Here is a 59277-nt window from a genome sequence, read left to right on the forward strand (position 1 = left end):
GCTGCTTCAGGGCCTGGACCTCTTGCCATCATCTAGGAAAAATTAATTCCCAAGATTTTTAAGATATCCTACAGGAAAATGTCAGGGTGGATGTGTGACAGCTGAAGCTCAGTAAAAGTTGGGTGATGCAGCAGAAAATTACCCTAATCATCGAAGTAAGTCCACTACAGAATGGCCTCAAAAAAAGAAAATCCACCTTTACGAGTGCCACAGTCAGAGCCCAGACCTTAACCCAATAGAGATGCTGTGGACTGACCTCAAGAGAGCCGTTTACACCAGACATCCTAAAAATATGGCTCAGCGGAAACAGTTCTGTAAGGAAGAATGATCCAAAATTCCTTCTGAACTTTGAGCTGGTCTAATCCGCAGCTACCGGAAGCGCTTGGTTGAGGTTTTTGCTGCCAAAGGAGGATCGACCAGTTATTAAATCCAAGGGTTTACTTACTTTTTCCATAGCACTGTGAATGTTTAATGGGATGTGTTCAATAAAGACATGAAAGATTATAACTGGTGTTGTGTTTGTCTTGTGACTTTGATGAAGATGTGATCACATTTAATGACCAAATAATGCAGAAAACCAGCTAATTCCAAAGGGTTCACATACTTTTTCTTGCCACTGCACTTTGCTGGTGATCGTAAAATACATGCTTTTGAGTATGTAGTATGAAAGTATGCCAGTATTTCTTCAAATGATGAAGAACAGTATTATAAACAGGCACGTATCTCTAGACGTGCAATGCAGTCGAGTGCAATTCCAACATTTAAAGAGCCAATTCAAGTGTCTAGATTACAGTGGTTGAGTGATGTTGTGCAGTCCAGTAAAGTATGATAGATAGATAGAGGTAGTCAGCTGAATCGTCCACAGCCCTGTGAAAATTGCAATCAGCACCTAATTGGCATAATTCCTCTAGTAAATCGTGTTCTAAAGCAACACATGCACATAATCAAATCAAATCACTTTTATTGTCACACAACCATATACACAAGTGCAATAGTGTGTGAAATTCTTGGGTGCAGTTCCAAGGAACATAGCATTCGTGACAGTGATGAGACATATACCAATCTACAATAAACATCAAATTTACACAATACAATTTAAACACAGTATACAAATAATAACATACAATGTACATTATACAATACACACAATATAGAATACACATTACACAATAGAAAAAATAGTATATATAGTATATATAAAATGTACAGTAGGTTATATTGTACTTATTGACATTCAGGCTGTCGGTTGATAGTCAGTTGCCAGTGTGTTGTTAAGAGAGAATATAATAATTTATGACAGTCCGGTGTGAGATAATAAGATTAATAAAGTGCAGTGCTGATGAATATTGATCGTGAGAGATCAAGAGTTCAAAAGTCTGATTGCTTGGGGGAAGAAGCTGTCATGAAGTCGGCTGGTGCTGGTCCTGATGCTGCGATACCGCCTGCCTGATGGTAGCAGTGAGAGCAGCCCATGGCTCGGGTGGCTGGAGTCTCTGATGATCCTCCGAGCTTTTTTCACACACCGCCTTGTATATACAGGTGCATCTCAATAAATTAGAATGTCGTGGAAAAGTTCATTTATTTCAGTAATTCAACTCAAATTGTGAAACTCGTGTATTAAATAAATTCAATGCACACAGACTGAAGTAGTTTAAGTCTTTGGTTCTTTTAATTGTGATGATTTTGGCTCACATTTAACAAAAACCCACCAATTCACTATCTCAAAAAATTAGAATACATCATAAGACCAATAAAAAAAACATTTTTAGTGAATTGTTGGCCTTCTGGAAAGTATGTTCATTTACTGTATATGTACTCAATACTTGGTAGGGGCTCCTTTTGCTTTAATTACTGCCTCAATTCGGCGTGGCATGGAGGTGATCAGTTTGTGGCACTGCTGAGGTGGTATAGAAGCCCAGGTTTCTTTGACAGTGGCCTTCAGCTCATCTGCATTTTTTGGTCTCTTGTTTCTCATTTTCCTCTTGACAATACCCCATAGATTCTCTATGGGGTTCAGGTCTGGTGAGTTTGCTGGCCAGTCAAGCACACCAACACCATGGTCATTTAACCAACTTTTGGTGCTTTTGGCAGTGTGGGCAGGTGCCAAATCCTGCTGGAAAATGAAATCAGCATCTTTAAAAAGCTGGTCAGCAGAAGGAAGCATGAAGTGCTCCAAAATTTCTTGGTAAACGGGTGCAGTGACTTTGGTTTTCAAAAAACACAATGGACCAGCACCAGCAGATGACATTGCACCTCAAATCATCACAGACTGTGGAAACTTAACACTGGACTTCAAGCAACTTGGGCTATGAGCTTCTCCACCCTTCCTCCAGACTCTAGGACCTTGGTTTCCAAATGAAATACAAAACTTGCTCTCATCTGAAAAGAGGACTTTGGAACACTGGGCAACAGTCCAGTTCTTCTTCTCCTTAGCCCAGGTAAGACGCCTCTGACGTTGTCTGTGGTTCAGGAGTGGCTTAACAAGAGGAATACGACAACTGTAGTGTCTGTGTGTGGTGGCTCTTGATGCCTTGACCCCAGCCTCAGTCCATTCCTTGTGAAGTTCACCCAAATGCTTGAATCGATTTTGCTTGACAATCATAAGGCTGCGGTTCTCTTGGTTGGTTGTGCATCTTTTTCTTCCACACTTTTTCCTTCCACTCAACTTTCTGTTAACATGCTTGGATACAGCACTCTGTGAACAGCCAGCTTCTTTGGCAATGATTGTTTGTGGCTTACCCTCCTTGTGAAGGGTGTCAATGATTGTTTTCTTGACAACTGTCAGATCAGCAGTCTTCCCCATGATTGTGTAGCCTAGTGAACCAAACTGAGAGACCATTTTGAAGGCTCAGGAAACCTTTGCAGGTGTTTTGAGTTGATTAGCTGATTGGCATGTCACCATATTCTAATTTTTTGAGATAGTGAATTGGTGGGTTTTTGTTAAATGTGAGCCAAAATCATCACAATTAAAAGAACCAAAGACTTAAACTACTTCAGTCTGTGTGCATTGAATTTATTTAATACACGAGTTTCACAATTTGAGTTGAATTACTGAAATAAATGATCTTTTCCACGACATTCTAATTTATTGAGATGCACCTGTATGTCCTGGAGGGAGGGAAGCTCACCTCCGATGATGTGTCTGGCAGTTCGCACCACCCTTTGCAGGGCTTTGCGTTTGTGGGTGGTGCTATTGCCGTACCAGGCGGAGATGCAGCCAGTCAGGATGCTCTCTACAATGCTGGTGTAGAACCGTGTGAGGATGTGGCGGTTCATTCCAAACTTCCTCAGCCATCTCAGGAAGAAGAGGCACTGATGAGCCTCAGTGACAACAGCCTCAGTGTGGACCGACCATGTGAGTTCCTCAGTGATGTGGACACCCAGGAACTTGAAGCTGCTGACTCTCTCCACTGGTGCTCCATTGATGGTGATGGGGCTGCGTTCTCTTTCTCTTCTTCTGAAGTCCACCACAAGCTCCTTTGTCTTGCTGACGTTGAGGGAGAGGTTGTGCTCCTGACACCAGTGTGTCAGAGTGTGCACCTCCTCTCTGTAGGCTGTTTCATCATTGTCAGTGATCAGACCTATAACTTCAGAAGTATTAAACATATCTTACTATCCTTTTAGATTGTGGTTCAGAACAAACTTTTATTTTAATTTATTTTATTTCATTTTTAAGACCCTATATGTATAAATTATAGAGATCTGGGGCTCTCAATGTGGTTCCATCCAAAACATTTGAAGTTTTACTCATTTTCAATGGTCGAAAACCAGATGTGGGTCAAATGGTTTTTCTTGTCCAACAAAACAAAATGATTTCAGTACAAATAATGTTGAAACCAAAAATGTACCTTTATTTATTCACATAAAAACAATGTCAAAATCTCAATCTCCAAAAAATATAGAAATAGAAGAATTAAAATGGAAAATCTTTCTCTTCCAGGAAAACAGACCAAAAATCTTGTACTATAGAAATTTATGGCCAATAAAATGAATCAGAATGTGGCTAGAGTTTATTTTGAATGTGTTTTCATTGCTTTCGGCCATAGTACAAGCTGTACAGCATGGTTTTGCGGGGCTATGATGCAAACTAAAGGCTATCGGCTATGTACTGTAAATAAAGAACTAACCCTTTGATATGTCCCACCCCAACTTCCTGCTTCAATAGTAAATATGTCAGCACAGCAAAGAAAACTGCCCTCAACACAATTCAAAGAGGTCTTATGAGATACATACCTTCAGAAGAACACGTAGAAAAGAGCTGGCGAACCAGCATGTCATAACGTTGTCTGTGATTGAGTTTGAGATGTTGATCTAAACTTCTCTTCTCCTCCTCTAGTTGAGTTACTCTGGCACGTAGAGCTGTGATCTCAACCATCATTTCCCGACAAACTTCTGCCACCTGTGATTACATGTGTTTACTGACCATGCTGTGAAGAACTGTGGTACAATTTGAACAAATTACGTTATACTGCCTACACACTCATACCTTTGTATAGGGGTCACTTGCTTGCAGGTTTTTTGCTTCAAGCTCTTTAACATCCTGCAGATAAAGACTGTTAACAGTTGAGATGCATGCTAGTCTCAGTCCTCTCACTGACTGACTGATGCATATTGCACACAAAATGTTTAAAACTGGCAGTACAACCGTTTGTGGCAACTGCAACACATTACATTCATTAAACACCTTAATTTTGTGTGTTTTTGAGATGCTGGTCAATTATTGTGATATCATCCATTTCATATTACACGCCCCTAAACGGCATGTAAAACATATTTACTATGATTAATCACTTTACATGTCATTCAGACGGTCTCTTCCTGTTTAAGTAGCTGGTTCTCGGCCAGAATTAGCTGCAAAGTGGACCAGACTTTATGCCGATAGTCACAATTCTATTACAAGCAGTCCAAAGGGTTAAGTAGATGGATTTCTATACCTGTTCTCTCCGGTAGGAGTAGTTGTCCCTGCTGTTGAAGGATTTGCTTGTATAACTGTGAGTATCGCTGGAAGATGCGCAAGCTAGATCAGTCAAACACTCCTGCAGATGAGCTTTGGAGAATGTCACCTAAAACATTCAAATATTTACAGTACATATCACCAACACAAATAGCTTATCAATTAGAATCTGCAACTTTTTTACCCAGTTTCTAGGATAATTTTGGAGGGAAATCCGTGGAATGAATTGAAACATGGTAGAATTTTTATAAGGATTAATAGTTATTATTATTAGGATTTATTTATTCATTTATTTATTATTAATTCATGTTGATCTAAAATAGCAATACATATAACAAATACATTAATATAATATTGATATAATACAAATATTTTTATATAATATTTACCTTTACTTAAATATGTTTTATTAGGATTATTGATAGTTAAAAGCATAATCAAATTAGGCTAAATATTAAGAATGTGTAACATTATGTATTACTTGGATTCAAATTCTGCAGAAATATTCCTCTTACCTACTTATCAGGTATTTCAGAGTTCTGTCATTATATTATGTCTATTCATTACAACATCAACGTTCATCAACTGCTGGATGAAATTCTCCATTATCTGCGGTCCTTTTTTCCTACAAATCTACAAGCCATGTAAAAACAGCAGAGGAAGACAGATATATGAACAAAACACTCGGTAAGGGCAATTTTTATTTGTATTTTTTTCGTAAAAAAATAAAAAATAAATTGTGTTCTTATCGTAGATAAAGTGAGCTAAGGTGATTTTTTTCTGCTGTCTGGTCTGGTTAGTAGTTCAGATTTTTACTTGTCCTGCCAACATTTTCACTGGTTCCACCACAAAAAATTATTATTTATTATTTAAAAAATAATGTACATTTTTAAATATTTTTATAATATACATTTTTAATAATATTAAAAAATATTTTTTTTTTTTTATTTTTTTTGTTTATGCATCAGTAACATTTACATTTTTTGCTACATTTTTCATATTCTTTTTAAATTCCCATTAATATCTTGAAATTATATACCTTAGCATACACTTTAGCTTAAATTCATATTCAAACTTTTGCAGGAAAACGATGGGATATGATGAAAAACATCACTATTTTGAGGTATTTAAACCAGCGGAATTTGCAATAAAGTTCAATGTACATCACATTAGAGCAAATCTCTAAGTTTGCAAGGCAGAAAACCAATAAGATCTATCAACTGGCCCAAAACTCTCTCACACTGGCCCGGGTCCATCAGGTCATCCAAATGTCAAATAACATTTGATCCCAGTGTTTAGTTCTCTGGGATTCACAGAACTGAGTGTGGTGAGGATAACTGGCTTCACAATGGCAGCCTGCAGAGAGAATGAGGCTGAGCGCCCGTTCTCCTATGATGCTCTTTGATCTTCTGTGGGTACCTGCAGGAGCAGAGGCTTATGGGTACTTGTGGGGAGCCCGGAGTCATGCTGCGTGCGATCTGACATCACAAGAGTCACAGCTAATCCTCTTCTTAACGGCTCGGATCATGTCACAATCTGATCTCCAATAGTCACAGTAACTGCAACACACACAGCAAAAATATCAGCCACTGTTTGATTTGAAATTTATGCCTGAGATATCAAACTAAAGAAGGTTTACATTTTTTTTTAAGAAAATGTGAGTGGTAGTGGCTTGCCCCTGCAAAACTCGTGTTGCTATGTAGTTGCAAGGATATTTTGGCTGGTTGCCAGGTGGTTCCTTACTGGCCTAGGTCAAAAAATGGTATCCCAGAACTTGATTCAAACATGGACAGTAGTTCCACATTTTTGAACTGAGTTTTCTTAAATTAAAATAACCATGTAATCAACAAAATTTCACATGTCAAAATAACTCAAATGCAACTATTTTAGTGATATGCTAGCTGCTAGTGACAGTAAATTGTAGTATACTAAATACATGTTGGTGAGAAGCACTACAGTGCAACTAGGTCAAGTATGCTATGGTTAGCACGGCAAGTGCTCAATAGATAAAGCAATATGTAGAATACTCAAAATATATTGGCCTTCACCATGATTGTAACCCCCATAACTACAAAATTACTGAAATTATTTTCATTCTCAACATAATAAAACATTAAACACTAACAAGTCACCCCTTTTATATTCATCTTACACAAAAACACATAAAATAACACTTAAAGGATTAGCTCACCCCAAAATGAAAATTCAGTCATTGTTTATTCACCTCTGTGTAGTTAGAACCCTATATGACTTTCTTTCTTTTTCTTAACACAAAGGGAGGAATTGTGTAAAAATGTTGTGCTCAGTGATGTCATAAAATGGCAGTTTATAGTGACCACCTCTTCAAACTTCAAAAGAATGCAAAATTATAATTCAGAAGTCTAATAAATTATTCCATGAGACTCATGATTGTTATGAAAGCATATGATAAGGTTTGGTGAGAAACACTGACCACTGATCTCCTGTGCGCGGTCATGATAGGGCATGAGAGCAACAGTTCTAAAACAGCATCTAAAAACAGGTCCTCCACAGCGATAGTGACAACAGAACACAACACAGCTGCACAAATTACAGAGAACAGAATTTACTAAACATGACTGAAGAGTTTGAAGTTGAAGAATTGATGCATTTCTATGCCCAGCCTTATTTTTTGAAACGGAGTATTCGGATATCAAACAGAAACATGGAGGAGGCTACAGGCAGCCACAGTCACACCGTGTCCTAACCTGACGACAAACAACATGTGATAAAAGGTATATTTTCTATGGTAATCAGGGTTTTTGTCCTAACCAGCAATGAAGAGAGACGCTACATTCTATTATAATACTCTAATATTTCGAAACTCTTCAGACATGTTTAGAAAGTTCTGTTCTCTGGTTTGTGTGCAGCTGTGTTTTATGTCATCACTGAACACAATTTTTTTTCACAATTTCTCCCTTTGTGTTAAAGAAAGTCATATGGGGTTATTAACATTTACTCCCTCTATCAAGTCCCATGCAAAGCATGCTAAGAACTAGAAATCCTCTGCCCAGTTTCAGTAAACCAAACTAAAATATTCATGTTGTCCCAGCACAAATGGATTAAGTAAAGCTGACAAATAACTTTTTTGGGTTACATGAACGTTTGAGGAATATGAACATAAGAGGATTGAATAAAACTGATGATAGTGAAAGTTCATTTTTTTTTGAGTGTGGTATTAGTACTTCTTCCAATGTAAATCTATGAGCAATAATAACAGTGATACTTTTTATAGCAAACACCACTAATAAATTGCCTAATAAAGGTGGATAAATGGAAAACATGATTTCCGTCCCACTAAATGACATTGTGAACTACAGTATGTTTAACTATGTATAGGTACGCAGAGGTTAGCCAGTCATCAAAAAGATAAATTAAAGCTAAAGTAAGACTTTTTGGTGCAAGACACCTTTACTAACTTTATTAATGGACTTTAAGGGGGGAAATCCCTCAAAAGTGTACAATATGGCTCCTTTAACCGTCAGAGACCCAATCATTGACATCTATATTTTTTCTTTTTTCCTCCTTGAAAGTGCGTTTAGTAAGACACTGATTATAAAAATCTAGGTTTTTAAGCATATTTTGTTTTGGGGGGAATTTTGTATGACGTTAGCAAACAATAGTATTCAACAGGAAAATCTTGATTTTTGAGCATACTTTTTTTTACGGTAAATTTTGTGGGAATTTAGCAAGCTGTGACATTCAATGTGCAATTTTTTTTCCACAAAAACTATTGTTGTGATAAAGTTCAGAGTGTCAGCTGTTTTTTGTATTTTTTTTTTTTTTACCAAAAAAAAACAACAAAACATTTTATTATTTGCTTTAAACAAACATTGCAGTTCTGATACACTGTGTCTCTGAGGGTTAAGGATTTAGATACATGATAAATTGCCAACTGATGATAAATTAATAAAGAGACCACAATACTTCATAATAAATACCAGGGAAGTTCATGTACTTTACCTGCCATGTTTTGATGTCAACCTCTGCTGCTCCCGGAGGTGGTTGAACAGACTGATTCTGAGACAGTACAAGCTCATATTCCTTCTCTTTACCCATGTGCTGGGCCAGAGCTTGCATACTGGGAAAGTAAACCTGCGTTCTACAACACAAGATCATGGGTCACAGCATGGGTCCATACAACTAATTTGAAAGGTTGACAGCATACACTATCACATAAAAAGTCAAAATGAATTCAATTGAAATCCTTAACAATTACCAAAGAGTGTGTTTGGTAATGATGAAATGTTCTTACCCTGTAAAGTTGTAAGATGTTTTTAAAAATTGTAGGGGTGTTTATTTTCTCCAAACCCCGCAGTCGTTGAGTCCAGCTCTCTTTGAAAACTTCCATTTGTTTCCAAAGCAGTAAGCATCCTCGCTGGATCATCAGGGATCATATGGGGTCTTGAATTTTAGACATATTACACATCATACACACATCCATTTTTTCCCCTACATCTCCCATGTTATCTTTAGAGTCCTGATTACAACACAGAGATAAATATGCTGCATTAAAAAGCAGATAACTTAAAGGTGACATGAGCACAATACTTCCTGCATTGCTGTTTTTGTATTACTCCTGATTTCCTGAAGTCATTTTGGATAAAAGCTTCAACTAAATAAGTGTAAAATGTAAACTTCTTTCCCAGACTCAACAGCTTTGTTGGAGTCTCCTGTGCTTTGTAGTTGAAGTGGTCCTGCATCTCATCCACTACTGAGCACATCATCAATGATCAGAGATACGTCCAGTATTGCCCCTTTAGCCTCCATTCTTCATCGGTCATTCAGATCACACAAACAGAGTTACAAAAATGCAAAACATATTTGATCATGCTATTATGAAGCAGAGAATTGTTTGGAAGGCGAATCATAAGACTTTATGCAGTAATGAAGGTTAAAGAGGAGTACACACCTGCATGTAATACTCAATTGGTTGGACGTCCTATATGATCAAGGGGTGTGATCCATGGATACCAATTTTGGTCCTGAGAACACAAACGAAAAAGTTTTCCAAGTATTTTTCCCATTCCCTATATGGATTTTATATTAAAATCCTCCATAAAAAAGTTCTAAGTCATGAACCAAACCAACCAGCTGAATCACAATATTACAAACTTTGATTCAACCCTTAAATGCATGGGAATTTTGCCAAATACTCTTACATATTTGGGTCTTTAGGTTTTTAGAGATCTGGCACATATATATCTATCTATCACATATGGATCTTCAAAATGCCCAGATAGTGTCAAATTTTCAAGACAATTAGAAAATAATTAAATAAAATATATTTTGATGTTTTTTTTTGTTGTTGTTTTTTCACATATCAAAGAGATAATGCAGCAAATCAGGGCAAATCTAGAACAGGACTCATTACTTTCAAACTGAAATTTCCTGAGATGCAACTGACTGTCAAACACATACTGAACAGCACATAACATATAATCTACACATAAGCTACACATAAGTACTTTCTCAGGCACTTTTTGAGTCTAAATAGATGCACAACTTACATTATTTCAGTAGTACACCCAAATGACATACCATACTGTTCATGTGTTAAACTTGCTATAGTTTACTTCCATGTTGTTTCTTCATCAAATAGCAATGTCAAATGTAAATCAAGTCAATCACTGAAACAACAGCGCAGCCTTGAGTAAGAAATTACATGTATCTTATATATGTGTACACGCATATGGGATACTGATAAATCACCATTGTTGTTAATTCATTGTCACACATAAAATCAATGTAAATCAGAATCAATGATATGGTATTTATTTGTATGAATATAGTACTCATCCCTCTTGAATTAAACAAAGAAATTGATATCCTGTGATATTAAACTTATATAGAAAAAACGGACACTCTTATATACCTAGGATCTCTAATGACCCTATACACTTTTGGTACTTAAACCATTATAAAATATTTTTTGTTGTTGTTGCAGTTTTGGCTTTTGTGTGTGTGTTACACTATTTATAGAGAGAGAAAGAGAGATTGAGGAATACTAAAGAGGTGTGGGCACAACTGTGGGTCACTAAAGACCCGAGGTATGCGTTTAAGGGTTAAAGACTGTGTACTTACTGTCTTTAATAAGGGAATGAACTACAATCCCTTGAAGCATTGAAGCAATGTAGCAATAAATAGGATGGAAAAATATAAAACTATTGATTTAAAGTTGTTAATTCTATTTATAGAAACAATATATTTACGTATTTACGCAATTTATCATGCCCTCGACCTATAAGAACTTTAACGTGTTATTTTTCATATAATTGCAATTAATTTAGATTAATTGACCGGCAGAACATGTAATTAATTCAATTAAAAACTTTAATCGATTGACAGCCCTAATTTAAAATATATTGCAAAATATTCAGATATTTACAAATATTTAAGTAGTTTGTTAGTGTAGGGAGTGCATCATGGGAGTGGGCGGTCGCTGCAGAGCTCTTTTGGCGTGCTTTATTTGCCGTGATTCTATGATTGGTGGATTTTCCCCTCAAGATTGTTGTGCAGTTTTTCACTAGGAATTCCGCTATTAAACACGTTTTATTTTAAGTAAGTTGAAATAATGTGGACTGAAGGCTTCAACAGATGCATATACTGTCGATTTAAAACCTTGGAGCTCACGGTAGGTCTATCTTTAAAAGTTTAGAGGTTATTGTTAAACATTGACTCCCCTATGGAGAAAATGTATGGGATTTTTACTGTACTTCCGTAACCAGACTGTTGTACCAATGCAGATTCCGTGCAGCTCCGGTCATTCCTCACCTGAAGGCATTCTGGATCTAGTGGTTGAAGAACAAAGAAAAAACTGGCTCCTCCCGCTACACTGTCACTCATGCTCGGGAGGGCGTGGCTCATGTTTTCAGTCATGCTTTGATAGGCTGAGATGTTTCCAGAGGAGATGAACGCTTCCCTTGTGGAGAGACAAAACAGGAAACACCATGTTTTGATGCTGAAGCTACTCTGAAAAGACTTTTGGACCCCACTGTAACTAGGTATCTCATTTCTCTTAACCCAGAAGAAAGCTGAAGTAAAAGTGACACATCTTACCTCACTCTCCCCTACCTGATCATGTACCGCACTGCAGTATCAAAGCGCAGGAAGAGAACTTCCCTGTGTAGCTGCAGGATCCGCCCGACAGCCTCTGAACTTCTGGGCTCATGTAGAGAGTCAATCTGTTGCTGGAAGTCCCACAGTTCATCCCCTTTGGACAAACATCAAAGCATAAGGACACTAACACTGCTGGAAGTGGTTTTCATGCTGGAAATGAGCCACACAGAAATATTGAATACCGATGCTCTCAGATCCGCTCCAGTCGCAGTAAGTTTTTGAGTGCTGTTGGGATTGAAGGACATGTTTGGATTGTGAAGAGCTGATATTATCTGCAGTGTGTTTTGAAGAGCTTGGTAACATTCCTGTAATAAGAACATCTATTACTCTTATGGTGCATTCAAGTCATGTCAGAATTATCGTATTTACGAGTTAAGCGCACATGAACGTGACCACAAAGTCGTGATGACGATGGGAAACTCTGGATTTTCTTTGAGCCCCGACTTTCCAAGTTGGGAGCGTGTTGATTTAAGAATCATGCCAGAAGCAAATTGTTATTGGAAATAATTAATTTTACCTGAGGATTTGACTGTGCAGTTTAGTTTGCATGCATTTTTTTGTACAGTTAATGAAGAATGACGATAAAACCTGCCAGAAAATGAGACTCATTTAGCTGGTTTATGCAGTGACAAATGTATGCAAAAAAACTACATTTCCAAAAAGTTTACAAAAAACTACATTTCCCACTCATCCTGCCCATTACATTTTGAACTGTTGCCTTCTGGCTGAGGCTTCAGAGCTCTGAGCACCAGAACCGTCAAGCACAGGAACAGTTTTTTCCATCAGGCTATCCATCTCATGAACAGTTAAAACAACCCCATTGAGCAATAACTATGTGCAATACACAGTTTAGTCTTTTTTATATTTATTTAACACATCCAACCTCTTCTGCCATTTCATTCCTCTGGGAAAAAAAACAAACATTTGCACTGTACATAACAGATTTGCATTTGCACTGTACATAACAGATAACAGATTTGTATTAGATTTTACTACGTATGTGTATGTGTGTATGTATGTATGTGTTTAACTATTTTTTATTTTTTATTATAATCTATGTCTTGCTGCTGTTTTTGTATTGTTTTTGTATTGTTGTACACTGGAAGCTCCTGTCACCAGACAAATTCCTTGAATGTGTAAGCATACTTGTCAATAAAGCTGATTCTGATTCTATGTCCAAAAAACATGGTATTACCATGGTACATGTCCAAAAAAAATTTATTACCATGGTACTATGTCCAAAAAACATGGTAGTACCATTGTACATGTCCAAAAACATGGTTTTACCATGGCACTATGTCCAAAAATCATGGTATTACCATTGTACATGTCCAAAAACATGGTGTTACCATAGTACTATGTCCAAAAAACATGGTATTATCATGGTACATGTCCAAAAAACATGGAATAACCATTGTGCTATGTCCAAAATACATGGTATTACCATTGTACATATCTAAAAACATGGTAGTACCATGGCACTATAGCCAAAAATATGGTATTATCATGGTACATGTCCAAAAAAACATGGAATTACCAGGGTACTATGTAAAAAAAACTGTATTATCATGGTAGATGTCTAAAAAACATGTTATTACCATTGTACATGACCAAAAACCATGGTATTGCCATTGTACATGTACAAAAAACATGGTATTACCATTGTACATGTCCAAAACATGGTATTATCATGGTACTATGTCCAAAAAAACATGGTATTATCATGGTACATGTCCAAATAACCTGGAATTACCATGGTACTATGTCCAAAAACCATGGTATTACCATGGTACATGTCCTAAAAATTTTTATTACCATTGTACATGTCCAAAAACATGGTATACCGTTGTACATGTCCAAATACATGGTTTTACCATGGTACTATCTCCAAAAAACATGGTATTACCATTGTACATGTCCAAAAACATAGTTTTACCATTGTTCATGTTAAAAAAAAACATGAAATTACCATGGTACATGTCCAAAAACATGGTGTTACCACGGTACAATGTCCAAAAAACATGGTATTATCATGGTACATGTCCAAAAAACATGGAGTAACCATAGTGTTATGTCCAAAATACATGGTATTACCATTGTACATGTCCAAAGAACTTGGAATTACCATGGTACTATGTACAACAAACATGGTATACCATTGTACATGTCCAAAAACATGTTATTACCATTGTACATGTCTAAAAACAAGGTATTAGCATGGTACATGTCCAAAAACATGGTTTAACCATTGTACATGTCTGAAAACATGGTATTAGCATGGTACATGTCCAAATAACATAATATTAACCCTGTACATGTCCAAAAACAAGTTATTACCATTGTACATGTCCAAAAACATGGAATTACCATTGTACATGTCCAAAAACAAGTTATTACCATTGTACATGTCCAAAAACATGGAATTACCATTGTACATGTCCAAAAACATGTTATTACCATTGTACATGTCCAAAAACATGGAATTACCATTGTACATGTCCAAAAACATGGAATTACCATTGTACATGTCTAAAAACATGGTATTAGCATTGTACATGTCCAAAAAAACATCATATTAACCTTATACATGTCCAGAAAACATGGCATTATCATGGTATTATGTCCAAAAAACTATGATATTTCTACGGTATATTACCAAAAAAACATATCATGAAACTATGTCCAAACAACATGGTAACAACATCATGCAAAAACATGTAAAAAATAAATAAATAAACAAAAAAACAAGGTTAATATCATTGTGCATGTCCAAAGAACATGGTATTACCATGGTACATTTAAAAAACATTATTACCATAGTACCATGTCCAAAATACCGTGATATTACTATGGTACATGAAAAATGGAATTAACATAGCACTGTTAATACCATGGAACCAAAAAACATATTAAATCAATGGTACATTTTCCAGAAAAAAAAAACCATGGTTAGTACTTTTGTTTGTAAGTGAAAAGATCATTGTAGAAAAAGAAACGCTATCAAATCTTTAATGACATCGGTTTCAAGATAATATTTTTTACCATCAGTTCTTTGGTCCTGAGGTGTCGCAGGTAGATTAAACACACATACGCTCCTCTGGATGATGCAGGATCATTGGGAATGTCCTCAATTTCTCAAGATCATAAGTAACATTGATTTGACTAGAATTGTTTCAAGAAGGAGAACAAAAAAAGAAATGGTCACACACAAGGTCACCGTGCTGGTAACATTCCTTTCAAACAGATTTTAAGACTTAGAAGGGTTTGATTGCGACTTCAACAACATTCTTATTAACCTTCTGGTTTAAGGGTAGGGTAGGGTAAGTTTAGGGTTATAAGACATTGTCGGACAGGAATCTTGTTCCAGGACCAATAAAAGATGTTGATCCATTTCTCCCATAGATTTCGGACATATTTGTGAGTTCTTAAATTGATCTATTATTCTTTTTCTCAGTGTGTTTTTGGTTTCCATGCTTTGATGAAAGAGTCTTTCCAGTGGCCACCTGAAATAAAAAATCAGAAATTGTGCAGTACAGTATTTTTGTCTTGTTCTCCAGTAAGTGTATGTACATAGTCTTAAACCCAGACATATTTACTTGATAAGCAAAATGAAACTGTAAGATATTAAGACTTGTTTTCAGAAATATAACAACATTTTGTGAGGTTTATGCTTTAAATAAGAAAAACTATTTGCCAATGGGGTCAGAAAAATAAACTTGTTTTCTCTTTGAATGAAGTTATTTTTCCTTACCCAATTGGTAAATCATTTTCTGATGGAAAATTGTTTTCTACTGACAAACAGTTTTATCATTTTGTTTTCTTGTTTGAAGCAAAAACCTCATTAAATTGTATATTAATATTTCACTAAAAACAAGTCTTAATATATTATGTAATTTTGCTTCTTATGTAAATTAGTTTTGTTCTAAGGATGTTTAGATATACAGAATTTACTGGAAAACAAGACAAAAAATTACGAGTACGAAAATTATTTTTGTAGTGTGGTTCAGATAGATATATTCATGTACCTGAAACATGTTTGCATGTCTGTTATACATTTTTCTCCACATTTCAGATGTTTTTCTGAGTGTGTCTTGGAGTTCTGCGCTGATAGATTAAGCTTTTGTGATGTCTAGTTGATAGACAGATGCAGCATACTGTTTCAAAGCATCAGTCACTATATATAGATCAGACTCCTTTAAAAGAAAGTGCAAAACAGGTCAAGTATAGTAATGTTGAATAGAGAACTACAGACATAATGTCCTCTGATCACAACATGTGTATGAACAGAACCAATATGAACTGAAAATACAAGTTTGTGTTTTAGTGTATTAGATTTATTCACAGTTATTCACCTCAAAGAACTTGCTGCGCATGTGAAGTAGTTCATCCACTGATCTGAGCTCCTTGAGTTTGGCGATTTGTTGCCATGGATCATGCTTTGGTTTCACCTCTGGGTCACTCAGATGGGTTTTGAAATCCTCTGTTTTGATAGAGTGCAAGGTAACAGCTGACACTGAAGCAAACACCTGATGAAACAGGAACAAAATAAATGAATAAATAAATAGATTAATTCAGTTTTAAAAGACATTTACTTAGAGGAAGATCTTGTAATCTAAATTAAAGATGTGTAATTTCAGAGCCACTACTGGTACCAAACAGAACTGTGAATATAATGATATGTATAATAGTTGTCTATTCACTTTTAAGCTATATTACACACTTCAGCTTTACGAGTTTACTTTCAAATCACTGGTGATCAAGTTTATTTCAGCTTGAGGGCATTATTAAAATCACTTTCTGGAAACTGATTTCTGACCTGAAAATTAGGCAGGAGAGGTCAAATCTACAACACTGGACATCTGTTCTTCATTCCATTTATTTGAAGGGAGATTATGAAGCACCTACAACATACTGTATTTAACATAAATAAAACTATTATATAAACTATATATATAAAATTATTAAGATTATCATATCAATAATCACAGCTTAAACACCATTAAAGGGATAGTTCACCCAAAAATGAAAATTCTCTCATCATTTACTCACCTTCATGCCATTCCAGATGTGTATGACTTTATTTCTTCAGCAGAACACAAATGAAGATTTTTAGTAGAATATCTCAGCTCTGTAGGTCCATACAATGCAAGTTAGTAGGGTCCAAAACTAACCCGAAGCTCCAAAAAGGCACATAAAGGCAACATAAAAGTAATCCATATGACTCCAGTGGTTTAATCCATGTCTTCAGAAGCGATATGATAGGTGTGGGTGAGGAACTAAATTCTCCTCGCTGTGGCGATATGTACGAAGAATACAAATCGGCAAAAACTCTCGTGGAGATTTATAGTAAAAAGGGACTTAAATATTGATCTGTTTATCACCCACACCTTTCATATCACTAATATTTGGGAAAACATTTGTGCACCAAATCAAAGTCATGTGGTGTAACCAACATGTACTGTAGGCAGCAATTTTGTTAATCAAATCATAAACTGTGTGCTTTAAAACTGTGAATTTTTAAAAAACCAATCAATATTTTGTCATATCATTAAATATCAATATCTTGACATTTGTATGAAAAGGCACATTTGGTTCAAGTCATTTTGGTGTAACCATGAGAAAACTTCTTGATATTCTTGACTTAAAAATTCATGATATTTATAAAAAATATTTTTCACCTTGAAGCATATGCTTGAAAACCTTTTTAAAATTAATAATTAAGTTGTGTACACTCTCACGTATTCAAGGTGCAAGGAAACTATTTAAATAGCTTTTACTTGATGGTTACACCACATGACATTTATAAAGTCGTTAAATACATTTTTTGAAAATGCTATAAATGTTTTTCAAAGATTTGTAAAAACAACATGAACTCAAAGATCACATCTACGAACTTGACACAATATGTTTTAAATATTTCACATTTTATCACATTTACAACCTTATTTGTCAATGACCCACATAATATTTAATATGCAGTATTTTATTTTATAAAACATATATTACACATTAGAACTTACACATTAAACATACTGTATGAAAGACAAAATATATTCTATAAATAGTCTCTTCATCATAAATATTTAATAATGAGAAGAAAAAAACCCAGAAAAGTTAGAAAATAAATGAATCCTTTTTTTTTTTTTTTTTTTTTGGCTCTGTTCCTCTTTATTTGATTTCGGATGTCATTTGTAATCCATCATTCGTTGCCTTTTTAATAAAACAAAAGCTTGTAATGGGATTGTCATGGAGACAGCATGTCTGCTTAAGCTCATATATCCAAAGAATTCATTACATTTATTATTAAAATATTATTTTCAGGCTTTGATTAAATGTAGCACTGTCACATTGTTACAGCAAACAACATGAAAGGAAGGTATTGATCATTTCTGTGACGCTCTTCACCTGCAGAGTGCGATAAAACTCAGTGAAAGTGCTGACATCACCAAAGAGGAGAAATGTAACCCCTCTTTTGATTATAAATAAGAATCTTTGCCATGCTTAGGATATCTACATATTTAATTGCCATAACCACCACTGCACAGTAGGCATATATCAAAACAAAATGCAAATAATTTGATGAAAATGTTATAAAAGTTTAAAAAATAAAAACCAAAAACATTTCAATCATGCAGTTCTCGATTTGTAATTCAAAAAAATCACATACACCTTCTCTGGATTTAAACAGCTCAACATTCCAAGTTGACTTGGATACAGAAGCACTGATTGTTTAGCCGAAAAGCAGCCGATATCCAATCAGAGCGCATCACCGAGGTGCTGTCCCACCAGTCAGTGCACAAGGACAAAGGGGGTGATTTTCCTCCCTAAAGAGAGCTGTAATATATTATGAATTATTTTCTTACCACACAATCTCACTTGATTGTGCAGTGCTTATGAATGAGCAGCTGATTTCTACATTTGTATGAATACACAATAATTGTGCACAGATATCAGAAATCAAACACAACAGAGGGGCTCCGTCGAAGAGAACATTTAGTGCATTTTCAAGGGCCATGTCCCCTTGGCGACCATAGATAATCTGGATTTCCTTTAATGTGGCATTTTTTAAATACAGGACACTTTATACAGTTTCTCTAAGCACAGGAAAGATAAGTGTAATGGCTAGAACAGCAGGTATACACAGACCTGATGAGGTTTAGATAAGGATTTGAGGAGATGAGTTCTTTGTATTGAGTTTAAAGCTGGTTCCAGTTCACCTTTCGCAGGCGAAGACAGTGAATAGGACAAGGACAAACAAAACGTAGATCAAGAAGATGATATAGATGAAGAAAACAAAGAATATGATGATGAAGTCCACTTTAACAAAACAGAAACAAGACCAAGGACAAGAAGGACAACAATGTCAACAACATGACAAGAGACTCAACACTGACGGGGTTTCAGAGCTTTTTGGTTGAAATCGAAGAAGCTAGGCAGACAAACATATCGACATTTCTAAAATATGGCCTCATTAGTGCCTAAAAACCATTTGACAAAATGATACTTGTATATAAATTTGCTTCTGGAAACCAAAGATAAGTTCATAAATATTTCAGTCTACTTTTAAGATTAACAAATTATTTAAGTTTTCTTAAACTTAAATACTTCACTTGATTACCACAAAAATCTTTTCTTCGAGATTAGGTGAATGGGGGCCAAATTTTGGAGGGTTTAAAGGCAGAAATGTGAATCTGTTATGTAGGATTTGATGTTATTATCCCTTAATTGCACACGTGAGACAAGCTGCCTAAGCTTGGTCAAGTGAGTGATGGCATCTTCTGGGTTATCAAGTGGGCATCCTCTTTCCTCGATGTTTCGCTGATAGGCCCACGACACATCCAGAGGGTTCAGCAGTGAATCCCAGCATCCCGGGCTCACTCCCTCGATGCCATCTACTCACTTGAGGGCCCAGGTGGAGTCCTTTCTCTTCATCCAAAGCCACTGACTACCCTTTTCTGTAGTTCTGGAGAGTTCTTCGACTGCTTGCCGGTGGGCCCTCCCTCGTACTCCCAACTCTCGGAGTAGCCTTGACATTGATGTGGCCACAAACCCTCTGCAGCCTACTTCAACCAGCCGGACCTTTACTTTCCAGCCATGATGTTGCACATCAGCAGCAAGCTCAGCGTACCTCAGATTCGTCCACTGCATCCTCCCAGGGCACTGTAAGCTCGATGATGTACACGAGATGGAATGAGGCCGATCATAGCACAAGGTCTGGTCTGAGGTTGGTTGACGTGATCTCAGTTGGGAAGCAGAGCCTCTGGCCTAAGTTTGCCACCATCTTCCATATATTTTTATTAAAACACATTAATTTTTCTGTTAAAACTTGTGTATTATATGAGCTGTAAAATTGTTTAAATCATCGTTTTAATGGATGTTTTAAGGTTTTACAGTTTACAGTGTTATGTCATCATGGCAACAATGTCATATAATTTTACACAGAAAAGGTTAGTATGTGATTTTATCACACTATAATCACGTTAACACGCATACTGTTTACGTCTTGTGGCTATACTTTTGAAACAGTGAATATTTTAACGTTTACCGACTGGCTTTCAGTGCTCCTTCATTCTCCAATTATATTGAACCCTGTTTTTTTGTTGTTATTTTTCCCCCCAAAATGATTCCATGGCCAAATAACCAAGAGCATCTTAATCTCTCATCATACTGAACCTTGTTCTTTTATTTTCTTCAAACATATTTGAACAATAGTTAAGAGCTGTTACTCTGGAGATGGTTTGATGTGTGCATTCATGTATAACTGTGACACCAATTTCAAATTAATGAGAAAATGTGGATGTTTGCCAACAAGAGCTTTGATCAGGGTTTAACTAAAGCAATTAATATATTGGACCAACATTACCCTTATTGGCCAATGACTGCAGTTCATCATAAAGCATACATTACCATGCAAAGTCATGACACATTTATTTTTGTTACATTGCTACTGTTACATATGATGCATACAAAACATTTACATTTATTTTCAGAGCTTTTACTCATCCAAAAACTGTGCAACTCTACAAATAAAAGACACCAGAAATGTGTGCTATTGTGTTGTACGAGCTTTATTTACATGCACCTTGCCTTGAACTCCCTAGTTTACATTATCCAAAATGGAAATACACAGGTAAAGTCAAGCAAATATTGCATTAATCTACTGGTAACTAATGGCCAATTGTGATTTGAATTGGTACATTCAGAATGTTTTTTTATTTATTTATTTATTTAATTTTTTACAATTCATGTGAATTCCCTCTTTTAGATTAGGATTAATTAACAATGAATTAAAACTGATCCAAGCTGTCTTAATAAAACCATTACAGAGAATTTCCTGTGACAAAATATCATGTTTAAATGCATTTAAATGTAGGCAAATTATTGAAATTGAGTAAACAAAGGTAAACACAGCTCAATTTACTTTTTATAGTCATCTGAAGGTGTAAAATCTGATGAAAATGAACCACCAAACGAGGAGTCAACCAGTGAGAAGAATGCAAATGGGAACTATACTGGATCTGCAGAGGACGAAACCGTGGAAGATAGGATATCAGACACTGAAGAGGATGAGGACCAGCTTGAAGAAAACATCAAGACCTCAAATGTAAATGCCAAAGAGGAGGTCAGAGGAGACCCAGATGAGACAGACAAACAGGAAGATCTTGTTGAGGACTTTAAACCAGACAAACCAGACTCTGAGAAAGATAAACCTGGTAAAACCATTGTTGATGGCTTTGAGTGCACAACAGCAAAACAGATCACTTGAATCTCAATGGAATCTCAACCAGGATCAATGGGGAACTGCACTAATCACGTAGCACAAGCTAAACTGAAAGATCTGCACAGTTTTATGGAGAGCACTGAGAGTCACGGAGACAACATGGTTGTTATTACTAAACAAGCTCCGTACAAAGACAATAGTGAGTTAACTGGGCAAGGAAACCAAAAGGACATTGGCAATGGGTTCCCTGAATGGGAAGTCTCTCCTAAGATAAGGAACAGGGCCATTAAACAAAAGAAGCCAATGGACAATGATATTTTGATGAACGGTGAAGAGTTTTAATGTCTTCTTTGATAATCCGGCATACGAAGCACTTTATTTTTATTTCATATGTTTCTTGACTGGACTCCAATGTTTGAAATGGTCAGTCTGACTTTAACATCTCAGAGTCCTCTTCTCTAAATTATGTCACCAGCTGATTATACAAAGCAGATAATTAAAATCAGTGCTTGAGAGGTTTATTAAAATTCTGGGCATTTAACTTTAGCCAAGGTGCATTTGAATGATGTTAAAAGTACTTTTAATGTCCCTGAATGGCACTACTATTTCAACAAACAAAATAGCTGCATTTTTTCTCATCAGCCTCAATTTTGTTTGTCCGGCATTTTCAAGAAAAATGGTGAAATACAGTAAAGTAATGCAGGTCGTCAAGTCAGTTTTATTTGTATACAACACACGTCATTTCAAAGCAGCGTTACAGAAAATTATGCTTCAACAGAAAAACCTGTAATATAGTAATGTCTTCAAATCATAAAAGAGTGTCAAATTGTGCCTTAAAATCAATGGCGTAGATTTTGTTTGAACATTGAGGGGGACCAAATGTGGGTTTGGGGGGTGGGGGTATTTGGTTTGGGAAGTGCTAAATTTCATTACAACACATTACACAATGCACAATGCACAATAACAGTTCAAATGAATGCACAGATAAATAAAGTATATTTAATGTAGGGATGCCGCGGTGTGAGTTTTTCACGTCTGAGGAAAAATAAAATCGCGGTTAACCGGTTTTGCGATTATTTGCACATTTTCTTATTATGCAACAGCACTGATGCAAAAAAAATGAATATCATACAACAACTGTCTAAACGTCTAAGTGGACAAATATCTGGTGGATATGTAGACACTAAGGGAAGCCCTAAAATAAGAAAAAATAGGAGGTATATAATAAGAGCCGCTCCAGTCTAGGGCACACCACCACTTATATGCACCCCAATCTCAGTGATGTGCTAATGTAACCAGAGTGATTATTGTGGGTGCGCAACGTAGTTCACGCATTCAACAGTTTTTTCTTCTGCATCAGCTTATTAAAGCAATCCGCTGTTCTGTCAGACACCCCAACATAAAGAACAGACTCTAAATACTGTCCACAACACCTTACAAATAAACCTTTGAACTATGCATAATAGGGGACATTGCCTACAGGAGGCAATTTAAAGTCCGATCATGACTAAAATTAAATTTATTGTTGAATTCGGTGAATTTGTACAGAAGCAATGCTTTAAATAATGAGGACGATTTAAGACGCAACTTTTCAAATGTACTCGCTGATAGTAACTACATGCAAATTCACCACGCGCTGTCAGCACACTTAAACATTACAAAAAGTGGCATCTTTAATTCATCGCTTTAAAATCACCACAGCTAAAAATATTAAACTTACTAGTTTGTTGTTGGATGACTAGTGGAGCATGCTGTCCAATTTGTAGAATGTGTCTTTCTAGGACTTCTGTCTGCTTGTTTTACATCCGTCGTCTTCAGTCAGTCATTAAAATTTTGCCAAACAGCCGATTTTTAGAATTTGTGTGTTTAAGCTTCAGTTTCACATGAACTGAAAGTTCACATTCAGTGACACCTTGCCATTAAAGCACCATATGTCTGTATCCATAGCAACAGCTCCAGTACCCACACAAGCACAAGAGTTTTCCCATTTAAGCTTACAAAATCTTATGAAAAACTCTTTTATATTATATATTTACAAATCACCCCCTTCCCTTTGTCTCCCCCAATTCTACGCCAGTGTCTAAAATAAATAATAGAAAATAATGATATTTATATTAGACCTCCAGTGAACAAGCTGAAGGCGACTGTGGCAAGGAACACAAAACTCCATACGATGTTGGTTAATGGAGAAAAATAACCTTGGGGGAGACCAGGCTCACTGTGGGGCCAGTTCCCCTCTGGCTAAAAAACATGAATATAATGCAAATATTAGTTATTATGTGTAGTAAAAGTCATTGGTGCTTTCATACATAGCTTGTCCATACAGGATGTAATCCTACAATGTGGCTGCCTTTTATATTAAAAGTATCAGAATGGTTTAAACATATTGCCATCAGTACTGAAACACTTCTTACTACTAGCACCACCCATTGTGTAGATATGTACACACAAAATGTCAGCCATATGAACTAACCCAACACGTTTTCACTTAGCACCAAATGCTCTTCTTTTTTCCCGCTAGAAATACACAAACATCTAGTGGTCCTTAATCATTGTTCTGAAATGTATAACTATATACAGTATATATAAATGTTATCTCTACAATGAATATACACACACACAAACACACACACAATGGGCCATGAACATGAAACAACTAACAGAAATTCATAAAACCATACGTTAACTGTCACAAAACAAAAATGTACACACACATACATAAAAAGTGCTCAGTTTATGTACACACTATAAATACCATGGGCATTGAACGCAACGATTTACGCAAGAATAGATTTATGAATCATTTATGCAAAATGTTTTTAAAACCATTTTCACATACATTGTTGCATGTACTAATGTTGCAACAACAAAACAAAAAATAAATGGAATACGAACAATTTACAAAAAATTTACGCAAATTTGTACAACCATTTTTACGTGAATTGCTGCATGCAAGAACGCGGTGAGGAGGTGAGGGTGCTGAGTCACCTAATCAGCCGGGAGGGGGATAAAGAGGAGTCGGGGGCACCAGTTCAAGAGAGAGAGAGACACGTGGCTGCTGTGTGTGTTCGTCTATATGTGTTTTATGTTATGTTTCAGTTCTTTTACGTCATTAAAGTTATGTGATTGTTATGCCGGTTCCCGCCTCCTCCTTGCCCATCCTGAACCCCTTGCAAACGCTTTTATGAATGCTAAAATTTCCATAAGCATGTTTTTATGAAAAACCATTTTTGCCTATATTGTGGTGTAAAAGAATGGTATTTTGAATTTCTTTATAAATTGTGAACGCTAAATTTTACGAGAATGGTTTTACAAACAATTTATAAAGAAATTCGTAAAATAATTTTTATGTATGGTTGCATGCAAAAATGTTTTTTACGAATTTCAGTATAAACTGTGAATGCAAAGTTTAGAGGTGATGGATATGCTCAAGAAGTCTGAACAGGATAAATGCACACAAAGGTTGTTTTAGGAAATTCATGGAAAACACTGATAGACTAGTTTCATACAGCAGAACACTAAATACATAGCTTATCATATCATAATACATTTTTCTGTAAATGGAATCAATGATGCATTATGATCACTGGTTTCGCAAAACCCAATTTCTTCCCTTTTTTCAGTTTCACAATAAAACAGGCATTTTTATGACAACAAAAACATTCTCAAGAGTTAATGTTGTAAACAGGCCATCAACGTATTTTCCTGAGGACTAGTTTGGAAAAAGGCAAGTGTTAGTTTCAATGTGATGACTTGAAATCTCGATCACAGTTACAAAACATTACAACAAACTAAGAGCGGCTCCATATTAGAGTTTACATTTCATCAGAGAATGCTGCAAACCCTTTGATTTTAACGGGTATCGTGCAACGGCAAGACATCAGAAAAATGCTCCATCATGCAACAAAGTTAGATAAATTTTTTCTTTCGCTGCTTTAGAAGCACTTTCGGAAATTCAATTTGTTGTATTTCCCGCTTGCACCCAAACTAACCCTGTTCTTTCCACACTGTCAAAACGTATTTTAACATTACCATTTGTCAACGTACCGTTAGCACTTTCTCTAGTGTGTAGGCGCCCAAATTCGCAGTGGTGCCATTTCCAGAGCACAGGTTTGTTTATATATATATATATACACACACATATATACATACATACATACATACATAACCGGTCAAACGTTTTGAAACACTTGACTGAAATGTTTCTCATGATCTTCAAAATCTTTTGATCTGAAGGCGTATGCTTAAATGTTTGAAATTAGTTTTGTAGACAGAAATATAATTGTGCCACCATATTAATTTATTTCATTATAAAACTAAAATTTTATTAAAAAAAAGAAGTTTTTTAAATTGATGACTTGGACCAAATAATAAAGAAAAGCAGCCAATAAGTGCCCAACATAGATGGGAACTCCTTCAATACTGTTTAAAAAGCATCCCAGGGTGATACCTCAAGAAGTTGAGAAAATGTCAAGAGTACATGTCTGCAAAATCTAGGCAAAGGGTGACTACTTTAAAGATGCTAAAATATAACACAGTTTTGATTTATTTTGGGTTTTGTTTAGTCACAACATAATTCCCATAGTTCCATTTATGTTATTCCATAGTTTTGATGACTTTACTATTATTCTAAAATGTGAAGAAAAAAAAAATTATAATAAAGAATGAGTAAGTGTTTCAAAACTTTTGACTGGTAGTGCGTGTGTGTGTGTGTGTGTGTGTGTGTGTGTATATATATATATATATATATATATATATATATATATATATATATATATATATGGACCAAGGGAAGTACTGACTTCATAAATAGACAACCTTCACTATACAATACTCCACTTGAGCGGCTGATTTCAATATTTTGTGAATAGATTAAACTGCAAGCACTTCAAGCTAAACTTTGATGAAACTCTTTTAACCATCCATCAAACAACTCTCAATCATGATTCATGACAATACAAAACATATAGCCACAAAACTTTAACACCACAAACGGGTAAATCACTGAAGTTGACTCAAACGTTCCAATGGATGTCAAACAGCTTTTCTACAGCATAATGTACAGTTGTTTTACATTGGCTCAAATGTTGTGTTCTGCCCCGACACTACATTCCTGGGACTGGCCTGATCAACCTGGCACCCAGCTTTGAGAGGAGGTTCGTTTAGTACCAGAAAAGCTCCCTGAAGTCAGGTTAGCATTCTGGGAGGAGAAGAGATGCGAATAAAAGCTGAACTCCAGGCCTTCAGCATCCATTAGGTCATTGCGGGTGATGGCATCTATATCACAATCGAGACTGCCACTTAACGCTTCAAGATCCAAGTCCGATGGGAATCTATCCTGAGACACCAACTGAATGGAGTTCACACTACCGTTGAGACCTACCAACATCGAATCAGAGGAGTTGAGCTGCATAGACATGCTTCTGAAGGGAGACTGTTGGAGATGTTGCTTCATCAAGCTTTGGTAGTCAGACTCACTGCACGAGACATTGTTCATCCGCTGTCCGGATTGCAACGCCTTCTTGAGTCCCACTTGTCCACAAGGCTCAGCCTGGTTGGACAACATGGGGTCATTACGCAGCAATAGAGCACATTGACAGGCATTTTGAGAGGAGAGGGAGGCACTGGCTTGAGACATCAGTGGGTCAGACTGGGTAAGAAGGACATCACTGCGACTGTGGGACTCTGAGTTGAGCAAGTCCTGTAGACTTTGCTCGCTAAAGAGGGAACAGCAGGAGAACGTAGCCTGTTTGTTTTCCTGGATCGTTTGCATTGGAGACTGCCTCAAGCTGGTGACAAACGTTGGGCTGAACATGGAGTTAGGACCATAGCTGCCAGACGGAATTGCCAGACTGCTTCCAGAGCAGCTGAAGGTAAACACAGGACTTCCCTGTAGGTTGCCCCCACTCTCATTTTGACCTGGAGATTGGGAAGCGGTCAAGCTGATGTTGTCTAGAAGGTTGTCCATTAGGTTTTCTGAGAGGCCGTCATTGAGGTTCATGGTTCCAGCGAGGTCAGCTAGACGGGGCAGTTCGGTCAGACCAGTGGACGGAGACATACTACTAGGGCTAGAGTACAGCATGGGCGACAGTGGAGAGTCATCATCAGGAACTTCGTCCACCTCCAGGTTGGCCAGAATTGGTGAAAGACGTCCGCTTAGGGTGCTGGCGTTTGAGTTGGTGCGAGAACGGAAATCTGTCCAAGCATCAAGTTCGTCGCTGCTTCGGGACGTCGGGCTCCCAGTCCATTTAGACAAGCTGGACAAACTCTCTGAGCTTCCGTCCTGAGTAGCCTGTAAAGCGGCTTTCTTTTTTGCAGCACGGCCACGGGCACTCTTGATTAGCTTATTACTGTTGTCCATGGAAACAGCACGTCTCCGTGGGGCTTTGCCCCCTTTTTCACCATCTGGGTTGACCATCCACCAAGAACTTTTTCTGGTTCCTTCATTCTGGACCCGGACGAAGCGACTATGGAGTGACAAGTTATGCCGAATCGAGTTCTGTGAAAAGAGAAAAGTAGATAAGAGTTGGTAAGATGTGCATCCTAACACACGTTTGAAACATTCATATAGATCTTTTCAGCATAATGGCCCAACGTTCAAGGTTTATTCATTTTCATTCGTATACATATGATCTTGGACTCCAATGCTACTATAACATGATGAGTCATATGACCCCTCCCTGACTAATAGAGTCCATGTGGTTAGGTAAACAAATTAAAAGCATTACTCAAATAAGAAATACAGTATCCTCTTTAAAACAACACTGATTGTGAAATAGCTTAGGACAAGCTCTCAATAAATTAATCGTACCCTTTCTCGAAAGGCCCTTATTGCATGTTGCGAGGGTGTTCTCGGTGGTTGCTTACTGGCTCACCTCCTTGCCTCTATAAAATCTTGGTCCCTAGATATGGCTTGGGCCCCTTCCACAATGTAAGTCTATGATATTTTGTCGGCAGGCTACGTAATGGCACACATCTCCTCAAGCCGCTGTAGATATCCGCTTTTCTCTTGAAAGAAACACTGCACTCTGTGGCTATGTATTTGCCTTGGGCATAACGCATTCATTTAGGTTAATGTTCCCCAAGCTATGCATCAAATTACTTGCCTAAAACCATTGGTAACCTATTTCTACACCTGCAGATAAAGCTAAAGGATTTACAAAGAGTTCCTGAATCATGTACAAAGTTTAAGAGTGCAATGTGGTGAATAATGTGGTTAATGTCTACTGCAGTACAGAAGGTACAGCAATACATAATGCAGTATCTAAGAGATGTGATAAAATTTCACAAGTGCAACATGGTTTTCTATTTGGAGAATAGCAGAACAGTCTGAATTTAAAAATGGTGTGAATTTATCACGTCTTCCTGCGACAATTTGAAGAATGCTGGACTCTCCACACCAGTGTCCTGTGAACATCTCAACATTGACCTTTGAACTTGAACTTGAGTAAATAGGCTGACCTCATGACACTTTCCTTAATGCCTTTACTTCAAGCCCATTACTGTTTTTAATCTTTGGAAGAGAACTTTTTGCTCCCTGAGCAAAATATGTTTCCCTTCTCATTCTTGAAGTACGTAAGCAGTTTTCCTTTTTTGCTTTGTTAAGCTGGCTAACTGAATTGATTGGATTGAGAATCTAATCTAAGACAGGTGCATCGGTTTGTTTGTTGACATTCATAGCTGCATTTATTATAAAACAGATCATTAAAAATAAGGCTAACAACAAGACCAGCACCTTCAATGACAAACAGAATTAGCTATCAAGCCAGATTTACTATGGAAAACAGCATTTATACGTGTTCAGTTTTTCTGCAATTACATTACTTCTAAACTGTACTAAATTTTATGTTTCTGAAAATTGGTTTCTAAAATAAAGAGATTTAATGCATTAGCAGACGCTATTATCCAAAGAAACCTATACCAAATTTAAGATAAACATTGTATCAGTATTTGCATTTCTTGGGAATCAAACCCATGACCTTGCTGTTGCTAGTGCCATGCTCAACTAATTGAGCAACTAGAACATTTCACATGCTTTGACTATGAGCAATATCATTTATTTACTTGCAATTTTTGAAGATGCTTTCCTTTCAAAGCAAGTTAAATTACAGTTCTACCTGTTCATAAGGTTAAGCAACTTGCCAATATATATATATATATATATATATATGACAGGTAGACAAGTATCTATATCCACATTAAAACGAGTCCTATATCGACATAACCTGAAAGGCTGCTCAGCAAGGAAGAAGCCACTGCTCTAAAACCACCATAAAAAAGCCAGACTACAGTTTGCAAGTGCACATGGGGACAAAGATCTTACTTTTTGGAGAAATGTCCTCTGGTCTAATGAAACAAAAATTGAACTGTTTGGCCATAATGACCATCGTTATGTTTGGAGGCAAAAGGGTGAGGCAGTATCATGTTGTGGGGGTGCTTTGCTGCAGGAGGGACTAGTGCACTTCACAAAATAGATGGCATCATGAGGAAGGAATAATATGTGGATATATTGAAACAACATCTCAAGACATCAGCCAGGAATTTAAAGCTTGGTTGCAAATGGGCCTTCCATATGGACAATGACCCCAAGCATACCTCAAAAGTTGCGGCAAAATGGCTTAAGGACAACAAAGTCAAGGTATTGGAGTGGCCATCACAATGGCCTGACCTCAATCTGATAGAACATTTGTGGGCAGAACTGAAAAAGCGTGTGCGAGCAAGGAGGACTACAAACCTGACTCAGTTATACCAGTTCTGTCTGGAGGAATGGGCCACAATTCCAGCAACTTATTGTGAGAAGCTTGTGGAAGGCTACCCAAAACATTTGACCCAAGTTAAACAATTTAAAGGCAATGCTACCAAATACTAACAAAGTGTATGTAAACTTCTGACCCACTGGGAATGTAATGTAAGAAATGTAAGATGAAATATTTCTCTCTACTATTATTCTGACATTTCATATATATATATATATATATATATATATATATATATATATATATATACACACACAATACTGTGCAAAAGTTTTAGGCACTTGGGAAAAATGTTGCATAGTGAGGAGAATGTCATCAAAAAATAATGCGATAAATAGTTTTCATTTATCAATTAACATCACACAAAGTCCAGTAAACATAAAAAAAGCTAAATCAATATTTGGTGTCAATATTCGGTGTGACCACCTTTGCCTTCAAAACAGCACCAATTCTCCTAGGTACACCTGGACACAGTTTTTCTTGGTTGTTGACAGATAGGATGTTCCAAGCTTCTTGGAGAATTTGTCACAGTACTTCTATCAATTTAGACTGTCTCAGTTGCTTCTGTCTCTTCTTGTAATCCCAGACTGACTCAACATTCAGTGGGGGGCTCTGTGGGGCCATGCCATCTGTTGCAGGGCTCCCTGTTCTTCTGTTCTATTCTATTTGCAAAACGAAATTTGGGAGTCTAAAATGTATATTTCCTATTGACACACTAAAGATGAAAACATAAATAACCATCTTAAGACAAATGTTTTTGTGAAGCATCTTACGTGCCTAAGACTTTTGCACAGTACTGTATCTATATCTATCTATCTAATATATATATATATATATATATATATATATATATATATATATATATATATATATATATATATTAGGGATGTAACGGTAAACAGAATTCACGGTTCGGTATGTACCTCGGTTTTGGGGTCACGGTTCGATACGAGTTCGGTACAACAGGAAAAAGCAACAAATCCCAAATGCTAGGTTTCTTTTCATTTATTCTGAACAGACAGATTCTGCAAATTACAGTTTGTTCCACCTAGTGGCATTTAGTACCCCCTGAGGTAGTTGGTACAGTACAGCCTCCTTTATTCAGACAAGTACAATGCAAAAAGTACAAGGCAAATATAAGGCATTGTGGTACAGTTCAGATTATGTGAAACAGAGAATAACAACAACATCATAAAATGAACATTTATGTAAAAATAATAAAAAATACTGGGATAAAAAAGTGCTATATTATATTAGGGCAGTTATATACATTTGAAAAGCTTTAACATTTGTATTGTTTTTATAAGCTTTTTGTTTTGTGATCTCATGTTTGAAAGGCTTTCAAAGTATATTGTGAGATCAGTACTACAAAAGGTAGTATAAGAGGGTTTCTTTTGAGTTATTTTTGTCTTATGAAAATAAAACTTTGCCAAAATAATTAAAAAATTAATAATGTAATTTTGTTTTTCAGAAAAATATGGGTTTTGAAAAAGTAAAATGTCATAAGGTTCTAAATTAAGAGTTTTGCTTAATTTTTTTGTCATATCTATTTTAAAGTCAGTCCAAAAAGAAATAGAAAAAGGGCAATACAAAAATAAATGTTCAATATCTTCAAATGATGTGTTACAAAAAGTACATTTATCACAAACAGTATGAATATATCTACTAATGGCTGCATTTACAGGATAACATCTATGAATAATTTGGTAAATTATATATTTTCCTTAGAAATAACATTTATATGATAATGTCCAAATGCTGTGCCAAGATATACAATGACAGCCTCCTTTAGTGTATTAAGCACTAAGCAGTAAACCGAATGCACTCTTGCATAGGCCATATTTTTTTGTAGGGTTGATAAAAAACAAAAGGTATTTGGTCACAATCAGCTACAAAACTGAAAAGCATCTCTTGTGTTATAAAAGTACAAAATAAATAGAATAATGAAAAATAAAACTTGTGCATTAGGAGAAGCCATTCTTGTTTTGAGTTGGTGCATAGATGGTCTCTTCTTCTGCTCTTTTTCCTGTTGTGGCAGCTAGCAAACAGTGTTGCATTACCGTGCGCGCCCCATTCTGGATTGACGTGTGGATCACCTGTGACTGACTCTGACTGCATGCACCGAACCGTGATGTCAGTACTGTGACGGTTCAGGACGAATACATACACACATATACATTATATATATATATATACACACACACACTCACACACACAACAGTGCCAGTTTTTATGAGATCCACTTTGACATTAGTAATCAATGGTATTAAATATTGTATCATATAGTATTTGCATTTATTATTAAAATTCCCCTTTAAAATTCTGTGGTGCTACTTTTCGTTAAATTAAATCTACGAAGAACCATGAAATATCAATAATGGCTGAAAAGAGGGGTTGAAATCATCTGAAAGCCATGATGCAGTCCCTTTTGAGCACATCACCGCTTAGAACGGCAATGGAACGCTGCCAGTTTACACACAATGCTGTATGTCAGAGTCAAACAGCAAAGCTCTTCACACATTGCTCCACACTGACCTACATAGTTTCCAGACAGCTGATTGCTGCTTATGCTGAAGCCCTGAGCCAATAGGAAGTGGAGGTGGGGACGGAAAAGCCAATAGAAACACTGACACTGATGATATTCTCATAGTTTTTCTCATTCAGAGGTAGGCAGAAGCAAACATTCTGCAGGGTGTGCAGAACGGCTTTACATTGTTCATTCAATCTGATAAGTGATGAGAAAAGGCCTGTATTACAGAATCAACTAAATCTATGTTTTAGTGCTTAGTATAAATTCTGTCATCATATACTCTTCCTAACATCGTTCCAAACTCAAATCTTTTTCTGACTTTCTAGGAACACGTTAGGAAAAGTTACCTAGCAGAATGTCCAAGCTGCTCTTTTTCAAACAATGAAAGTGAAAGCTGACCGCGGCTGTCCCTTGTCCCCTTCCACTTTCATTTTATAAGTAAGAGCTGTTTGGACATTTAGCTAAATATCTTCTTTGGAGTTCTACGACAGGAGGTTGAGTGAATAATGACAATTGTTTCATTTTTTTGGGTGAACAATTAAGAAATATATTCTGAGAGTAAGCAAAAAGCAATTATTTAAACATATTAAAATAAACAGTTAATCTACATGTTGCTATGGGCACATGCTAGAATGACAGGTGTCCAAAGCAAAACAAATCATGCATAAAGGAACTATTAAATTTCAAACCTGGGTTGCAAAACTGCACTTTTGCAAATATCAAATAAAATAATACTGAAACAATCGATTATTTACAATTGGTTTTGGTTGGCTCATTGTGTTTTTGAATGTGATTAATAGTCCAACTTCCAGGCAAATAATCTTTTTAAACGGGCATTCAATCGACTGCGATTCTCCACCCTCCTACAGGATTGCACAGGGATTTCCCAAGGTTTTTCTTCTAATTCAAATCCAGCCATGCCAAGACCATTCATCAGACTTGAGTTGGATAAATTGCTTTCACAGGACAAGATAATCCTTCAAATCAAATAGCAACAAGAGACACAATCATAGCGAAAGCCCATTGTACATTTGTGTAAAAAAGAATAATGATACGAACAGATTTGCCACAATTATGGCATGGGCATTTATATTATATTCCTGAAGTCTATACTTAAAGGTACAACCCTGTCTTAAGATGTGATCATATTGGACATGTTGATGATAAATTAATGATGAATAAAAAGTGTTCAGGTTGACAATACTAACCTAAATATTGAGCTTAAACAATGGTGAGTTAAGCCATTTAATAGGCCATGTTTATCAGCAGCACCTTTTCTAAATTTATCTGTACTTACTGTAATGCCTTTTGATATAATCACCATGCACCTAATCAGTAAAAGAAACATTACTTGACTGACAGTCCAACATTTGTGGCATTTCACCACCCTTTAAACCTGTACAAATGCAAAAATAAAAAATGTAAACAGGGTTCCCATACTTTTTGACCAATGAATTAACATGACCTTTCCAGTCGATAGCGATTACTGGATATTTCTTTTTTCTTTTTTAGAAATCACCCAAAATTCAGACTGATTCGCTAATTAATCATTCACGAACCACCTCAATTAACTGAAAATAACAGACTCAAAAGAACTATTCACTCACAAATCAGACATACTCGGCACAAGCAATATCTAGGAAATTAAATATAATTTGGAGCAGAGCATAACTTGAAAAACATATATTCACTTTAAAAATGTCCATGACTTTTCCAGCACAATATTAGCAATTGCATACATATCCAACTAAAACATGAGAATGCAGATGGATTTTTATAACATACTGTATATTCTTCATATATGCACAAAAGCAAGTAAAGTTTAAAATCAAGCACATCTGTATGACATGGCATACCTTCCACCCTGCGGAGCTGTTGCTGTTACCTTTGTCCTTGAAGTATGGCACATTTCGGACCATCCAATCATAAATCTGGGCCAATGTCTGCCTCTTCTCCGGCGAACTCTCGATGGCTTGGGTGATGAGATCTGCATAGGAATAGTTTCCCCAGGCATTCCTGCGGGCAGAAGATTTTCTGGGCTGTTGAGGAACAAGGCCATTGGCGTTGGAGTCACTGCATGCAGTGGGAAACACTTGTTGGGAAGAAACTGGAGACCCATTACTGTCTTTAAAATTGATTGCAACATTGGTTTCTATGATAGGGGTAGCAGCACCGAAGCTGTCATTTGGGTTTGGATTGGCTGCCTTTGATGTATCAGTAATGTCAATAGATGCACAAGTTTCATCAGTGCCATTTTCATCCACCTCTTCCTCTGGAATGATGCCCACTTCGGCTGATTCGGCTTTGCCCGCATCGGACTCCGGTCTGGGCAGAGGCCATGTGCAAGACCTCGGCCTATTCTGGGGCTCGAAATCGGGGTCTATGTCGACGGGGTTCTCATCAAGACATGCCTCTGCCATATTTTCTCGACTCTTTTTCAGATGAATGATGTATGGACGGCTCTTTTGCACACAACAGCGGCAGCGCCTTCATGCATTCCATTAATGAATCAATTCTAAAGTCCACATTTCAGTGCGGGACATAACTTGGCCAATCTAATAAGATTTTTGTTAAATGCATTATTTAGATCTATTGCGATTCTCTGCCAAATTTGAATATGAATCTCGCGTCCTTTTGGTTAGTTTAAAGGGTCCATCATTTCTCTGTAAACGAGTTTAATGCTTATAATTACACATGCAGATTACACATCGGACGTTCGGAATCTGTTACATTGTTTCATGACACCGCGCTGCGATTTGTTTACACTGTAACATTACATCACACTGCGAATTTGTTACATTGTTTCAAAACGCATCTGCTTTCTTAATATCTTATTTTAAAGCCACAAGAAAGGCGATGCGGCAGAGCAATCGGTGCGAAATACTTCTCAAATGGTCAAGCCATATCTGCACATCCATCACTCTGCAAATGAACACGAATGAGTCCTGATAGAGCGATTGATTTCCTCGATGAACCTCCATAATTCCCGTTCCATGACGGAGCAGGACATTCCGTCCCGCATCCCGGTCGACCCAGCACTGCCTCTGACTGCTCAACTGTAATAATCATAACAATAAAAAGTCTGCTGCAAACTAACGAGAACAGCAACACAAACATCTGCCCTCTGGAGACAGTCAGAGGAATTGCTTCTTAAAGGGCCGGCAAACGAACTGAAGACGCATATAATCCATGTCATTGTGCAGATAAAGAGAGATGCCATCACAAGATGTCTCATTTTACTTTATCCAATCTCTTGAATACGTTTTTATTTATTTTTTAAACAAAGGATTTTGTAATGCAAGAAAATTCAAAGTTCTACATTTTTTACATTACCAAAAATCAACCTAAAAATATATTTTGCATTGGGATTTTTTGGCATTTTGTCATAATTTAAATAACCTATTCGCATGACTGCAACAACAGTTTCATTTTTATGATATCTTTACCGTAATATGGTATATTAAATTGTAAAACATTTATACATCATGAATGCTCATTTTAATTTTGTGACTGTTGCCTGCATTTTCCATTCCCCTTTTTGATTTATAACTATGAGCCCCTAAGAAACATGCTAAAAAAAAAATGTAGACCAAATTTTGTGGACAGTGGGACAAAGTTGTGAAATTTTAAATAATACCAAGCAAATGAAAAGTCAGTTTTTTTATATCAAATTGTTTATTATGTGTCCAGGAGTGTTGGTTATTCATGTTTAAGAAACGTTACAGATGTTACATAAGAAATTAACCTAAATAATTCTAATTCAAAGTATTGGCCAGCCTTATCCAGTCACTGCCAACCATGTTAAAATAAAATGATACATTATAAATTCTGAATCTATGTACTGATTATCATTGTCCCATGTCTGCCAAACATGTTGAGTCTTCCAAACATCATCTGCAGCCTGAAACTGAACTTTTGGTTGGATTTTAGAAGTGAATGCACATAGCTGCATAGAAAGCTATAGGATGCTCCCTTGCTCCCTATTTAGTGAATGACTTAACCTCCAGTTTGTCTGCACTGGTCTCAGAACAATTTGAAATGCACCTTAATTTCATCCTAACTCTGTATAAAGCCTCTGAAAGCAACATTTTCTAGCTTTTGGATGAACCCATTGATTCTCAATATAGGATATTTGAAGGAAAATGAGCCCATAGTCCACGTATGTGGTCATTGTGTTTAACAGTGTGTTGTTTCGCGATAAATCACTACAAATTTTAAAATGCCATTTCGGATGAAACTAGAGACTCTAATCTTTTGACTCAAACAGGTTTCAGGGTAAAAATTTAACGAGGTTTCTTACAAGATGTAGTTTTGTTGGCGTTTCTCCCAAAGACAAACTGAGATCGGTGCCATGTTGTTTTGTCACATGACTAGGTGCATCGAAATTTTAATGAAAGCCTAGTCTCCTGAACTGAGATCAGTCAGTTTAAAGTAAATTAAATTATGCATAGCCTACAGCAAAGTCAAAATGTAATGTCCACGCATGTGGACACGGGGTCTCAGGAGGTTAATCATTGCATGACAGTATTAAATACTGAGAATCATTGATAATAATTGGAAAAGTAAAAGACACTACAAAAATAAGCATTGCTTTGTGGTTGTTCGGTGGTTTCTTACCAGCCCAAGTCAAAAGAGCCCAACCAATGTCTAAGATATTCTGGTCCCTAATCATTTATGTGGATACCACAAATGGAGCAAATTACATGCCAAATTTGAATACTTGTTCAAATCCCTAACCCCATGTATGAGCAAAAATAACAGTGAGCTTTCCTTAGCAATAAATGCACCCGTTTCAGGCTCTCCATACATTTGGCCCCCTTCACTGGACCCAAATATTAATTACTTATATTATGTGTTATAGAATGTGATGCATAAAAGATAATAAATCAACCAACAAATGAATTAAATTACAGCAGGTATCCTAAACCTGAAAAGCATACACTAGCGCAGTGGTTTTCAAGCGAGTAAGTAAAAAATGTCTTAAAATCAAAAATGAAAGTAACAAATATGATCATGAACTGCACATGCCCATTAATAGGCACAATTAACAACATGATATAGGCTCAGGTGGAAAACTGGTTTGGATTTACTAGCAAACGAACAAACACTATTGCCATATTAACAAGGCAGATTCATTTGTACCAAAATACTGCTGTTTGATTGGGTGCACGGGCTTTGATGTCAACAACAAAAGATGCGTGTTTTTGCCTCCTAGACTAGTTTCAAGAACCCTCATATCGTCATTATTAAGTATGAGAGCATTAAAAGAGATGTTTTAATGGTCTCTGATTTAAACTTCTATTTAAATAAATTCATTAATAAATCTTTGAATCAATGGGGTAAATTAAAATAGCAAAACTTCTGACAAATATTGCCATATTTCTAAGTGGCAAATGAATTTGCACCAAAATACTCATATTTGATTGGATGCAAAAGATCCGTGTTTTCACCTCCCTTTCAGAAGTTGCTATACTATGTACATTTTATCATTTGCATTCAGCATTGCTTTTTCCCTGCTATCCATGACTAGAACAGACCTGTGACCCATTTTTGAGTCACCAGTTAAGAACCAATGCACTAGACTAGAGAAAGCATCAACAGCGAGACATCCATCAAGAAAGTTGTTAAAATAATTTTAATGCAAACATTGTTAAATAGGTGGTTTATCAGCTTTTGAATCCATCCGCCTGATTTTAAAATACATCTTTTGCAGACCGGATCCAGATTCTTCAACAAACCTGCCCAACGTCCCGCAAGTAAACCTTAAAAAGAGGCTAGTATCATGTTTATATATGCATGTGCATTTAAAGTGCAGCAGTAGTCCGATTTAAATACAGTCCATTCCAAATTAAAACAGAGTTGATCCCAAGGCCTTCAATGAGGAGGAGTCTTATGATAGTTAAAATGGCAGCTGTATATGGAGTTGGTGGTGATAAAAGCTACTTAGAACTCCTCTCCCCCGCAATCCAGTACTCTTCTGTCTGCATCTCTGTAAGGCGAGACACGGTCCTTTGGAAGGCAAACACTTCCTCCTCACCCGTGAAGATCGCCAGCGAGCTCCGTGCATCCTGACATGCATTAAAAACACACATTAAAAAACATACCCAGGTCACATTTCACCCCAAAATTAACAGAATGAAAAAATGATACATTGCTCAAAGAAAACAAAGCCTTTTGTTAGGACTATTTTTTGAACTGCAACTTTATTGTCATGATAAACAAATCCATAAAAACAAACGTTTACAGTAAAAAAAAAAAAAAAAAAATATTTATATATAATAATAATAATAATATTATATTATATTATATATATATATATACATACATATAAACACTATATTGCCAAAAGTATTCGCTCATCTGCCTTTAGACGCATATGAACTTAAGTGACATCCCATTCTTAATCCATAGGGTTTAATATGATGTCGGCCCACCCTTTGCAGCTATAACAGCTTCAACTCTTCTGGGAAGGCTTTCCACAAGGTTTAGGAGTGTGTTTATGGGAATTTTTGACCATTCTTCCAGATGCGCATTTGTGAGGTCAGACACTGATGTTGGACGAGAAGGTCTGGCTCGCAGTCTTCACTCTAATTCATCCCAAAGGTGCTCCATCGGGTTGAGGTCAGGACTCTGTGCAGGCCAGTCAAGTTCTTCCACACCAAACTCGCTCATCCATGTCTTTATGGACCTTGCTTTGTGCACTGGTGCGCAGTCATGTTGGAACAGGAAGGGGCCATCCCCAAACTGTTCCCACAAAGTTGGGAGCATGGAATTGTCCAAAATCTCTTGGTATGCTGAAGCATTCAGAGTTCCTTTCACTGGAACTAAGGGGCCAAGCCCAGCTCCTGAAAAACAACCCCACACCATAATCCCCCCTCCACCAAACTTCACAGTTGGCACAATGCAGTCAGACAAGTACCGTTCTCCTGGCAACCACCAAACCCAGACTCATCCATCAGATTGCCAGATGGAGAAGCGTGATTCGTCACTCCAGAGAACGCGTCTCCACTGCTCTAGAGTCCAGTGGCGGCGTGCTTTACACCACTGCATCCGACGCTTTGCATTGCACTTGGTGATGTATGGCTTGGATGCAGCTGCTCGGCCATGGAAACCCATTCCATGAAGCTCTCTACGCACTATTCTTGAGCTAATCTGAAGGCCACATGAACTTTGGAGGTCTGTAGCGATCGACTCTGCAGAAAGTTGGCGACCTCTGCGCACTATGCGCCTCAGCATCCGCTGACCCCGCTCTGCCATTTTACGTGGCCTACCACTTCGTGGCTGAGTTGCTGTCATTCCCAATCGCTTCCACCTTGTTATAATACCACTGACAGTTGACTGTGGAATATTTAGTAGCGAGGAAATTTCACGACTGGACTTGTTGCACAGGTGGCATCCTATCACAGTACCACGGTGGAATTCACTGAGCTCCTGAGAGCGGCCCATTCTTTCACAAATGTTTGTAGAAGCAGTCTGCATGCCTAGGTGCTTCATTTTATACACCTGTGGCCATGGAAGTGATTGGAACACCTGAATTCAATTATTTGGATGGGTGAGCGAATACTTTTGGCAATATAGTGTATATATATAATTTGTTTTTTAGTCAGCAGTGCAACAAATACTACACTATGTATTAATACTTAAAAAATAAATATATATATATATATATATATATATATATATATATATATATATATATATATATATATATATAAAAAAAATAATTATTTGCATTTGGGGAAAATGTGATTGTTATGAAAATAATGTCACAATGCAAAGAATCTTAATGGTCCTAAAAATAGGCTTCATTTACTTTAATCAAAATCTAATAATCGTATATTTTCTTTTGATTTTGAAGTGATTTTTATTTGGGGATTGTGCTTCTTAAAGACTAGTTTCACAATGCGTCATACTGCAACGTGTGTGTATAACAGCATTTAGAGAAATATTTGAATAGTCTCTGATTTATATTTAAACTCCAAAGTTGAAAGCCTTTTTTATTTTTTGCAAAAAGCTTTAGAGTTGGTAAATTTGTTTAATTTCCATGATTGATTTCAAACTGTCAATTAATTAAAAAAGAAATAAAAATCTGGAGAAAAAAAACAAAAAACAAAAACAAAACACAGACTCTTTTAAACTGTTTCATAGCAAATAAAAAGAGATATTTAAAAAAAAAAAAAAAAAAGGTTGAAATGTATCAAGATATAATTCCAGAATGTATCATTTAGTTACAATTTCAGCTACAACTGCTGTAGATGACTAAAACATTCAACAAATCTCTCTAAAAGTCTTTAAATAGCCAATGATTTATAAATTACCTTTGAAATGCCCAAATCATCCAATAAAACATGAGTGTCGTGGTGATCGTCATGACCGTGTTGGTCTTGAACAAACAGTTCATCTAATAGAGCTTCTGCCTGCAGCACCACTCGAACCTGTGAAGATATTCAACCCAAATGTGAGCGGTTCATTCTAACAGAGGTAGAAATTATAAGCATCTCATTATTTACCTTGTGCTCATAGAGTGCATCAATAAGAGTTATGAAGCGTCTGGCCTGGGTCTTCTTATTTAAAGTGAGCAAAGGAATGTTGCGGATGAAAACCGTGTCAAACACAGAAGAGATCTCCAGGTAGTCGCTTGCTCCTATAGGCTAACAATCAAAACAACATCTCATTAACCCTAGAATGCATATATGGGTCAAAAATGACCCAGTATCAAGTTAAGACATACATTTTTCATGAAGTGGTCTTTTAAATTGCCACTCTATGTATTCCTCAGTTAAGGTGTCTTCAAACATGTAAAATGACTATTTAAACATTGAGTTGAATATATATTTTTTTAATTTTAAGAGAATTTGCATCACTAACCCTAAAGTGCATATGTGGGTCATATATGACCGATATGTGTTTAATAAGGTTTTAATGCATTTAACACTGGTATTATTTTTGTAATACACTGATTGCTTTCAGTTTCCATTTGGAATGTAATTAAATATGTTAAATGCCATGTTCACGTTCATATTTATGTTGTCATTAAGCCGATGCTTGTATCCAAAGTGCATGACATTACACCTACAGTATAACAAGGACAGTCCATGTTATATTTTATATATTATTGTATCCACTAGCACGAAGATAGTCGCAAATTTGACCAAATATCTAGTTCTTGTGTGTTGTATCCAGTTGTCCCTGTATACTCTCGTCTGCCCAAATTTCCAGTAAACACTGTACCTATGCTGTAGACCAAAGTGATCCATTTGCCCAGTCGCATCATTGACGTCATGTTTCGAGTTCTGTGCTCAGTCACGGTTAGCGATCACACTAGATGCGTACTGTGCCTGAGCCAACTGAACCGTGGCCGAGCCCACCTCTTCAAGCGGGCCAAGGATGGTTCAGCGTACCGTTCCCAGGCATGGTACGGCACGATCACACTAGTCAAATGAACTGGACTTTGGGGGTCAAACGTGCTCGGGCACGGTACAGATTACCTAGTGTGAGTACACCCTAAGGGTGAACTGGCATGGAATACACCAAAAACAGTATGACAAGATAAACAACTTGTAGAAAAATGAATGGGAGAAATAGTAACATAATATGGCGGTTGAAGGAATGGAAGTCCCGTCTATAAATGTAAAGAGCAACTCGCCTTTTTGATTTTTATTTGCTCTAGTTTAAAAACATGTATACACACTAGCTGGACCAGCTGTTGTTTTGTGATTTAATATAAAGAAGCACAATTTATGAGCCATTATCAGAGATTTTATATCAGATTTGACATGGCATGTTATTAAAACGTAAAAGTGAACCCACTTGACTTTAAAGACATCAGCTTACCCGGTCACACAGCTCCTCGAAAGTGCAGTCTGCAATGGTCCCACAAGCTTTGTTTAGTGTCAGTATCCTGCCGTGTACCTTTAGAGATCTGGGACGGGTAACTATGAAAAACAAAATGAATCTGAATCAGATTTGCAGACCACGACAGCTAAATCCAAGCAAAGGGGGGGCCTGAGTAGCTCAGTGGTAAAAGACGCTGGCTACCCCCCTGGAGTTCGCTAGTTTGAATCCCAGGGCGTGCTGAGTGACTCCAGCCAGGTCTCCTAAGCAACCAAACTGGCCCAGTTGCTAGGGAGGGTAGAGTCACATGGGGTAACCTCCTCGTGGTCGCTATAATGTGGTTCGTTCTCGGTGGGGCGCATGGTGAGTTCAGCGCGGATGCCGCGGTGGATGGCGTGAAGCCTCCAACGCGCTCAACAAGCCACGTGATAAGATGCGCGGGTTGATGGTCTCAGACGTGGAGGCAACTGGGATTCATCCTCCGTCACCCGGATTGAGGCGAATCACTATGCGTCCACGAGGACTTAAAAGCGTACTGGGAATTGGGCATTCCAAATTGTGTGAAAAAAAATAAATAAAAAATTCCAAGCAAACATTTTGGTGCGAGGGCACGGCCTAACAAGAACAAAGATGCAAGATAAACAGATTCTAAAATGTTCTTATTTCACTAACAAACACACTGCAATTAATAACAAACCCATGTTCAAATGGGAAGGAATATGACATATTGGTCTGTTTTTCTTATTTTAACAGATACACCATCTGTAATCAACTACTTAAACAAGATATTCTGCATTTTACGTGGTGTCCAAATCGAAAAGTTGTGCGAGTTGTGTGGTAACACCTTGAAACCCAACTTACTGTCATTCTGTTTGAAGGCAAGCTCATCAAACAGCTTATCGAGTGTCGCATCAACATTGGGTTCACTGGAGCTAAATGAAAAGATTTAAGACATTTAGCCAAAGAATAAGCATTAATATCAACAGCAAATAACACAGAAATTGACATAATAATTTGATAAAAGTAGTACAACTTCAGAATAACTCTATTGACATTCTACTGAAATGAGTTAACAATGCTCTATCATTAAACCTATGCACTAACGCTTCATTGTGTATGATGAAATGAGTTTTCTCACAGGTAGAACAGTTTTCCGGCTGCAGGGCGATTTCTTCTCCGATAATCTATTCCAGAATCCAGACGCAGTGTGTGGCAATATTCCTGTTTAAAAGAATTTTGAAAGTTGCATTAATTGTAGTGCATCCTACACAATACTGTATTTTCAAAAGACAAAAACCCAGATCTTCACATATTTTGTAATTTATTTATTCACACGGCTCTTTGGAATACTTGATTACAATTGGTCGATTGCAACATTCTGCGGTCAAATATACTTTTTTAACGTAGGCTTATAATTGACCATTGTACCAAGCAACTAATTTCCAAAATAGCTGTTCCAGTTTTATTGCATCACTCTGTGACCTCTTCTCACATAATCAAATTATTTAAACTCAAATCAATAAGTCATGTCTATTTATTCATTTGGTAAGATTTTCTACATTTTTATTTTGTACGTTTTTGCGCACAGTTTTTCTAAGTAAATCCTAATGGTATAAAATGGAGTAAAATCTCTTTAACTTCATGACATAATGATTAAAATGAGTGAGTACATTTAACTTAAACATTTCAGTTAATACAGTAAATTTACTTACAATCTTCTGATGTATGTTGTACTTAAACATTGTATTGAAACATTTCACATTTTGAACTTTCCTTATAAACACTTTTTTAATCATGTACCAAGAGGCATACAGAAGACTTCCACAGAAAAGCTTAATGCATGTAGTCTATTAGACAGCATCACCTTGCATTTCTGGTGACAGAAGCAAGATCCAGAACTTCGCACATCGACCTCAACACTTGGTGCATAAAACACGACGATGTAACTATCAACAGATAATTTTTTTTGATCATGCATGGGTAATTTTGAGTAGAAAACGAACTTTAGACTTCGCAAAACAAGAAGTTACCAAACGTTAAAAAAAAAAAAACACACACAAAAAAAAAAAACCCAGTGTAAATAAACTTGCAAACAGTGAAACCATGCAAGCTCATTAATTATTCAAGCCCAGTGCATGCTGGGAACACTAGCTTCAAAAAGTAAACATTTTTTTTTTTTTTACTTATTTCATTAAGTGGTAAAATGTACTCAAATTGGCGAATAAATAAGGTTTTCTACTTAAGGATCGAGACATGATGACGCATTGTAAAGATAACAAGCAATCATAAATAATATTTACTTATAAGCTAGAATTGCAGGGGTTCTCAACGGGGGCGTTCAAAGGATACCAGGGGGTGCTGAGAGCAAATTAGTAGAGAGGGGGGTGTTAGGTTACAAATGGGGGGTGTTTATCACTTATAATAATCAAACCTATCGTCAAGTTCCTCTTTGCATTAAACATTTATCTAGAATTAAAATATATCAGTTGGTTCTCAATTATGGGAATGAAGTAGGGGGGCGTTCATCAAAAAAAGGTTGAGAACTACTGAGCTAGAGCATTCATTTTTACATGTTTGAATTGAAGTACAAATAGAAATATAGAATATAGAATAGAAAATATAATATTTTCAAGTTCACGCTTAAGTTAATGTATGCAATGTAGAAAGTACTTAATCTTTTCTGCTTTATTTACTTCACCAAATGTCGTAGCATGATAATGTTTAGCCAGCTATTCATTTACACAAAATAAACCTCCTAGGATTCTTAAGTATAAGTCCTGATCCCCTTGTCAAGGCTTGTTTTGCAATAGTGACTGGCTGACTGTACATTACTTTATCCAAAGAAAATGTAACAAAAATACAAATAAAAATAAATAAACAAAAAGCTGAAATGAAAAACAAAAAACAAACAAAAAAAACACAAAAAGCAAAAACAGAAAAATAAATCAAGTGAACAAGTTCATCAGGTGAAATCAATCAGTACAGTAAGTAATGCCAATAAACATTTGTTTTCACATTCGTCATGTCTTGTTAACTGTATTAGATAATAAATATACTGCTGTAGCACTTACCTTTAGCACAGCTATGAATGGCACAAAGTTCACCCTCTGTAATCCGTTTTTGTACAGATCTGTAAAATAATATATTGTGTTCAGTACAAACAAGAGTTACTGAAACAAACAGCCAAATACAGTACTGTGACGGCTGGCACGTCAATCCATTAATCAAATAAACATACAGGTCAAACTGAATAATTACTTTGGAAGTTCTATGTGTTTAGATAGTTTTAAGCAGATATTTTACAGAATTATCCAAAAAAAAAAAAATAATACAAAATAAATAAATAAAACTGTTTTTGCCGAGGCACTTATAAGAGATCTATGCAGCCCCTTAGAGGACCGGGCGGGGATTTTTTTCTTTTTCTGAAACAGTTTTTCCTTGCCCTCGAAATAGTTTTGCATTCCCTCGCAATAAATTTACCATGGTTTTACCACAGTAACCATATTTTAACCATGATATCCATAGTGATACCACAGTGACAATACAGGAAAACAAAAAATACGGTAATAAAAATAATAATTTTGTGGTTATGGTTTTACAGTACCATAGTTTAATTATGGTTACTGTAGTAAAACCACGGCTCTACTTTAAGTGACCATGACAGTCCCATGTTGTTGTTGTTTTTTGCTGGAAACATGGCTTTACCATAGTAATATTGTAGGCTTTAGTAACCATAGTTTTTTGATAGAAACCATGGTTTTACTATAATAATAATAATAATAATAATAATAATAATAATACACTACAGTATTAACCGTGATTATAGTAACTTTGTTTTTTTTTTAGGGGGAAACTATAGTTTTACTATAGTATTATTTTAGACTGTAGTAACCATAATTTTTGGGGGGTTAACTATGGTTTTACTATAGTAATATTTTAATAACCATGACTGTCGTAGGCCAACCATTTTTGTTTTTTTTCTTTGGCAGAAACCATGGTTTTACTATAGTAATATTGTAGTAACTATGAAAAGTAACCATGTTATTTTGGTGAAACCATTGTTTTAACACAATATAATGCATCCATATATTAACCATGGGTTTACTATAATTATGGTTAATCTTGTTGTTACAAAGGTTTTACCATGGTATTTGTAGTAAAACCATAACCACAAAATTATGATTTTTATTACAATAGTTTTCCTGTATTATTACTATGAATATCAAGGTTAAAATATGATTACTCTAGTAAAACCATGGTAAATTTATTGCGAGGGAACGCAAAACTATTTGAGAAAAAAATATTCCCACCCTGTCCTCTAAGGAGCTCAGTAGAGATCATACAGAAAAAGTGGTATTTTTTTTCCCCATTTTTTAATAAATCTTGAGAAGTGCATGCTGTGGATTAATCTGTGTATCAGTCCTTATTCACAAATAAATATGTATAACAATAATAAGGATACCTACATTTGCTCAAAGGTAAATTAATGTTAACAACACAATGCCAATTCATTAACCTATTGATTCAGGTCATAGTAGAGACAATACTGAATCAATACATCACAGTGCTATAGTTGTAAATTAGGCTTTTCTCTTTTAAGTAGACTGTGTTAAGCATTTGTCTTGATTTTCATTCCCAGTCAGTAGTTTTTAAATCATGTTACTGCTAAATTTCAGAATCACTTTAAAGAGAAATGGCATAATGATAAAGATGTTTTACAATGATACACTTCATTCCAGCCCACTTTAGAATGACATTCATTCAATTTCAACCACTGTTCAATGAAATCTCCAAATCGTTCCTGTGGAAAGCTCTAGGGGAGCAAAAAAAGAGGGGTGAAGCTTATAAATGGGTTATCTGGAAGCATCGTACATGAGAACATTTTAATCTTTTACCATCTGGAGGACGATTAGACGTGGCAACAACTACAACCCCATTTAGGAAGAGGTTTTCAAAGAGCTGCTTCAGAATCATTGCATCTGCAATATCGGTGACCTATTCGACAGAGAACAGAGAAGAAACCTTAAAAACCAATACAGATTTATTCTGTATTGACTTTTATTGTCATTACATAGATTGAAAAGATAAACAGATCTTAGCATGCTGAAGTGATCACAAAGCTTGATTAGATTATAACTGTACAGTTACACAGTGTAACATTCACCTGAAATTCATCAAAGCACAGAAGACAAGCCTCTTCACTGATTTCTTCAGCGACCGGAGAAATAGGATCATACGCCTTTGCCATTTTACCCACTTTTCTCTTGGGCATGCTCTGCTTGAGACGATGGATTCCTACAAAAACATGATTTTACCCAAGCAAGAGCAAATAAGCAACTACTGACCATCTGCTTACATTTCATGATACACATAGACATAATCTAAAATTTCAGAGCTTTAAAGTCATAGCGAGAGAGGAGATTTGAGGAAAAAGTGACCTCATTAAATAAAACAAAAGCATTAGAAATCAAACCTACTCACGTTTATGCACATCCAACATGAATCCATGAAAATGGACCCTCTTTTTCTTCTCCGTCTCTACATGATTATAAAACATGTCCATAACCATAGTTTTTCCCGTACCTGCAAACCAGGAATTACTGATAGTGTGGACCTCATTTCTGTAACAGCAGCACAAACTTTGACTGGCACCACAACATGATGATCCAGAACTTACCAACATCACCATAGATGTAGTAACCTTTTGGTGGCTTTTGCTTGGAGAAGAACTGTTGCAGATGGAAATAAAATAAAAATATAGTTAGTACTAGTCAGCAGGGTATTTTTTGGCTACTTATGGCCATACAACTTTTTCATACCTTTGAAAAAAACGATGAGTGTTCGTTGCTGTAGCCTCTAATATCCTTTTGCATCTGATCCAGTTTTTGCAAGACAGCCTTTTGCTGTAGATCTTCTCGTAACACGCCATCTCGAATGAGACTGTCGTAATGTTCCAGAGGTCCACTAAAACTATTGTTTCGAAGGGTCGTGGAACTGGGCTCTTCAACAGACGTAGATAACACATTTGCAGCAAAATCTGTAAGACAGAATAGTACTCTTTGACGTTTTTAACCTGAACAATTAAGGCTGTTACCTATGCATGAAATAAGCAAACACAAATGTAGCTGTTAATAATGCACAGATATCAGAACTCAATAAACACTCTACTAGAATTAATTACCATTAAATGGATGATTACTATATATCAGTATACAGCTTTCACATTCAGCGTTCCAAGTTTTTCATTGTAAGTATTTTTAACACTTCAAACACTAGAGTGAAATGAAATTTCTCCTATAATTTCCATGAATAAAACCAAGATAAAGAAATGTCACCAGTATTCCTTATGTCTATAACAAGGATAAAGAGATTTCCTCCATATTTACCATGTCTATAACTAAGATCAAGACATTTCTCCAATCATTTCTATGTATAAAACCAAGATAAAGACATTTAACCAATATTTATTATGTCTACAATGAAGATAAATACATGTCTCCTATGTTTCCTAGGTCTATAACCAAGATAAAGACATTTCACCAATATTCTCTATGTTTATGACCAAGATAAAGAGTTGATTCCCATATTTACCATGTCTATACACAAAATAAAGCCATTTCTCCTATATTTCTATGTATAACACCAAGATAAAGCCATTTCACCAATATTTCCTATGTCTAAAATGAAGATAAATACATGTCTCTTATGTTTCTAACCAAGATAAAGAGTTGATTCCCATATTTACCATGTCTATATGCAATATAAAGCCATTTCTCCTATATTTCCATGTATTAAACCAAGATAAAGAAATGTCACCAGTATTCCTTATGTCTATAACAAGGATAAAGAGATCTCCTCCATATTTACCATGTCTATAACCAAGATCAAGACATTTCTCCAATAATTTCTATGTATAAAACCAAGATAAAGACATTTAACCAATATTTATTATGTCTACAATGAAGATAAATACATGTCTCCTATGTTTCTAACCAAGATAATGCCATTTATCACACAGTTTAACTGTCATTCAACACTTTTCACAACGCGCCGTTGTAATATCTTACCTCTTCTAATACAGCTGGTAACACTAAAGCAAGTTGACTTCGATAGGAGTTTATTTTTCACATGGAAGTGAAGTACAAGCGCCACCAAGGACGCTTTGCCGGCTGCCATGTTGATTCAAAATGCGGAAGCTTTATTGACAGGACGGGGGATTAGTCAGGAGGTGGGCGTGGCCTATGCTTGGCTCATGAAAATGAATTAGATTGCGTTTCATTATATATTCATAAGCTTTGTGGTCTTACCTGTAGTGTAAATGTATGTACATCAGTTATTTGTTTCTGTTGCTATGGAAATATTATATTAAAATATGGGGTGTTTTAAAACTTTATTTTACACATTTACAGACAGGCCTTATTTTTTTTTAAAGTCTGTCATTTGTTTCTAAAAACAAAGCCAGGAAGACTTGTTTTTGCTTAGTGAATTTTAAATAACATCTGTTTTAGACTGCGTTTATTATTATTATTATTACTACTACTACTACTACTACTACTACTACTACTACTACTACTACTAGTACTACTACTACTAATGTGCTATTTTTATTTATTGTGTATAAACTTTTTTATGTATGGCATTTATTTATGGAGATAAGATTTATTTGTAATATGAATAAAGAAATAAAAAAAAAGTTGTGGAAAAAAATGCGTTCTAAATAATCATAAGGTGGGCGTGGTTAAACGTTACAGATGTCTAGATCCAAAAATCAATGCTTTACTGGCACAATAAACTGGGTTTATGTTGTCAAAGCACAGTGTAAAACATCAGTTCTACACACATACAGTCAAACACACATTCATGTGCACACAATAGACAAATCCATGTTAGCTTGATGTGTGCGTCCATGTGTAAAAGAAGTCTGGATCAATGTATGTGATTTCATAAAAAGCCAAATGCTCCCATTGAATAATATAGTTAACATTGAAATATAAGTAAAAATGCACGTCTCCCCTTTTTTCATATGACATTATATAATCTTAATAGAAGAATGCTGTATATTAAAAAATGTGATTGGAAGTAGCCCAGGCTCTGGATGTCTGTTGCCATGACAACAGTGGTTCAGTGATTTCACAGCATCATCATGCATACTGTAGACACATGAACTGCCTTGCTAACTGTGGTGATCAGGAGCAACTCTGAAAGCTTTCTATCCATCTATGCATCTTTCATCATTCTTCTTAGACGTTTTCCCTGTATGCCTTGAGTGGAAGGTAAGGTGAGAAGGTAGTTTTAGCCATACGCATTGTATCTAATTATGTGTAGTGCTTTTATTCTCAACAGAGCCAGTGTCCATCGCTGCTTAATGCAGGAGCATGCTGAAAGCATTGAGATGTGCATTTATGCATGTGTATCCTTGGTAAAACCACTTGTTTATATCCCTTTAGCTGAATGCGTTAGTCTAATGCGAGTTCTGCAGGATGTATGCCAAACAACGGTTTGGATTTAGTGTTCTATACATCTATGCATGCATTTTGGGGGAGGTTATATTGAAGAAGAATTCCTAAAGAAAATGCATATCAGGCAATAATCAACTTCCTGGTTAAAGAGGGTAAATAAGAGTCTGAAAACTACAAATGTGTAAGGAAAGCAACAGCAGTAACTAATATCGTGCTGTTCAAAAAGACGCGGTTGTGATTTGCGATTTCATAATTTTCATGAAGATTGACATATTGCATATTCTGTATTTATTTCACTGTGGTTAGCTGCATTTGATCACCAAAACAAAATGTATTTGTTTAATATTAACAACTTTCTCAGTAAACAAAAGTTAATTTCATGAAAACTTGTCCAGGTCACATTTAAAACCTGAATTAAAGGGGAAAATACCATTGCCATTATGATGTCTTGCATTGTGATATTCAAGCACATTTCCCTCAACAATTTTTATTTACATAATGTGTTCAGATGTTTTACTTTTGAGTAATTTGAGTATTTGTTAATTCTGTAATACAGTAATTTTTGTACAGCAAAAATTTAAATTACAGTACATTTTTATTTTAAATCGGAATAAATTAAAGACCTATTAAGGACCAAATTACAAAAAAAAATATATATATTACAAATTTTAATATTTAAATAAATCATTATATAAATTATAAAATGTATGTAAATCATGATTGTTCAGTTTTAAACAATTTCATTATGTATTAAATTATTATTTAAATATTTAATAATTTTGAGTAATTTGGCCATTCATAATTACAATTATGCATACCTAACAGCAGTGTTAGGTGTAATCCAATTAAAAAGTAATTCGTTACTGTAATCTAAATACTGTTTAGTAAAAAGTAGTGTAATGCATTACATTTAAAATTCTTAAAATTGTATGACTTGTGTGTAACAATGAACAAGAAAGAAATATAGATATTATTTTGAATTTGTTGAGCAGAAAAGTATTTTAGAAAGTAACTTTAAAGTAAAGTAATTAGTAAATGTGATAACTTTTTGAATTAAGTAATAAGTAAAGTAATATGATTACAATTTTAGAGGAATAATTAGTTATTTGTAGTGGATTACTATTTTAAGTAATTTACCCAACACTGCCTAACAGTTTAAATTAATATCTTCTTTTTTTGGCATTACAATATTGAGAATCAGATTGTTTGTATAATGGTAATGATAGTGACGGCTGGTGATTTTTCTTGCCGGTTAAATATTTATAAGTAGAGGGATACTTGGAAAATGTATATTATAGAAAGTTCAATTACTTTTCCATGACTATATTAATTTTCATTTCTTTTCACTGTGACTTTCCCAGGCCTGGAAATCCGACTTTTAACATTCCCTGATATTTCCCCAACTCCAAAAAAATCACATTTTGACAGAGGCAGCCCTAAAGACCAGTGTCTGTCACATCAATATTCTCTGTTTGTTGTCTATAGATGTAATGTGTGCTCTTGTGGATTCAGCACAAAGGGCAAACAGCAGGAGTGAAATGCAATCAGCTTCATTGACCAACTCATTCGTCCACAGTCAGACAGGACAGGTACCAGACGCAAGCAAGGCGGACCCCCACTGCACAAAAACACCATAATGGATTTCCCAAATCATTATCCTGAGTCCCTCCTTCCAATGGGTTTTTCCCCCCAAAAAAGGGGGAGAAAACAGAATTTAAGGTCAGTCCATGTGAAAACCATATATGTCATTATAATCTAATTATGTTTATTTGTGTTTATTACAGCTCTTATCCACACTGGTATGGAGTTTTCGTACACCAAAAACGGTGACTTTTGAACAGATTCTCATTTTCCTACACTGAATTTCATGTATCGACCGTTTCACAGTGAAAATTATCTTGTGAGATTTATCTATTTATCATCTAGCTTTTACACACAATTTATCTATTGTGTCTATTATTGATTAGTCAGTGTGCCAGAGTGAGTAGGCCAATGTTCTTTTATTATAATTACGCATTATGGTTGTACACTAAAACGTTTGTTGGTTCTCCTGCTGGCAGCTGAAGCCAATAATAATGATGCATCACTCTTGTTAGGGATGTCAGCTCAGTACATACACAGGACACAGCTATAGCTATACAGTCCCTCATTCGGCGAGATAATATTACAATATATTATTATAATACATTGTGGTAGCTACCAAATATATCTATCATAGTTCATTATCTTGAGGACAGAGGATAAGGGACTGCAGAGCAATGCAAGGAGTACCATTTGGAAAATTATGCGAGGGTGGCAAAATTGGGGCAGTGGTGGCTAAGCGGTTAAGACTCTGGGTTACTGATCAGAAGTTTGGGGGTTCAAGATGCCACTGTTGGGCCCTTGAGCAAGGCCCTTGACCCTATCTGCTCCAGGGGTGCCATATCATGGCTGACCCTGCACTCTGACCCCAACTTAGCTGGAATATGTGAAAATAAAAGAATTTCACTGTATACATGCAAGAACTGATAATGTGTGGTAAATAAATAAAATTATAATTAAATTAAATGATGTTTCGTGATTTCTTACAGCTATCACGGCAGTTCCAAGGAATTGACATTTTCACCCACAACAGATGAGGTTTTGAAGGTTAATGCTCTACTGAGTTTTAAATCAACAAAACAGACCTCCCTACCCCAAACCTTAATTCTAAACCTAATTGATAAATCTCGATTGCACCTCACTTCAACTCGCGTGCTCTTCAGGAGCCTTCGTAAGTGCAACTTGACAGAACAAGCTTGTTTATGTAGTTGGTTATGTAATGCAAACGTTAAAGGAATATTCCGGGCTCAATACAAGTTAAGCTCAATCGACAGCATTTGTGACATAATGTTGATCACCACAAAAATTAATTTTGGCTCGTCCCTCCTTTTCTTTAAAAAACTAAATAAAATCAAGGTTACAATGAAGCGCTTACAATTGAAGTCAATGGGGCCAATTTGTGGATGGTAAAATCCTCACTGTTTCAAAAGTATAGCCACAAGACACAAACAATATGTGTGTTAATATTATTTTGGTGTGATAAAATCCCTTACTAACCTAAAATGATAACCAATTTTAAAACTTTGTTACCATGACGATGTAGTCAACAAACCCTAAAACCCCAAAATGACTGTAAAAAAGATTTCAGCTCAAATAATACATAATTTTTAACAGAAGAATCAATGTAAGTGCTTTTATAAAGTTATAAGCTTCACATTTCTATCTTTAAATCAGGAACTAAAAACAAAATATTTTTCATTTCGGTTCATTCTGAGCAAGAGCAGTATTTTTGCGTTCCGGTTCAAACGTTCCGCAGCCTCCTTTCGGTTACCGGTTAGAACAAAATAAAAGAACGGTTAATAACGTTCTTTTTAAAATGACAGTACTCTGCGCTAAGGGTGGGTGAAATACCAATTGCAGTGTTGCCAGATCTCGCAAGAGAATCAATCTTGTCTGGAAAAACAAGCCCAAAATAAACCACTTGCCTTACTAAAATAAGCAAAAATTAGCATTTACATTTTTTCCTGTGTGGTGGATTTATCAGCAAAGAAATCATAACCTGGCAGCATCAAATCTGTATTAATGCATGATTTCTAACAATAATTCAGTGAGGACTTGGAAAACACTGGGAAAAGTACTTTTTTTTTACCTCTAATAATGTTTTCCTTGTATCTAGATTAGCCGTGCATGTACATAGTTATTAAAAAGGTCTTCATTCACAGAATGCTTCATCCACAACGGGAAATTAGGCAAAGAAATGTTTGATGCAGCAGTTTCCCTCAGGATCAAAGCACATTTTTCATTTCTTCAGGCAAAATGAAGTGGTGTAGTTCAAAACATTTACTGTGATAAACTCTTTGGCCTTTAGTTTCATGAAAGAAAAAAAAAAAGATCGGAACTAAATTAACAGGTTATAACTGGTAACCAGCATTTAAAAATAACATTTTCACTCCGGAACAATTGAAAATAACTTAGTTCCGGTTTTCGGTTACATTCTGCTAAAAATTCAGTTCGTTTTCAGTTTTCATTCCTTGAACCGTTTTTAATCCCTGCTTTAAACCCTCCAAATATGGACCACATTCACTTCCATTGTAGTGTCTCACTGTAACCCAGATGTTTGATTTTTTTTTTTTTTTTTTTTTGGGTGTAATCAACATTATGCCACAAATGCTGTCGATTGGGCTTAACCTGAAATATTCCTTTAATTTGTGTTGCCTTACAAGTCATGCACTATTGTAAAAGTTTTTTGATGTGATTAAATCACACTGTGTGAGAAACTGGGCGAAAAGTAAATGTTATGAACTGATAATCTGCAGTTTTACACATGATTTGTGTGAAAGTGAATAAAAGTAGTTGTTGTTATAGCGCCTCTAGTTTCGATAGGCACAATGAGCCACATAAAAATCATTTTGCAAAAATGTAGGTATAGTAACATGATTATATGAGACCGGGTTGCCAATATTTCTTGAGGTGCATTAAACAAAAAATCTGCTATTAATTGTTTTAAAGCTTAAATTCAAAATTAATTATAAACTTATTCAGTTATGTGTATGGGAAAGAGCTGCATGAAGAAGGTGCCTCCTTTTGTGTTCCACAGAAAAAAAATAACAGTATATGGGTTTGGAATGACATGGGGGTGAGTAAATAATGACAACATTCTAATTTTTGGGTGAAGTATTCCATTAAAAAAGTGCTGGCACACATGCAACTGTAAAGCCTTTTCCGTGTAAACAACCTCCTGTTTATCTGAAAACACTGATTTCTCTCAACTTTATTTTATTCTTCACTGTACTTGATTTCTCTTGACTTCACTGAAGCCAGCTGACTCACCAGAGCCCGAGATTTACTGGGTTGAGCCATCATCGCTCCTCTGTGAACCCCAGTGATTCAGCATACAGCACATCAAGCTCATCCCATCAGTCCAAACCTCCCTTTGGGTTTCACTCAAGCAGACGGCCCTCCAGAAACGGTGTCACCAGTCCTTTATACGGGATGCCCTTCAACTCCAATCATTTCTCAGAAGATGTCATAGCAGGTATGAAGGAAATCCTGCTTCAATACAAGTCTTTTGTTTACAAAACCTTAGAGAACAGGTCTTTCCGCATTCTCTAAAGTAAGTGATATTGTGCTTAAAAACCCCATAAAATGGCTTGATGACCAGCAGTTTTCTTTCCTGTTAAAACAGGAAGTTGGGTTGGGAAATGTTTTTAAATAGCCGATAGCCTTTACTTCAAGTAACATCCATCAACCATGATTTGCTACATGCTAGTCACGCAAATGAAGGTGGAACTCTATAAAGGGGAGGCATATTCTCATTCTAGAGGGCATTTGATTGCCAAAAATTGGATATGCCGGTGAGTGCAGAATCAGTGTTTTCCGACTGTTTACCTGGGAGAGAAAGACTGGAAATTTAAGTGTGGATAGATGCTAAAAGATCCTTTTGTCAACTTTCAGTAGTACACTTGCATGTAGATGACCTCAAAGCTAATAGACGTGGACTGAAAGCCAAAAAAATCCAATTTTGATTTCATTTGATTTCATCTTTAAACACTGACAAACCGTTTTTCATGCTCTTTTTCAATAAAATATCCAGATTCCAAGAACTTCCTCCACTTGGTCATCTGGTTTATCAAGGATGCTGATATCAACACGTTGGGTCCACATGTAGATGTGTTTAGGAAACATATAAACAGATCATGTATTTGATATTTAATCTTATATGTAGTTCATGACATTTTAAACATTACTAAAATAATACAATCTGCAACCCTGCATTGCCAGAATCAATCTGGTCCTTACTCCACACAGAAACAAAGTGCCATGTCTACCACATAAAGCATTTTTCGGACTTGTAAATGTCATAGAAAGATATTATGTTAAGAAGCATTTATTATATCAAAGCTTATACCCTTTGCATATATTGATAACATTTTTAAATGTTGGCATATCATGTGATTTATCATGTGAAGTTGTGGTGCATTCAAAAGATGTTTAAACTGACTTTTCAAGAATTTAACTGGTTCATGTTTTGTACCGTATTTTAAAATGTAATTTTATCTTCACTTTTTTTCTCTGCACATTATTTTTTGTTCTCACAGGAGATTGATGGCAACGCTTTGCTCCTTTTAAGGAGTGATCAGATCATGAAATACATGGGACTGAAACTGGGACCTGCCGAAAAGCTTTTCTACACTGAAAGATTAAAACTAATAAACATTTAATGCTTCTCCATTGTCTTGCAATTTTCTACCAATAATTTCAAATTCCATTACTTTTACATAGTGTCAGTTATTCCTTGCTGTCAAAATAATGTCGTTGATAGGGGGCAAAGTTTGTTTGTAAGCATTTTTTTATGTTTGACCAAAGCACAGTAGTTTTCTGACTCTGAAATATATCTAGTTAAAGACATTCTCCTTTGACACAACTTTTGTATTCAATGTATTCAATCATGATAACAACTTGAAACCAAATAGAGGAGTTAAAAGGAATGTTCCGGATTCAATACAAGTTAAGCTCAGTGGCACAACACTGATTACCACAAAAATGTATTTCAACTCATCCCTTTAAAAAGAGCAAAAATCTGGATAACAGTGAGGCACTTACAATGGAAGTCAATGGGGCCAATCTGTAAACATTAAAATACTCACTGTTTCAAAAGTATAGCCACAAGACATAAACAATATGCAGCTTAACATGATTTTAGTGTGATAAAATCGCTTACTGACCTTATCTGTATAAAGTTATCAACAAATTTACAACTTCGCTGCCTTGACGAAGCAATGTCGTGAACCCTAAAACAGCCTTTAAAATGACAATTTAAATAATACAGATAATACACAAGTTTTAACAGAAGAATTAAAACAGGCTAAGGGCTTTTATAAAATTAAAAGCTTCACATTTATGCCTTTAAACCCTCCAAAACTTGGTCCCATTCACTTCCATTGTAAGTGCCTCACTGTAACTCCAATTTGTTCTTTTTTTGTTTTGTTTTTTAAGGAAAAAGAGGGACAAGTCTATATAATTGTTGTGGTAATCAACATTATGCCACAAATAAGCAATTTTTATGACACTCTCTTAAAAGATAAATAATTTAAAGACAGATGGATCAAATCTTTAAAAGGCATAAAAAGGGCACATTTTATGCTCCTAATGAGCTATATTTTAAACTATGAACTAACTGACATGCCTATTTCAATATTCATAAATAATCTGACATGTCAAACCACATGCCCATGACACTTTGCGGGCTATGTAAGCGTAAACAATCGTTATGTTATGTACTAACGCAGCATTAAAAATGACAGCAACTTGATCACAGAATTATAGTGAGGCGATATTGTTCTTCCTCACCTATCTGTTAATGATTGTGGGTTTGAGGATGATGGCCAAATATCGTAAATAGAAGCAATTTAGTTATATTGTTGAGTATTTATCCATCGATGGAAGAACCTGAGCAGACTAACCTGAAAAGCTATGTAGCCTATTAGCGCCTTCACAGCTGTAAATTTGGACATGTTTTGAGAACTATAGATCATTATGATTATATTAAAAGCATATATTGACTCTAGTCACAACCTGAAGAGTTTGTTGTACCGAAATGTACTTACTGCTGATACAGGGGAGGTCCAGACAGCAGGATGCACGTGTATTACAGGACTCAGGCGATGAGACTGTCATGCTACCATTTTTCGAATAAAATACAATCATTTTGCAGGAGATGAATGTGTGGTAAGCTCAATCTAGCTTTATAATTGTTAGTTTACATATTGTTCTTGTGTAGGAAATAACGATGTCTTAGCAGCCACACAATAAACTGTAACATACAAAAATAACTACATGCAATACAAATAAACATATTTATTTGG

General features: G+C 36.0%; 2 protein-coding genes across 4 annotated transcripts; both read right to left on the bottom strand.

Annotated features, from left to right (window-relative positions):
* Positions 1–26518: 26518 nt before the first annotated feature.
* On the bottom strand, positions 26519–36147 carry LOC127454801 (forkhead box protein O3-like). Its single transcript, XM_051722220.1, has 2 exons — positions 34955–36147; positions 26519–28311 (listed from the first exon to the last, which is right to left on the bottom strand). Exons 1-2 carry the CDS (start codon positions 35516–35518, stop codon positions 26941–26943), a joined length of 1935 nt encoding a protein of 644 aa, XP_051578180.1. The 5' UTR covers positions 35519–36147; the 3' UTR covers positions 26519–26940.
* A 2568-nt stretch (positions 36148–38715) lies between these two features.
* On the bottom strand, positions 38716–56381 carry LOC127454802 (AFG1-like ATPase). Of its 3 annotated transcripts, none has more exons than XM_051722224.1 (13): positions 56243–56381; positions 48752–48969; positions 48610–48661; positions 48414–48515; positions 48097–48227; positions 47828–47927; positions 46004–46062; positions 44071–44153; positions 43794–43864; positions 42933–43033; positions 41609–41749; positions 41417–41533; positions 38716–39166 (listed from the first exon to the last, which is right to left on the bottom strand). In XM_051722224.1, the coding sequence occupies exons 2-13, from the start codon at positions 48803–48805 to the stop codon at positions 39038–39040; spliced, it is 1140 nt and encodes a 379-aa protein (XP_051578184.1). In that variant the 5' UTR covers positions 48806–48969; positions 56243–56381; the 3' UTR covers positions 38716–39037. The 3 variants fall into 3 exon arrangements, with proteins under 3 accessions (XP_051578184.1, XP_051578183.1, XP_051578182.1); XM_051722223.1 differs by lacking the exon at positions 56243–56381 and adding an exon at positions 50000–50109 and having other exon boundaries at positions 48414–48470; XM_051722222.1 differs by lacking the exon at positions 56243–56381 and adding an exon at positions 50000–50109.
* Between the last annotated feature and the right edge of the window lie 2896 nt (positions 56382–59277).

This window comes from Myxocyprinus asiaticus, chromosome 17, assembly GCF_019703515.2.
Source record: "Myxocyprinus asiaticus isolate MX2 ecotype Aquarium Trade chromosome 17, UBuf_Myxa_2, whole genome shotgun sequence".
NCBI lineage: Eukaryota > Metazoa > Chordata > Actinopteri > Cypriniformes > Catostomidae > Myxocyprinus > Myxocyprinus asiaticus.

Excerpts from the sequence above, each read along its gene's own strand:
- LOC127454801 (XM_051722220.1), bottom strand. The coding sequence starts at position 35,518 with ATGGCAGAGGCATGTCTTGATGAGAACCCCGTCGACATAGACCCCGAT. Across the intron at positions 28,312-34,954 it reads ACAGCTCCGCAGGGTGGAAG|AACTCGATTCGGCATAACTT; the intron begins GTATGCCATGTC and ends CTCTTTTCACAG.
- LOC127454802 (XM_051722222.1), bottom strand. The coding sequence starts at position 50,108 with ATGGCAGCCGGCAAAGCGTCCTTGGTGGCGCTTGTACTTCACTTCCAT. Across the intron at positions 46,063-47,827 it reads GTCTAATCGTCCTCCAGATG|ATCTGTACAAAAACGGATTA; the intron begins GTAAAAGATTAA and ends ATTATTTTACAG. Across the intron at positions 43,034-43,793 it reads TGCCTTCAAACAGAATGACA|TTACCCGTCCCAGATCTCTA; the intron begins GTAAGTTGGGTT and ends TGTTTTTCATAG.